The sequence below is a fragment of the Vombatus ursinus genome, unplaced genomic scaffold, assembly GCF_900497805.2.
Source record: "Vombatus ursinus unplaced genomic scaffold, bare-nosed wombat genome assembly UNPS02000580.1, whole genome shotgun sequence".
Taxonomy (NCBI): domain Eukaryota; kingdom Metazoa; phylum Chordata; class Mammalia; order Diprotodontia; family Vombatidae; genus Vombatus; species Vombatus ursinus.
Window position 1 is genome coordinate 1,705,825 of NW_020940358.1, and position 64,887 is coordinate 1,770,711.

At 42.6% G+C, this 64,887-nt stretch overlaps 4 protein-coding genes across 6 annotated transcripts in view; 1 reads left to right on the forward strand and 3 right to left on the reverse strand.

Moving 5' to 3' along the window:
• The window catches only part of NELFB (negative elongation factor complex member B), a 19,638-nt gene extending 1,765 nt beyond the window's left edge, over positions 1-17,873 (reverse strand). For all 3 annotated transcript variants that reach the window (XM_027853206.1, XM_027853223.1, XM_027853215.1), the window contains exons 1-11: positions 17,735-17,873; positions 14,532-14,695; positions 13,859-13,958; positions 13,023-13,253; positions 10,236-10,421; positions 8,226-8,338; positions 6,631-6,733; positions 4,865-4,960; positions 2,782-2,924; positions 2,294-2,400; positions 470-611 (exon numbers count right to left, since the gene is read on the reverse strand). In XM_027853206.1, the coding sequence (XP_027709007.1) occupies positions 470-611; positions 2,294-2,400; positions 2,782-2,924; positions 4,865-4,960; positions 6,631-6,733; positions 8,226-8,338; positions 10,236-10,421; positions 13,023-13,253; positions 13,859-13,958; positions 14,532-14,695; positions 17,735-17,836 (1,487 nt within the window). In that variant the 5' untranslated portion in view covers positions 17,837-17,873. The remainder of the gene's footprint in view (positions 1-469; positions 612-2,293; positions 2,401-2,781; positions 2,925-4,864; positions 4,961-6,630; positions 6,734-8,225; positions 8,339-10,235; positions 10,422-13,022; positions 13,254-13,858; positions 13,959-14,531; positions 14,696-17,734) is intronic.
• A 19,406-nt stretch (positions 17,874-37,279) lies between these two features.
• STPG3 (sperm-tail PG-rich repeat containing 3) lies at positions 37,280-42,590 on the reverse strand. The gene is made up of 7 exons (XM_027848209.1): positions 42,478-42,590; positions 41,850-42,046; positions 41,441-41,575; positions 38,833-38,921; positions 38,367-38,478; positions 38,101-38,220; positions 37,280-37,613 (listed from the first exon to the last, which is right to left on the reverse strand). Exons 1-7 carry the CDS (start codon positions 42,588-42,590, stop codon positions 37,480-37,482), a joined length of 900 nt encoding a protein of 299 aa, XP_027704010.1. The 3' UTR covers positions 37,280-37,479.
• A 4,911-nt stretch (positions 42,591-47,501) lies between these two features.
• Positions 47,502-53,290, forward strand: FAM166A (family with sequence similarity 166 member A). The gene is made up of 7 exons (XM_027849247.1): positions 47,502-47,557; positions 48,156-48,370; positions 48,463-48,731; positions 48,923-49,049; positions 50,302-50,396; positions 52,022-52,139; positions 53,109-53,290. Exons 1-7 carry the CDS (start codon positions 47,502-47,504, stop codon positions 53,195-53,197), a joined length of 969 nt encoding a protein of 322 aa, XP_027705048.1. The 3' UTR covers positions 53,198-53,290.
• Positions 53,188-56,185, reverse strand: TUBB4B (tubulin beta 4B class IVb). The gene is made up of 4 exons (XM_027849232.1): positions 56,055-56,185; positions 55,486-55,594; positions 55,247-55,357; positions 53,188-54,419 (listed from the first exon to the last, which is right to left on the reverse strand). Exons 1-4 carry the CDS (start codon positions 56,109-56,111, stop codon positions 53,359-53,361), a joined length of 1,338 nt encoding a protein of 445 aa, XP_027705033.1. The 5' UTR covers positions 56,112-56,185; the 3' UTR covers positions 53,188-53,358.
• Between the last annotated feature and the right edge of the window lie 8,702 nt (positions 56,186-64,887).

A 64,887-nucleotide genomic window follows, 5' to 3' on the forward strand; every position in this document is an offset into this window, starting at 1 on the left:
CTAGAAAAAAAAAAGAACCAAGTATCATTTCCCCTCCCCACAGGATGGAATAGGTGGCTGAACTAGGCAGGCTTACAAGAAAGTGAAGGTAGATTGGCTGGCTTTTCAGGAAAATAAAGAATGGAGGTAAAACTTGTGCTACCTAATATGGAGGCCTCTTCTGTCTGTAGCACCTTCCTCTATTCATAAACATCTTGCTCCTCACACTCTAGCAAACATTAGAATTAGAGTCTCTCATGAAGGACATGTTTTGACAAGACTGGCTAGTCTTAATTCTTTCTAGTCCTCAAATACCTAAAGAAAGTGCTGTTCCAGAAAAGATTCCCACATGGAGCACTTCAGATGAACAATATTCAAGAGACTGGGTAAAAACCAGTGAGAATTGCACCAAATGATCTTGAAAAGAATGCAATACAACATAAGCTTGTTCTGGAAGCACTTTATATAAACACCTTTACAACTAAGTTACCTTGACAGGCAGGTGAGGAAGAATCCATCAAATAAACTGGTACAGAATTCTTCCACAGCAAATTCATCTGCCAGCAGAGTAAGGTTCCCAGTGAGCAGGTGAAGGAATATATCACTGAAGGCCAGGTCTCCAAATGTCTCCACTGCAACAGTAACGGAGGGTTAACTAACCAGAGAGTCTTCAAGAAATCAATTTCTTTCTATAAAAAATAAATTTTTAAATTCTGAACTTAACACCAAATAAACATTAACATTTCTGCATGTAAAGTAGAAAAATATGATTATCCACAAAACTGACAATCTCTATTATGTACAGCTTACTTTTCCTTTTAAGTACGTAATAAATTCAACATGTTAACTTTCAAAGCTGTCTTTTTTGTTTCTTTCTAGACTTCCTTCTACTCTCTTCTGTGCATTAGAAAAACTGTTTCAATGGCCCTCTTTTCTGTGTCTTTTTTTCTGACAACCCTTCCTATTGCTAATCCTTCCCATTTCCATAACACCCCTCCCCACTGAAAAAAGAAAACCTTTATAATAAATATTCATAGTCAAGCAAAACAAATTCTCATATTGGCCAGGTTGAAAAACGTATAAGACCAACTCTTAATAATTACTCCATAATAAGCAGAAAGTTAACTAGGTTGCACAGCATCCATTCACACACCTTCCTCCCACCATTCCCACCCCAGAAAAAGTCTTTAAAGTTAGGGGAGTTATCTGGCCCTCCTGGCTCTGCTTCTGACTTTCTGAACTTTGAAATGTAACTCAGCTGCAGTCTTCCTCTGAAACTTCCCTCATCCAAACACTTCTGTGGACTTCTCAACCCTAGAAGATTAGTCTGCTCTGAGGGACCCTGACTGGCCAGCCTTCATGTCCCTTCTGATCCTGCTTCTGCCTTTCTAGGCTTCTTCACCCTTTCCCCTACTCGGTATCTTTCTTCCTACCCTACCTACCTACCTCTCTTTCAGCTACCTTTGGTGCATTACCTCCCCTCATTAGAACGTAAGCTTCGTGAGGACAGGGACTGTCTTTCTTTTTGCTTGTATTAGTATCAAGAGTGCTTGGCAAAGTGCCTGGCATATAGTAGGTGTTAATAAAAGACAAACATTGGCTGCCTTACCCTGGGGTTGAAAAGCTGGCACCAGATAGCCAAGAGTACCTATATTTCTGACACCAGGGCCAAGTCTGTGGAATAGGTTCCCTCTTTCCCCTATTCCTCATGACCCCACAAACCCAAAATTAAGCATGACCCCAAGGACACAACTTCTGCACCTGCTTCCAAGAGTCAAGGCTTTGTACTCTTCTTTCCAGAACAGAGTAGAGCGGAAAGACCACTGAAGTTAAGAATCAAAGATAAGGCTTCAAATCCTAGTTTGGCTACTTACTATTGTGTGACCTTGGGCAAGTCACAACCTGAGCTTCAGTTTTATTTTACATAAAATAAGAGATAATAATATTAACTGGTATTTATGTAGTGCTTTATGGTTTACAAAGCACTTTACATACATTATTTCATTTGATCCTCACAAGAATTCCATATGGTTAAGTGCTACAGGTATTATCATCATCATTTTTCAGATTTGGAAACTGAGACTCAATGTGTTTAACAATTGTTAGAGGTAGGATTCAAGGTTTCCTGATTCCAAGTCCACAGTACTCTTTCCACTACACCACTATAAATGCCAGTTATTCTTCATAATGTGCTATTCCCTGTCCCAGTATGCACCTTACATGAGGGCCCTTTGACATCAATCTCTGATCTAGATCCCCTTTTGACCTCACCCACAACACTTTGATGAGAAAAAGTGAACAAGTTAAGACTCACCTAACCCAGGCAAAAGTCGGAGAAAAGCATTTTTATTCCTTTGCTTTGTTATGTGAAGGACATAATAAAGCCCCATTTCACAGGCCATCCTATGCTCCTGCAAAAACCTGCAAGAGATCATATCAACAATACATCAATATCTTTGCTCATCTGTCCATACTGATATCTTACAAATTATATTATACCCAATGACATAGTATATTATTATTGGTTATAGAGGTTATATTTCTGTGGTTTCTGACAAGTTATCTGAAATAACAACATTAGCAAATCTTTAGGACTAGAGAATTTAATCACTATAACACAATGTTTCCATGTAGAATCCACTAAAAGTATAGCTCCATCTCCTTTTCTTTAAGTATATTTTCAAAAGGCTGGTTTTTAAGATGCCTTAAACAATGAACCATTATAAAGCTCACTGCCTAAAGACTTTGCATTATTTTGTACAGATGCTCTTTTCAACATTATTGATCATTTGATTGACATACTTGGTAAAGCTTTCAGGAAGGGTATTAGGGTATGTGACTGATGCCTTCTCTTCTGTTGGTAGTTTCTGATCTACATTGAAAGTATAATCATCCACCACAAAAGACATAAGCATTGGCAAAAACCTAGTGATCAGCTCCACTTCCTGGAGAAGAAAGAAAAAAGTTTAGATTAAAGGTCCTTTTCAGCCCAAGTGGAATATAACAAAATCCTGTTCAAGTCTAAAATCCCCACCCAGGCACTGAAGGTCTTCCATAATTTCATTCAGTCCTTTCCCCCCAACTTTATTGCCCACTTTTCCCTAACACATATCTCCCATCCAGGCTGGTTTCCCAGCAGCAGGTACCTTGATTATCCCCTGCTATCTATCCAGATGTCTTTCCTTTTATGCCAATCCCACCCAAATTCTACTTATCCTTCAAATACAAGTTGCATCCCCTCTAGGAAGCCTTCCCAGAATATTCCAGCCTATTCCAGCTTTCCCATTTTTGCACTCCTAAAGTCCTTATTCCAGGACCACATACTTAGGCACTGGAGAGTTTCTTTCTACAATATCCTCCAATTGTTTTGTGGCAATAGTAAACCCCAGTGAGACTGTGAACTGTGAGAGCTGGGCAGAGACCCACACATCTTTGAATCCACCACACCACAGCACAAAGCATGGCCTACAGTATATGCTTAATAAAGACTTATTCAATGCACAATTAAGATTAAAGTTAACTTAAATGCTAATTTACAATGCTAATTAAATGCTGATTACAAAATAAAACTGACTATAAAGATCCAAATGATGCTGGTGTAAGCTTTTAACGCAGGCTCCCCTGATACTGCCCAAATTGGAGTTTTATGTATGACAAACACATTCAAAGGAACAAACATTGCTATGAAGTCATAGGTAAGCAGCCCAGGAGCAAAATGGAAACCAAACAATTAAAAGCTCAAATCCTGTCTTGGCTAGCAACATACTTTGTGACCTTGGGTAATTAATTTCTCAGGGCTTCAGTTTTCTCATCTCATAAATGAGGAGGGTTGAACCAGCTTCGGTTTAAAGGGCTCACAAGAAAAATCACAAAAATATTTAAAATAATTTTAAAATATCAAAATTTATGTTACAAAAATACTCTTTATGTAATTCAATTGTTACCATTACTTATTACTATGACTGCACAATCTCAAGGTATTTGTTTACTTTATGCTGACAGAAAAGCCAAGAAGACAGTGGGTTCAAGTGTAAGTTTCATTTTAGAATGAATGAGTCAGGGCTTATAACTTTTTCTTTTGATGGAATGTTGTATTCTAATACAAGGCAATTCAAAAATTCCAAATGGTGTTCACATCAAACCAGCCTCAGCACAAATGCTCACTGGTAGCACTAGAAAGTGTTTTCATTAAAGAATGATTCTGCCTGACCAAGAAGTTCAAAAAATTAACCACTTAACAATATCTCTTGTGTGAGTTAGAGAGACAGTTTACTATAAGTAAGGGCCTAGACATTTGGTAATCATAGTACAGTCACAGAGTGATGGAGAGGACCACTGCAGCCATCTAGCCCAACCCACACCTAAATGAGAATCTCCTTTATACCATCCCTGACAAGTGGTCAGCAAGCCTCCATATGAAGCAGTCAGTGATGGGAAATTTACTTCTTTCTGGAAGTAGTCTATTCCACTTTTGGACAGTTCTAATAGTTAGGAATTTGCTCCTTACATTTGGCCAAAGTCTGTTTCTGCAACTTCAATCCATTACCATAAGTTCTGTCCTCTGAGACAGAGGAATCAACTTCCAAAGGCAGAGTTCCCTCCATTCCCCACCATGGGCCGAATCATGAGGCTCGTCACAGAATTAGACTCAAAATGTTGCAGCTGGAAGAGACCTTAGATATAACATGATTCTACTCTAACCTCCTGCCCACATCAGAGACATGGAAGAAAAAAATGAGTCTCCAAAAAGGGAAGTGACTTGTCTAAACTCATACAACTAGAGCTGAGACTAGAACCCAAGTCTCTCAAATTCTAGCAGTACTCTATCACAGCCTTATGTCTAACTAAAGAGAAGATTAAGATAACTTAAATTAAAACAAATTACCATCTTTGGCTCCTTGAAAACCTGACTGTCAATCATGTCCCAAGCCCCCTGTCCCAGGGAGAGCATTCTTAGCAGTAAAAGCAGATCAGGACTTTCCTGTAAATACAGAAAAAGTTTTGTTTAACTGCTCTCATTCTATTTGTTTACAATCTTTAACCAGCACGCTTTTATCAGAAACTGGTTTATTTTCACTTATTGCTAAAAGTATCAGTTTCACAGAACCAAGAAAACAGCCTATATGACCACACAATATGACAACAATGGAAGATATCCAAATGCTAATCAACACAGTGACTTCAGAAGACCAACAGGGAAATATATTTCTCACTTTCTGGCAAAGAGGTGATGGAGCAGACTAAAGCAGGTACTGTCACATATGATCAATATGTTCCTTCATTTTGCTTAACTACAATTCTTTGTTATAAAGAGGCATTCTTCTAGAGGCAGGAGGCATCATTGGGATGTGGTAACAATATTATGAAGAAAAAGTTTCAGTTCAATTTAAAAAGTGTCAGCTTCACCCTCTAATTCACATGCACTGGTTATTTCAACAACAAAAAAAATATCAACCTTTCAATCAAGTGAGGTGAATTAGTCCTTCTACATGGACTTTTATTTAATTACATTTTCTTTTTCAATTAACCAAAATCCTTTCTCTCCCTCCTACCTGCCTCTAATTGCAAGAGACAGAAAAATAAGGCCTTTATAATATATATGTATAATCAAGCAAAATTTCCACACTGGCCACATCCAAAAAATCTGTCTCGATCTATATTAAATCCCACCAGGAGGTGGGGAGCATGTCTCATCATGAATCCTCTACAATTGTGGTTGGTCATTGGATGGATCCTGAGTCTTCCAAAGTCATTTGCTTTTATGCTAATGTTATAGTATAAACTGTTCTCCTGGTTCTGCTCACTTCCCTCTGCATCAGTTCGTACACGTCTTCTCGGGTTTCTCTGAAACTGTTCCTATCATCATTTCTTAAAGCATAGTATTACATCACATTTATATACTATAATTTGTTCAACCATTCTTCAATAGATACACACCCTCAGTTTCCAGTTTTTTGCCACCACAAAAACAGCTGATATAAGTATTTTGATTTTCCTCTTTTTTTGTTATCTTTAAGGTATAGACCCAGTAATGGTATTGTTAGGTCAAAGGGTATGCACAGTTTAATAGCTTTCGGGGTAGAGTTATGAATTGCTTTCTAGAATGGTTGGATCAGTTCACAGATCCATCAACAGTACATTAATGTACTTGTTTTCCCATACCCCCACTAGTACCTGTCATTTTCCGTTTTTGGTCATCTCTGCCAATCTAATGGGGGTGAGGTAGAACCTCAACATTGTTTTAATTTTCATTTCTCTAATTATTAGTGATTAGAGCATTTTTTCATATGGCTTTTGATGGCTTGGATTTCAACTTCTAAATACTGCTTGAGCATATCCTTTGACCATTTATCAACTGGGGCATGGCTCTTATTCTTTTAAATTTGAATCAGTTCCCTATATATCTTAGAAATGAGACCTTTATCAGAGAAACTTGCTGCAAAGATTTTTTTCTTTTTATACATGGACTTTTATTTTAAACCACTGTAGTAGATACAGGAAGTATATGCCTAAAACATTTACTCCCAAATAGTCTTTAGGCATTTGCCACTAGCTGAACAAGAACTGATAGCTGCTGCCATCATCTAACTTGGTTTTCATAACAAAGGAAGTCTAACTCAGGTTATGTCCTCTTCAGTGTCTGCCACTCACCCTGGGTAAGGTTTCCTGACCCACCAGTTCTTGCAGATGTCTTATGGTGCTCAAGGACAGGGTATTAATCGCAAAGGGATCGCATAGAATCATAGACAAATCACTGAAAGGAACAAGTGATAAGTTTATATTCCCAGATTAAAGACATCCCACACAAAGCTAACAACCAATAGATTCATCTTCTTAAAGAAACATTACTTCATTTTTAATCAATGATCATAGCACAGGGAAAGAACTTGAACTAAGACACAGAAAGTTAGTGCCATTTAAAGCAGTGGTATCAAACTGAAGCAAGGGCCAGAAAACTGAAAATAAGAATCCCTGTAGTACATATTAACTTTAAAAAATCACATGTTAATCATAAATTATGTTTTCAGTTATTTTATTAAATATTTCCTAAACATATCCTAATCTTGTCTGGGTGGCCTGTGTGTTTGACACCTCTGCTCTAAAGGATGTCAGAGAGCCTCTAAAGGAATTCCCTTGGTTTAAGAAGACAATGAGAAGCCCCAAAAGAGAAAGTAACCTGCCCAAGATTACACTGCTGTTACTGGCAGAACCGAGACCAGAACACACATCTCCTGACTTCTAGTTAATTGACATTTCCACCACATCACACTGTTCTTCCAGAACCATTAATCTACAATTTACAGACTGGGCTTCAAGTAAAAAAATCTGTTCACACCAGCTAGAAGTGCTACTTCTGGACAGAACAATCAGGCTGTCCTAAAACAAAAAGAAAACCAAAAAAACCCCATTATGTTTCTGAAACTTTTTTTTTTTAAATCTTAGTAGGTATAGCCTATAATTGATGTAAACAATCTTTAAGAGATGAAAATAAAACTACTTTACCTCCTTAATTTGATCACCTACTAAGTCAAACTTTGGTTCTAAAAGTCTTACCCAGGTTTGAAGTTGGGTAAAAATCAGGTACCTCAAATTCTAAATTCTTCCAGTGGATAAGAAGAATACATAAAAGTTAAGTGAACATTTATCAAGCATTGTCCCACATAGGACGCCCTATTTAATAGAATACTTAATGCCAAGAAAAACGCCTCATAAAAAATTCTCCTTGTGAGACTGAAAATGTTCAAAAGACAAAGAATTGCAACATAATTGGACCCAAACCTCCTAATTATCACAGTAAAGTTCAAAATCCACTCCTTACAACTAGAATCAGGTACATAATACTCTAAAAAAGAAGCAAGGTCTTGTCAGTCCCTGTTTGAAAGGAAGTGATGCCTAAGATAAATCCCCATAAATAAATTTATTAATTGAGTGACAATATCCTAGGGAAAGGTGTGGGAGGGAAGGAGTCATTTACTTAATAGGCTATTATAAGGACAGCAAAGGTTGAAAGAATCCTTCTTCAGATCTGGAAGGAACCTCAGAGGTCATCTATTTCAACCTTCTAATTTACAGATGAGGAAACTGAGGCCTAGAGAGGTTAAGTGACTTGCCAAAAGCACCACAGTAGGACGAGGCAGAGCCAAGATTCATACTGAGGTCTTCTGGCTTCAAATTCATTATTCTTTCCACTGTATCATGCTACTAATGCTATTTGTGTCATATGTGCCTGAGACAATTCCACTCACCCCAGCACTTGCTCCTGACCTTTCTTCACTCCATCCAGGAATCCTTGCAGCTCCCGAGCTCTCTTATTATCAACAAACTTTTCTCGGATGCAAGCATCAAGACACCAGGTGAACTGTACAGTGAATAAACCACAGGGACAAACTCAAAGGATATGTCTTCTAATGGCAGGGTTATATAGAGGCCTTTTTCCTAAATATAACCAGGTTTCACAATTCACCCTTTTCCAACAGGCTAAACCAAACCTTGTAACATATATAATCTAGGCATTAAAAAAAAAAAAAGGTATTTTTCAAAGATTAATTAGCTGATACTAGAATGTTTAAATATTTCTCTAATTAGGATTACTTAAGACACAAGAAAAAGCAAATACTTTTCTGCCCTGTTTGTTGTAGTTATTCAATAAACATGAAAAGGTTAGTTTACTATTTTGCAGAACTAGCTTTGAAATTTTAAGAGAAAATTGGGACAAGGAAAAGGGCACTACTCTCCTTCTATGGGTGAAACTGAAGTATTAGAGCCCTATAAGGTTAAAAGCCTAGGTCAAAACAATTAAGCTTCAATGACCAATCTCAGTCCAGTGAATTAAAAAGCAATTATTAAGCAACTACTATATGCCAAGCCCTACGCTAGGTACTGGGTGTTCATGTATGAAGAATGAAATAATCCTTTCTTGCAAAGAGCTTATATAAGTCCAGAAAACTGATGGTAAAACACAGCTCTCTTCTATCAGTAAAGAGGATGGGGGCTCCAGATATAGAATATGATTGATAGATATATACTGTCAAACTCAATTGATGTGCCAGCTGGTTATGCTTAAATGTTGGGTTTGGTTTTTTTCTAACTGACAAAGGCAAGTTCAGTTAGTGGACAGGAATTAAGGAGGAAATAATTGTATTAAAAAAAAGGGTGTCATGAAAATAACAACAAAAAGCTTTAACTGGTCATCTTTGGCCAAGTGGTAGAATTTTGATTAGAGAAACAGAAAGCTAAGTTAGCTCTAGGGGTCTATTAAAATACAGAGAGGTCAATATCGGGATTTGTTTTGCTGGACTATGTATAATTTGTTATGAGGGTTTTATTTTTCATTTTTTTTTATTATTCAATTTGTAAAGGAGTGAGAAGAGAACAGTGGGAAAGATAATAAATGCTTGTAAAAATAAATAATACATTAAAAACCCAAAACAAAAAATCTGGAGAGGCTACAGGTGGCCCCTTTCCCCCAGAGCAGGGATGACCCTTTCTCTTTATCACGATTCAGATATCACTTTATACACACAGAGAGGTCTGAAGTGATCAGAAGCATGGGTCAGTTCAAAATAAGGATGTTGTCTCACACGCTTCTTTACCCTTCTGAGAAATCTTTTACAAGGCAAAACCTATGAACACATTTTAGTTTTTCTCATTTCTAAAATAGGGGCAATTAAGTTCTAGAGTCCCAAATGTTAAGAAGGGCTCTCAGACACCTTGTTTCCTTTAAAATAAACAGAATTTCATGAGCAGTGGGCTCTCCTGCCCTATAACCCCTGCCCAAGCTCTAGTGCAGGGGCCAGATCAGGAAGCATTCAGGTCTGGTCTAATCCTTCCCAGTAACTATCATTCACATCTGTTTGGACTACTGTAATCTTAGCAATGAGCCCCACATAAGTGTTTTTCAAACTCAATACTTCAGGGCAATTCAAAAGCTAAAATAGTGGTTTACAATTGGATTTTGTTTCTCATCAATGTTAATTAGCTCACCATAATCAGTAAGCTTAAGACTAGTAGCAGAAGTGCCAAGAGGTAAGAGAGATAATATCAAAGTCCAATCATCGTAGGGAAATCCTTACTGACCTGATAACTCAGAAACAGAAAAGGCAGATGTCATTTTGATCTTGTCTGTGATGACATCAGCATTTTCCCGTTTTGGGGTCACATGACAGGTCCACCAGCTGCTTAACAGCCTGAATGTGGCATGTGCTGACATGTTAACATAAACCTGATGGAAGTCCCGTAGTATTTATATCTGGTACCTTGTGGCATGGATCCACCATGCAAATCTCACTGATGTCCAGGTCATGCAATGACATTAGCAGCTCAGCCCTCAAGGTACAGTAATGGACATTCCTTGTCCGCAGGAATAAGGTCCGAAGGAACTGCAACACCATGTCGTAGAGTTTCACATTCTTCCCAATCATCTGTGTCAGTTTCTGCACTACCTAAGCTCAAAGTCCACCAAAAAGGAAAGAAAAAAAAATTATTCATTCCTCTAAAAGAAGTCGCATTGATATTGCTCAACATAACATACAACTGACAGCAAGGGGACTACCGTATTTGCAGGGGAGAAGTTATGCAGGCCTCCAGGCCATCCTCAGACCATCTCTTACAACCCTATTCGCAATTTCTTTGTTTACCAACCAACGTGGTATCTCTATCCCCCAAACAGTCAATCTGTACAAATGTGTAAACAAGTGTCAGTGACGCATTAAGTTTGAACTATTCAATTACCTAAAATCAACCAAATGGTTGTTTTGGTTTCTATTAATTCATTTTATGATTGTGAAAAAATGCCCATGTAATTTAGAAGTAATCTAAAAGACAACAGAAAAATGTCCTGTAAGCTTAAGTAGTTTGCAGCATATTACCAAAGAGTCTATCAGGGCATTAGACTGGTCATATAGTGAGGCCACAGGATACCTGGGTAAAGGACTGCAATGTAGAACACAAGTGTTATAGCAGATTAAAATCTAACTGAGAAATATTTAATAAAATAAACGAAAATACAATACAACATAGATGATGTTGCAGGGAATCCATGTCTATTTGAGTTTGACACTACTAACATGGAGGATAGTGAAGAGTTGAATGGATTCAGCTTACAAGGAATCAGAAGAGGGAAGGGAGGAGTGATTAACTGGTTCAGGGGTAAGGGCACAGGAAAGAACTTTGGGGTGGAGAGAAGAGGCCAGAGTGAGGAGAAAGCAAAGAGTTAGTGGTTTTAACACAGGGGGAAAGATGGGATGACAAAAGGTTATGATCTTATAGGAATTTCAGTGTTCATGACAAGAAGTGGAATTCTTGTAGGTAATGACAAGATGATGACTATGACCACATCTGTGGGTAGCACACAAGTGTAAGTCATAGGGCTTCCTGGAAGGGAATGCAGAAAGTATCTTGTCCAAATAACTCATTTTACAGAGGGGAAACTGAGGCCCAAAGAGGTAAAGTAACTTCACTATCATTTTCTAACCATATTTCTAGTCCTCTGAACCCTACCTACTATGGAGTAAGGATCTGGAGATGATTACTTTGATTCCAGTGCCTTCCTTGTCTTCAGGCCCTAGCCCCAAAAGACATTGTCAATGTCCTCTCTGAAAAGAGGAAACTTTGGATAACCATCCTGGCAAAATCCCTGGCAACACTGATTTACCCACAAATACCCTACCCCTTCATCAGCGGAGGGCCAGTGGTACAGAGGGCTGTGTTTAGCAAAAGAAGATCCATCTTTGACTCCCAGCAAAATGCAAGGTCCTTGAGGGCAGACGTCAAAGGGTTAGGGAGAGGTGACAGGATTTGAAATAGGGGTCCTCAGCCTGTGAATCGGGATCTGAGACAGGGAATGCCTGAAGCTCAGAGGGGTAGCAGGACTCCCCAGACTGTCCCTCCCAACTCTGGCATCTTCTGATCTAATCCTGGTTCTGATAACAACAGTAAACATAGCTAGCATTTATATGGTGCCTAAAACCAGATGTGTTACAATTATTATATCTCACTTGATCCTCACAACCACCCTGGGAAGTAGGTACTGTTATTACCCCCACTTTACTGATGGGAAAACTGAGGCAGGCAGTGGTTAAGTGACCAGCCCAGGCCACACAGTTAAAAAGTGTCTGAGGCTGGATTTTTTCTTTTTTTTTTTCAGTGTGGTGGAGGAGATAGAAAATAACTGCTTGTTAATAAAAAAAAAACCTTAATTTGAAAAATAAAAAACAAAGAGCCAAAATCTGCCTCTATAGTTGTTTCCAGTTCCACTCTATGAGGAACAATAAAACAAGTCTAATCCCTCAGCCTTATAACAGGTCTTCAAATACTTAAAAATAGCTACCCTGGGGGCAGCTAGGTGGCACAGTAAATAGAACACCGGCCCTGTAGTCAGAAAGGCCTGAGTTCAAATCTGGCCTCAGACACTTGACACTTACTAGTGTAACCCTGGTCAAGTCACTTAACCCCAAATGCCTTGCCAAAAAAACAGCTATCACAGCTCCTTTACACCTTTTTTTGCCAGAATAAATATCCCTAGTTCCTTTCAGTAATGTTCCTAAGCTTATCAATGGTCTTTCTCCTCCAAAGGTGGCCTGTCTGTGTCTGAGAACAGCAGATAGGACTACTGCCTCCTACATTCTAGATGTACGCTTACTGATCCAGGCTTACTGATCTGTTCACATGACTCAGGATTTTCTCAGGAATATGTCCAGCCAGGCTACCATCCCCCTCCACCCCTCCCAATGTTCATCATGGAGCCTGAAATTCTCACAATTAGACTCACTCCTTTGAATCAAGTCAAATTCCTAGTTAAAAATCACATCTGTTCTCTAAAGGAGGAGTATGTTAAGCGGCTTTATGCTTAGCCATTGTTACATTACCACCAATCGGTGCAGCAGATTAGCTCAGAATGAAGTCCAGGAAAGCCACTCCGTGGGCATTTAAGGCTAAGCTGCTAGACAACAGTAGAGGACAGAACACCACATAGGAAGTATGGCATAGGCAGAGAAGGAGGGTAAGGAATTACAGTGTAAATACACATTTCCTTTGGTCCTCACCTCCCCCTGACGTCTTGTTTTAGGAGACGGACTAAAGAAATTGTGCAGGACGGACACTTCATTGCTGAAGAGAATGTTCTCCTTCTCCAAGATGTACTGTTTGAGCAGTGGAGAAACTTCATCGCCAAACAGAGCTTGGTTATCCTGCCAAATCTGCCGCTTTACCTCCACAGCACATGCCCGATATAGCTCCTTGTCAGCCATCACCAGTTTCAATTTTTTTTCAGGAACCTGCAAGAACACTCAAGTATCAATGTTTTTTCTTGATTAGCTTTTATGTTATATACTGTGAATCCAGTTGACACAACAACCCATCTCCAAAGAAGGTTGCCAATCTTCCTCCTGAAACTTGGGTGGAGTGCCCAAAGTGTAAAATAATGGTAACTGTAGCAATACCACTAATTTTAACATTTCTTAACTAATAAAAATCAAGTAACTTCTTAAAATATCTTTTCTTTTCCAGAAGGATTGAAGACCAAATTTCTTATTTCCATAATTCAAAATCCTTGGGATTTTGTATTAACTGTTGAAGAGAAATACAGAATGAAGGGAAAAAGCTGTAACTTTTCTTTCAAAGTAAATATAAGCACACACGTATTCTACTTTCCCATTACTTTAAGAGGTGGAAAAAACAAGGCATTATTTGAGCCAGACAATAATAAATGTTCTCACACAGGAAGTAAAGACGAACTAATTGAGAAATTGGATCTGTGCTGTAACAGCTAACAGACGCCAACATATTGAGACCCTATGTCCTGAAGCAGTAAAAAGACCTATCGGTCAGCTACCACCAATTAAGTCACTACTATGTGCCACAAGCATGGTCTTGATTTTACCTTTGGCAAGTGTTTCATTACACACATCACCACTGGCTGGAGAGAAGGCATTTTCACCAAGGAAAAACTTTTCTCCAAGAGATCTTCTAGCTTCTTGTACCTAGAAATACATAGGTGATAATTATAATGGACTCATCCACTCTAAATGCAGATTGAAGCATACTTTTAAAAATTTTCTTTATTTTTTCTTATTTTTTGTCTTGTTTTGTTTTGCAACATGGCTAATAGGGAAATGTTTTTTGCATGACTTCACATATATAATCCATATTAAACTGCTTACCTTCTCAGGGAAGAAAGTGGGAATTTGCAACTTAAATTTTAAGAAAATGATTGTTAAAAATATTTTTGCATGTAATTGGGAAATAATTAATGAAATAAAAAAAATGAATTCCTACAAAATATTTTAAAAAATTGATTCACCCTAGTTTCTGGTTACTAGTTCAACATGCACCAGAAACTAAGAAGTAAAACCACAGAATAAGATCAAGAAAATGGGTATCGTTCCCTGTGTCTGCACTCAGACTGCTGTTAACTAGAACAATAATCTGAAGGCAATAAGGATAATTGTCCACCGACTGAGAGAGCCAGAAGAGCTTTTGTGTTTAGAGCCAGTGGAATAGAAGTGCCTCTAAAGAGAGATAGCCCCTGCCTGGTTCTTTCTCAGGATTTTTACCTTTCTTCAACCTTTCCTTCTGCAGCAATGGCAGACACTCTCTCCAACAACTTGTCTCTCAGCTCATCAAAAACTGACTGGTGGAATTCTAGCCGAGGTGTCCCATGCAGGTCCAAGAAAGGCAAAGCAGACTGTAATGATGGCAGTAGGACACCATTCTCTGTCTAATAAAGCAAAGGTTGATGTTAAACAAAATTCATCTTATAGAGGAGATACAAAAAAAAGGAGAAATGAACACATTTAACTCCGGCCAATATAAACTATGAACAAGGTCTTTTGAAAAGTGGTATTTCCCAAACCTTTTCAAACAGTTATCGAATAATTCAGATCATTAGCACAAACTCAGAAAGAGTACTAGACTTGGAGTCAGGGATCTGGGTTCAAATCTTGCCTTCTGAATTACAACCGTGTGACTGAGCAAGCCATCATCTCTCTTGAGTCTGTTTCTTCATTGTAAAATAAGGCTCATAGTATCTATCTCATTGTTGTGAGGATTAAATCAGAAAATAATGTATGTTAAGTGCTTTAAAAGATTTAAAGTACTATACATAATATGTATTAAGTAGGTAGCAAAGGAGAGAGCACTGGGTTTGGAATCAGGAAGACATCCTCATCAGTTCAAATCTCTTCTCAGACACTTACTAGCTGTGTGTCCCTGGGCAAGTCACTTAACCCTGCTTGGCCCAATTTTTCATCTGTAAAAATGAGCTGGAGAAGGAAGTAGCAAACCACTCCAGTATCTTTGCCAAGAAAATCTCAACTTGTCATGAAGAGTTGGACACAACTGAAAAATGACTCTAAAACAAGCAATGATACCTCACAATATGGCCCAAAGACGGTGACACTCCAATTATCATTAAACACTATTCCTTTCAGGTGGGGAACAAAGTCAAACCCACACAGAAAATTCCAAATTCCTCATAGATCCAGTCCAACTTCTTAATTTTACTGAGGAAAACAAGACCCAGAGAGGGGAAGTGACTTGCCTACATATCACACAGTAACAGTAATAGAGCTGGAATTTGAATCCACATCCCCTAAGCTCCAGGCCAGGTCTCTAATCTTGAGCACAAGGTTAGATATAGATGAGGACAACTGCAGACGGCCCTCTAGATGTAGATAGACCCTTAATGAATGCTTGTTAGGTGGTGAAGCATATAGAGTGCAGGGCTTGGAATCAAGATCTCAGTTTAAATCCTGACCCTGTGTAGTTCATTTGTACATGGAACAAATATCTCGGTGTGGTAGAATAAGCACCAACCTGTGAGTCAGGAAACCTTGGTTCCACCCTTGGCTGACACTAATATTCATTGTGTAACCCTGAAATTACTTCCCCTCTGTGGGATTCAATTTCCCCATTAGCTGAATGAAGGTATCAGACTACATGGTATTTAAGGGCCCTTCAAGCTCTGAGACTCTTATGAATCAATCTTTACACTCTGAACTCTTGGGAGAGGAGGAGGGAAGGAAGGTTGACTGGCAATGAAAGGATTCAAACACTTGTGAAGTGACTAGAACCTAAACCCAGCACCCAAGGCCACTCAGTTGTACTACTCACAAAGGAAAAGGCCTATTCCCACTTCCTTCATTTATAAAGGCTCAAGGGTGATTTGAAAATCAATCCTCTAGCTCTGGGGCATATGATCATAGATTAAGAGCTAGACTGGGCATTAGAGGCCAACTAGTCCAACCTCCTCATCTTACAGATAAGGAAACTGATTGCATGGGGTCAGGATTTAAATCCAGATCTTCCTGATACCAAGGCCAGCACTCCATCTACTGCTAACCTTAGCTGTTCACACATTCCCTATATCTAATAGTTCTTTGCTCTGTGCTGCATCTCTGGGCCCCATGCTCCCTGGGCTCCCATGTTCTGTGGAAACAAAGTTAAATAAAGCTTCCCCTGGCTCTCCTAAAGAGTGTATCTGGAAATTAAATTTCATTTAAAAAAAAAAACTGGGACATCATCAGTTCCATGTTTTCCCTTTCTCCATGGTCACTGATCATTCTCCATTGATCACTGACAGTGACTAAATCATATTTACCAGTTCTTTAAGTACTGTAAAATTGTATTTCATTTAGGCCTGGTGAGCTGAAGAAGGGTAACTTGGTCCTTCCTTACTAGCTCCCTACTCATCTCAGGTTTCAACTCCCTAGTAAAATTTTTGTTTTGTCCTTTCCAAACCAGAACTCCTTGGCAGAGGGAAAAAAAAAAAAAAAGAGAGCTGAATAGATTTGCCTTTTCTATCCTCTATTCTCAACATCCCAGGTATCCTAAGCAACAGTCTTAATCCTTCTTTGATCTTTCTTTTTTGTCCAATATAACTAAAATAACAAAACCATTTTGGTATCTGTAGAATTTCTCAGTCCTAAAACTATTCTCACTTTACTGTGCCAAGCTTTTTTTTTTTAAACTCATCTTCCATTACCTGTCCTTGGCACATGAGTTTTAGTGAATTTGTAAGCTCAAAATCATGACATAGTAGAAAAAAAGGTTTTAGTGGATTTGTAAGCTCAATATTGTGACATAGCAGAAAAAAAGGTAATGTGAAGAAATTTAATCTTAGGCTACTTTAAAAGAGGTATAGTGTTCAGAAGGAGGGAGCTGACAATATCATGACGCTCTCTGTATTGGTCAGATGACATCTGAAATAATGCATCCAGTTCTGAGCACCACAGCAGGGGATTAATAAACTGGAAAGCATCCAAGAGTAACCAGAATGATAGAGGCCTGGAAACGATGTCATACAATAAATGGCTGAAGTGCCTGGGGATGTTCAGAATGGAGAAAAGATTTAGTAGGGGCATGATAACCATCTTCAAGTGTTTGAAGGCCTGTCATCTACCAGAGAGATGAGGTATGTTCTTCTTGGACCCAGAAAACAGATCTAAAAGCGATGGATGGAAGTGAAGTAGATTTAGGCTTAACGTAAGGGGAAAAGTTCACAACAACTAAAGCTGACTAAATGAGGTTTGGGCAGCTTTGGGAGGCAGTGGCTTCTTCCTTATTTAAAGGTCTTCAGACACAATGGCTAGATGGTCACGTCAGGTTATGTTGTACTGAGAACTCAGGTGCTGGTTGGCCTGGATGACCGAGCCCTGAGATCTCTTACACCTCGGAGATCCTGTCACTCTGGGCTCTGGGTCTGAAAAGGAAGAACCGACTAGTAGAGGCCGGAACTGGGGGCCTGGGGATCCCGCACCTGGAACTGCTCGATGGCTTTGAGGGGCTCGGTGCAGTTGGTCAGTGTCTCCTTCAGGTCCTCGCCGTTGGCCACCCCCAGGTCCTGCAACCCGGCGAACATGGAGGAAGCCCCGGCCCCGGCCCCTGAGGCTGCGGTGGCCCCGACTCCAGCCCCGGCCCCAGCTCCCCCCGCAGCCCCCGAGCCTGGCCCCGGGCGGGCCTTGGCCTCCTGAGCCCCATCTGCTCGTTCGCCTCCGGCAGCCGCCACCGTTGCCCCAGAACCCCGCTCTCCCGGCCCTCGGGGACCCGCAGTCCCGGTCCCGGCCCCGGCCCCGGGCCCGGGCCCAGGTTTTTCCCCGGCTCCCTCCAGTTCGACCAGTGCCCGCTCGAACAAAGCCCGGCCCTTCCGTCCCGTTCACGGAGTTTCCGGTCCGTCCTCAGCCCGTCCGCCTTGAAACACCACCCCAGCACTAAGGTTCCCGGGAGCGGCCTTCCAGCCTTCGCTCAAGCGCCCGGATGTTCCGCCCACAGGTGTTTCCGCTGACGTCAGTGACTCTTCTCCCGCATCTCCCTCGTGCTCCAAGTGCCTTTCAAGGTCTTCCACGCACCCACCGCAAACCTTTTCAATTGATAATCGGTAGCTCCTGCCTCAGACTTCCCCGTGATACCCTGGGCTAGTCGCTTCCTTTACTCTGGACCTCAGTTTGCTCATTTGCAAAATGAGGGTGTTGCACTATGTCCCCCATTCTGGCACTGGGTCTCCCCTCGGCCTGGGCCAGACAAGGCCCTCGCTTCTGCGCCAGTTTTCCTCAGCCCAGCGTTTCCTGCCTCTCGTGGCATCTGTGCAGGGACAGGTTGGGCTAAATTACTTCCAAGGCCCGTCAACTCTTGTGATTCTGTGGGTCTGGAATTACCAGTCGACAAACATTTCTTAAGCCCTTGCTATGTGCCAGGCACCAAAGAAAAAGGTCCTACCCTTGAGGAGCTTACATTCTAATGGAGGGGACAACAAAAATAAATCAGATCGTGCAAGATAAGTACAGAGTGGATGGAAGGTAATATGAAAGGGATGGCACTAGTGGCTTGTTCAGGGGTGGAGGAGAGAAAGAAAGGTCTTTTAATAACAACAACAAAAATAATAATAGCTAATATTTATATGGTGCTTACTATGTGCCAAGTGCTTTACAATTATTATCTCATTTGGTCCTGACAGCAACCCTGGGCAGTAGATGCTATTATCCCCATTTTACACATGAAGAAACTAAGGCAAACAGGTTAAGTGACTTGCTCAAAGTCACACAGCTAGTAAGTGTCTTGACTCCAGGCCCAGTGCTCTATCCACTGCACCATCTGGCTGCCCTAAATCCCTTTAAAAACAAGTTTTCTACTGACCTTTATTACCTCTACTCTCGGTTCTGTTCTTTTCCTTTCTCACCAGGTGCCCACAGCAGTCGACACACAGGATACTTTCTGGCTGTGAGACCCTAGCTGAGTCACTTTTCGTCTCAGTGTTTTCATCCATAGAACAAAGATAATGTTATTTTCACTACCTGCCTTCCTGAATTGTGATGAAAGTGCTTTGGAAACTTTATGCTATATACATTTTTTTTAAAATGTGAAGTATTATTGCTTGTATAGCAACAGTCTTATTAATATTCTTACTTCCAACACCCCCTTAAAACCCAGCCAATCTGTTTTTTCAACCTGTGTGATTCTTATCTGTACACTCATAGAATATAATTCATTGCAAGCACAATTCTAAGTAGCAGTTTGTGAATGTATACTCTGAAAAAAGCATTTCTGAGTATCTCCAACTGCAAATGACCATTTGTTTCTCATTAACATTATGAGTGCCCACTCATTTATTATGTGCAGTTGCAACTTTACTGAATTGCTTGTGTTTAAATGTAGCTTTTTATGAATAAAATTGTTACCTGGGACCTGGGAGTACAAGTTTCCTTTAATGATAAAGTATATACTTTATAGACATTATATAATGAAATATTTTTAAACATCTTAGTTATCTACAATTACAAAAATTAAATTTCTTCCTATATATTTTACCAGAAAATGTATTTACATTTTTAAAAAACTTTTCTCAATTTTTCACTAAACAAGATCTCACAATAAAATGATAAAAAGTAAAATTCTAGTGAAAAACAAAAAGCAATTGCATTTTTGAATGAATTTAAATGTTTTATTATATGAGAGTTGCATTTTGAAAAAAGTTGAAGCTTGCATTTTGTGTATTTATGCAATATAATTTAATGGGATATATGTGATTTTTATTTTTAAAGCTTTAAATTTTAATATTTAAATTTTAAAAATGTTTCTAAGAACGAATGTTTTCTTTTTCTATTTAGCAGGGAATATTTGGAGTTTTTTACACATCAATACACATCCTATGTAAAAATTTTTAGCCTTCTTGAGGATCCTCTACTTTCCCTTACTTCCCCTTCTTTTTGCCTCCTCTCCTTTCCTACACTGTCTTCACTCTGATCATTTCCCTTTTCCTTTCCTTTCTTCCCCTCTCTTTTCTCTCTTTTCTGGAGAGCCTGAAAAGAAGGGTTTTCACCAGTCAGTTCTGAACCTTCTTTTGGCAACCTTGGTAGCAGGTTAATTTGCACATATTTGGAAGCTTTAGAGATGTAGCTTTTGTTTTCTTTTCCATTCAGCAAATATCTGTAATGTAATTGTATAATATGTGGGATCATGTGAATTTGAGGAGATAAAAATCTTGTTGGGATGGTAGCTGAGCCCTTTGATCAAGTTATGAAATAAGCTGTTGTGGCTTGGAGTTGCCTTTCCCTTCACCCCACCCCCCTCCCTTGCACTTGTGGGTTGATTTTGCAGGAGAATGGTCGAATACCTTATGACTTGGGACATCTAAAACATAACTTAAGTGCCTCCATCATTAATAGTCAATAGACACAATTAGTTTAAAGTAAAGGCATTTACTGTAATCCCTGCTTGAGTTCAGGAGTTCTGCCCTGCAGTAAGGACCAAACAGGCCTTAAGAATCATTACACATGACCAAGACGGAATGATCAGGACCTAGGAGACTCAGATCTTCAAATCTTAACAAGACTAGTGTTAGGTTTTCCTTGAAGATAATTTGTCTTCCAGAAGAGGTAACTTCTGTGGTAGATGCTTTGTCTCACAGCTCAGACTCCTAAGACCCTGGCCCATAGGGCTAAGACAGAACTTTTGGTTTCCCCAGGAGTATATGCATTCTTGTCAGAGTTCAGATCATTTATCATCACAAGGGCTAGTGAAAAGCAATTGTTTCTGTTTTGGCCAGAAACCCTGAAGATCTTCCCCTCCCAGATGGTTTTTTTTTTCTTTTTTGACTAGGTAAAGATGCCATTCTCTGCCTCATTTCTTACCTAGCCTTAATCACTGAATGGGCATTGCCTCAGAAAAACTGAGACCTGGGAAAAACCTTCGCTTAAAAAGGCCAAGGCCTCCCACTGCATCCAGGGCCATCTCCAGTTGTCCTGATCTATATTTCGCCACTGGACCCAGATGAATCAATCTGGAGGAGAAAGTGAGGCTGGGGACTTTGCACAGCCCTCCTTCACTTAAATCCAGTTCACTTGCATGTCGTGGCATCACCTCTCTGATGTTGTAGTCCTCCTCGAGAATGAAGGACAAACAATAACAACAACAAGGACCAGTGGGATTGGGAGTCTGTATTAAATCCAGCACTAATATGGGGAGCCCCAAGAGCACAAGGCCACCAGGCTGCCCAAAGAGGGGTGAAGTGACCCAGGGTGGAAAAACAGAGCTGGTTAAAGTTTCCATGCTGATAAGTATCAGAAAGGAACAAGTATTTATCAAGCACCTACCATGTACCAGGCACTGTGCAGAGTGCTTTACAAATATTATCTCATTTGATAATTATTAGTATTGGGCCTAGGAGTATCTGGCCAGCTCAAGTGAGATAGGGAGATCCAGTCTCAAAAAACAAAACTGAGGTAATTTGGCATATTGGATAGAAGGCTGGCCTCAGAGTCAGGAAGACCTGAGTTCAAGTTCTGGTCAAGTCATTTAACCTTTTGGTGCTCACAAGCCCCAAGGTAGAGACAGTTTCCTCTCTGGGGTTCCTTACACTAATAAAATCACAGACCAGTATTCCAGTGAAGTCCTCTTCAGATGCCAGGTTATGGGTGACCCTGGGTTCTTGAAATTTAGGTCAGTGGAGTGCAAACCCTTGGCAGGTTCTTCCAAGCTGGAAAGGCTTCAAGGGCTTCAAATGGGAGCCCAGTACAGCGATAGATTATGTCTGCTGCCTGAAGATCAGGCTAGCTAAATATAGAGAGGCTCATAACCAGAGGGTCAGCCACCAGATAATGAATTTTTTTCAGGCATAGCAGCTCTTGAAATGACTTCTTTTAAGATAGAGGGTCTGCCATCTACATCAATGGGGACAGCACCTACAATTAAAAAAACCCCACAATCCTTTAGAAGTATTCAAATATAATTAGTAACATTAGAAGCAGTGTGGTATAGTAGATAGAGCATTATGCTTTGAGTTTGAGAAGACCTGAATTCAAAGAAGTCAAAGAAGACCTCAGACCTGTGTGACCTTGAGCAAGTTGGCCTCTCTGGGCCTCAGTTTCCTCATATGTAAATTGAGAGGACTGGATTTTACTTCCAAAAATGTTCCTTATTATGCCCCCCCTCTGATGTGTGGCAGAGTGCCTTGCTTACTCTGAGTACCAGCTCTGTCTTCACTATCTCCCTATCATTTGAGGCCTAATTTCCAACCCCAACCCCAACCAGAAGAGCTTCCCCTGCTTTTGTACAGAGACTGAATGAGAATAGGCAGGGCCCTTGGGCAAAACAGTCCATACCAGGGACACTCCAGGTACAAGTTCTATTTGCTTAGTAATGATTGACACAGAATAGAACTTTGGGGCCCTTGCAATAGCTGCCCCTTTGACATTAGTTTAACCAGCCTCCATATATGTCTCAAAGGGGCCTCTATTATGACCTCAATCATTAGGTTCTTTCTAGGACCTAGGCTAGGTGGTGAGCTCCCAGAGGGTAGCGACCATTTACTTCAGCCTCCACTCCATATGAAGAATAGGACTCTGCTCTATCTATAGGACAAACGCTAAATGTTTGCTGAATTATGAGTAAATTAAAGAAGGGTACACATTTCTATAAGTGTCTCATGTCTTAACTAGATCCAAAGTTGAGCTATAATATTTTCCTCTTTGTTATATTATCTTGCTTTTGTTCAGATCCTGACTTGACTTTCTAGAGAGGTCATTCTCTAATTGTTTCTTATGAATGCTGTGACCCCACAGACCATGAGCTACGCCAGGGCAAGGATTTCATCTGCTGTTCCCTTTGTTTCCCCATACTGCGTCTAGCCAAGGGAACACTGCATAGCTCAGTCATGCACGTTTGCACGGGGACTCTTAGTTCAGTTAGGGGAGTATGAAGAAAACCAGAAATCTATAACCATGTCTGCTTCAGCTGCTCTTCCTAGGTGCTCAGATACCAGCGAGGCCTTACAAACAGAAACAGGGGTTTCTAAAAACTCCAGCCCACACCTCAAAGATTGGGACTAAATCTGTGGGCCCTGGCTGGGGTCATTCAACCTTCTAGTAGCACATAGCATCATAGATTTAAAGCTGAAAGGAAGCTTACAAGTCATCAGGTCCAGTCCCCTTATTTGATAGATGCAGAAACTGAGGTTGAAGGACTTGTCTAGGGTCCCACAGCTAGTATCTCAGGCAGGATTTATACCCATGTTTTGCTGACTCCAAGTGCCTTATCCATTATACCACAGAGGCTCACCATCCCAAAGCCTCACCTGAGGACACTGAATATCAGAGTCACAGGCCAAAAGCTCCAACCCATGCTCGTGTTTGAGTCTAGAAGGGCAGTACTAGCCAGGGAAGTGGTTCTCATCTGGGGGCTTTAAGCAGGAATGTGTTGGAGCCCGCTCAAAATAGGTGGGGTGGGAGGCTGACTGTTAAATCTTCACCTCAGAAACAGGGCTATAAACCAAGCCTTGATTTATTGTTTTGTTGATTTTCTAGACTTAAGTAATGGAGGAAATGCAAATTAAGCTTAAAAGTGTATCATATCTACATTCCCCTTCCATCCCCCCCAAAAAAGAGCTGGTTGTTAAATATTTACCAGCACACCTCTGGGTGTAAGGAAGGTAGTTTCCTGACCTCCTCCCAGAATTATTCTCTTCAATTACCTTGCCAGTATATGAAACTCTCCTTAGACCTCCATTTTGAAGGGAGAAGCCTTGCCTTCTTCAGGTTCCATTTAATAAGTAACATCCAAGAGACTTAAGATATTCATCTCCTAACCCCTCCCAGTGAGCCAATTTTATCACATCTTTCCTTTGTGAACAGAAGTTCCAGTATTGCTAAGGCACTGGGAGTCTAGGGAGAGGAGAGAAGATAGAAAGGGCAGGTCATTTTGCCTGCAGCCAGCTCTGCAGGAGGGCACTAGTGACTAGATGTTCCAGGAGAAAGGCCTGACCTCCCTCCCCTCCCCTGACCGTATCTCCAGGATCTCCTTCTCAGGGTACTTGGCCAATTTGTCCTCCGGAGAACTTTTGCTTTCTCTTTCAAATGACAGCAGCTGCCAAGACCCCATTACCTTCAGGGATCAGTAACAGAGACAATGAAGGAACTCCCATGAGGTCTGAGAGACAGAGATCTGAAAGATGGGTAACATCTGAGGAAACCTTATGCACTCTCTCTCAGCCCTAGACAATGAGCTACACAGTGAATTTGCCAATTCAGTCCAAATAGGCCTAATCCAAGTTCGATAGGGGTTATAGAAGTATCTCTTTATCAAAGAAAACACATTTTACAGAATTTAAAATTTGCAACATTGGTTAAGGATGGAATTATATATATATATTTGGCCCAGGCCTATGATGTCATAAGTGCGAGAAGCTGCAGAGGAAACTTTTTACCAAAGTAGTCCATCACCTGCTTTGTATCCTACAGTCTTTGATAGTTATTTGGAGGCACTGAGACATTGTCACTTGCCCAGGCACGTGAAGAAAGTATGTGTCAGAGGCCAGGCTTGAACCGAAGATTTTTTGATTGAGGCAGACTCTCAAATGACTTTTATGTAATGCAAATAAAACCATTATGCTGAAGGTATATTTAAGCTAGGGGAGGCCAAATATTAGGGAAATCTCTGGGTAAAATATGATTTTGCAATCAAACTATTACACATAAAAACATAAGAAATCCAATCTAATCTATTATTTTATTCTATTTTTATTTTTTTTCTATTTTTATTCTATTTTAATCTATTATTTATTGAGCACCTATACAACATGGGTGGGCTGGCCTGTGGAGCCAGTCTTTGGAGCATAGGCAGATATTCCTTACCTTATTCCAGTTCCAGAACTGTGTGGAAATTTGAGGTAATCAGTTCCCTACTATATGTGACTGAGGGGCTTGTTCTGTGTGATGACAAGGAGTCTTCTAATTGGCTTCCAAGCTAGGAGAACTGATAACTCAAGGGCTGTAGATATGGAGCCTAGTGTGATTATAAAAAGGGCAATCTGCCCATCTCTTTCTCTGCCTTTTGGCTTTGAAGTAGAAGGGCTACTTTGAGTTGCCTTACTGAGAGAAAGGTCAAGGGAAGGCAGAGTGATTTCGCTGTTTCCCATTTAACCTTGGTGGCTGGGAATTCACAGCTGCCTCTCTCTCATTGTCTGTCCTTTCCTGTTCTTAGATAAATATATCAAGATGGAAGTGATGATCTTATGAGTTTAGAAGACCCACCAGCAGTTGAAGGTGATTGATGGTATTAGCTATGATATCCATCCAAGCAATGGTGGCTACCAGGAGGGGAAGTGAGTATAGATACACAGTCATTTGACAATAGTAGCAGTTCAGGCATTGTGACTCCTCATAGCAGAAAGTAATATCAGCTATGGGGCTCTTAAAAGGCCCTGACCTTTAGTGGAGAGCTACACCTAAAGGGAACCTTATGAGGATTCTACAAAAGGAGAATAGGACTTTCAGTGTAGGAGTTAGGAATTTCCCCTTCAACAAACATGTTCTCTTCATGTGTCTTCATTACCATTAGGTTATGTCCACTCTTCCCATGGACACTGTATGTATCTTGGGGAGCGTGTATCCCAGGTTTTTGTTGGGGGGGGGATGCTTTGTCCCAACTGTTTTTACAACATGTTAGCAAATACATTTTCTAAAAGCAAATCGAGATTACTGGCAGATTCTTAATGGAGAGCATACCAGTGGAGGCTGAAGAGCAACAGTAGTAAAAAAAAAAAAAAAAACAAAAACCCAGCCCTTCAAAGTTTCCCTCAGAACTTTGAGAGTAAGTAGCCACTGTCTTGTGGGGAGTTCCAGTGCAGCTTGGCTGAATGAGCCCAGAAGGGATATATGTATATATGTACATGATAGTTTGAGGTGGAAGAGAAGGCTGACAACTGGGGAGATCAGGGAAGGATGAACTGACCATGAAGGGAGCTAAAGCCCTAAGAGAGGAGAAGGGTGTTCGACCTGTGCATGGGGAACAGTCTGCAAAGGTGCAGAGCTGAGAGATGGGAGACCGAGTTTAGATAACAGCATGTAGACCAATCTGACTGAGACATCAGGTGCACAACAAGGAATAATAGGAAGGGTCAATTACTTTGATAAGGTAGGCTGGAGCCAGTTTGTGAAGGGCTTTAAATACCAAGCTAAGGGAAATGATAGTGTATCCTACAGGAAATAGGGAGCCATTTAAGATTTTTTTTTTTTTTTTGCAATGGGGGTTAAAGTGACTTGCCCAGGGTCACACAACTAGTGTCAAGTGTTTGATCTGAGGCTGGATTTGAACTCAGGTCTTCCTGAATCCAGGGCTGGTGCTGTATCCACTGCGCCACCTAGCTGCTCCAGCCATTGAAGATTCTTAAGCAGAGGAGTGATAGGCATTAGAAAAATATTTTGTCAACTGTACGGACCCTGAATCAGATATGTAGTCTCTTCAGTCTCAGAGTCTGTCTGTGACAGAGATATCAAGGAGCAGTTTGGCTACCCTCCATTATGTTGATCTTGAAAATTCAAGGACATACCCCAAACTCCTAGTTCCCCTTAACACAAGTACTGAGGTTAAAGAAGAAGGGAAAGAAAATTTTGAGAGTTGTGATTGTATTGTCAGATGATCCCTAACGAATGGAGATATCTCTGTGATTCCAGGAGGATCCTAGAGAGGATAGCAGGGGAATGAAGCAAATGAAAAGTGGATTTGTATATGACTATAATGTATTTTTAAAAAATGTCTTTTTGTTTATTTCATTAAATATTTCCCAATTACACGTAAACAATTTTTTAACATTCATTTTTAAAAATTTTGAATTCCAAAGTCTCTCCCTCCTTCCCCCTATCCCTTGAGAAGGTAGGCAATATGATATCAATTACACATGTGACCTTTTCCCATATTAGCTGTGTTGTAAAGGAAAGCACATACGCACACAAACAAGAAAAATGAAGTTTAAAAAAATATGCCTCAATCTGCATTCAGAATTCATCACTTCTTTCTCTGGGGATGGAAAGCATTTTTCATCATGAGTCCTTTGGAATTGTCTTAGATCATTATCTTGATCAGAGTAGCTTAGTCTTTCACAACTCATCATCCTTACAAAATTGGTGTTACCGTGCACAGTGTTCTCCTGATTCTGCTCACTTCAGTTTGTATTAGTTCATATAAGTCTTCCCAGGATTTTTTTCTAAAACCATCCCTCTCATAATTTCTTATAGCACAAATAGTATTCCATCACAATCATGTACCACAACTTGCTCAGCCATTCCCTAACTGATGTGCATCCAATCAATTTCCAATTCTTTGCCACCATAAAAAGAGCTGCTATAAATATTTTTGTACATGTGGGTCCTTTTCTCTTTTCTTTGATGTCTTTGGGATACAGACCTAGTAGTGGTATTGCTGAGTCAAAGGGTATGGACAGTCACTTAACCCCAATTGCCTAAAAACAAAAAACAAACAACAACAAAAAAAGGGTATGGACAGTTTTATAGCCCTTTGGGCCTAATTCTCCAAATTGTTCTCCACAGTGGTTGGAATAGTTATATGACCATAATGTCCAATATATCACGTGACTTTCCACACCCTACTATACACCAATGAGAGGAATGATTATTAAATAACTAATTGTTAATATTGGGGAGACCCCGGATTTTTTTTTCCCTTTCTCATTTGGAAATTAGGTCAAAGCTTAGTTCTCTGAAGGGCCAGGTGGATAATGAGTTGTTGCCCTACCCAACTAGAGAACCTTACAAAGAATTTAATCTAAAATGAATTCTGGCCCTTTGTGTTCCACTCAGGAGGCTAGATTGCTAGGCTGAGGGTAGTCTGGTTTGAGATAGTCTTTCTTTGTCCATGAGTGACATCATCAGGCACATGCCCCAGCTCCTCATTATTTTCTCAATACTTGCTAACCAATCAGAATTGATTGTCACCCTCAGGAATACCCACTCTTCCAAGTGCATATAAACAGTGAGTGGGTTTCCTGTGGGGTCTTTGGCATTCCAGAGGCTGACTCCTTGTATTAATTTTTGCTAGCATGATTAATAAAATGATTAATTACCTAGAAACTATATCTCTTGAATTTTTGTACATCACACCAAAAATGTTCAATTAGAGTACATAGGGAAAATTAATTTTTTCTGGGAATAGAGTTTCCCTTCCATTATGAAGTTGGGGTTTTCTTTACAGAAGTTACTTTACAGCGTCTGTCACATAAAGTGAAGAATGCTTGCAATCCCACTTTTCTTTTATAGTTCATAAGTGATTCATCAACTCTTAGGGATAATTTTAGAACTAAATTCTCAATCTAAATTGTAGTTTGTTGTTACCTGAGGAAATACTTTGGCAAATCTGGAATATCCTAGACTAGTGAATTTTCCTTAATTATATGGCTCACCTGTTTTTAGTGTTGAACTATTATTTTCAGCCCTCACTTACTGGCAAGCAAGTAGCCTGACTCAGCCTCCATCTCTGCACCCCTGGGCACGCCAATAGGAAGCCTAGCTGCCTTTTTCCCAACAATAGTCTCTCTTACTTTATGGGTCTCCCCCACCTTTCCAGTCAAGACTTGCTCTCAAGCCTAAAATGAAAATTGTCCTAAATCCAAGGTCCTACAACAGAACTATGACTTCCCACATTTCTGACATTATCTTTTTGTTCACATAGCTTAGATCACACTGTGCCTTTACAACTTTAGTTTCCAGTGTTTCCCTATGTGAACCTAATTCATTCTTACTTTTTTGCCTTTGCTAATGTTGAATCTGTTCTGGTGTGTTCTCCTTCTTCCTTCTCTACTATCATTTTATCCCAGGCTTTCAGCTGTGCCCTTAATGACAGCCCTTGTCAACAACCATGCTGCACTTTGTACATGTGGGGAAATGTGACTTCTGATTGGTGAGAGAATACTGAGTCTAAACATGAAAAGATGGTTGGAAAATTTTGAGAGAGGCAGTCAAGAAGGGCAAGCTCAGACTTCTTAAAAATTATTTTATTTTATTTTCAGATCCAGACTCTTTCCCTCCCATCTCTTCCCTCACTGAAAAGCAAGAAAAAGAAAACCTCCATTACAAGCATAGTCAAGCAAAATAAATTCCCCCATTAGCCACATTCTCCCATAAAATATGTCTCATTTTGTACTTTGAATCCATCACCTCTCTATTAGGAACTGAGTAGTATGTTTTACTTTGAGGCCTCTGGAATTGATCAGAGTTTCTAAGTCTTTCAAAGTTGTTTATCTTAACAATATTGATGTTCTCCCCACTGGTTCTTCCCACTTCATTCTGCAGTAGTCCATACAAGTCGTCCTAGGTTTATCTGAAATCATCCCTTTCATCATTGCTTACAACACAATAATATTCCATCATTTTCTTATACTGTAACTTCAGCAATTCCCCAATTGATGATCACTCTCCTAATATCCAATTCTTTGTCACTGCAAAAAGAGCTACTATAAATATTTTTGTACATATGGATTTTTTCCCTCTTGATGTCTTTGGGGCATAAATCTAGTAATGGTAACACTAGGTCAAAGGTTATGCATAGTTTAATAGCTTTTTGGTAAAAATTTCGGATTGCTTTCCAGAATGGCTGGACCAGCTCCACCAAGAGTACATTAGTGTACCAATATTTCCACAACTCCTCCAGCATGTCATTTTCCTTTTTTGTCAACTTTACCAATCTGATGAGGGTGAAGTGGAACCTCAGAGTTGTTTTAATTTTCATTTCTCTAATTATTTAGAGCATTTTTATATCATTATTGATAGCTTGACTTTGAGGATTTATCAATTGAGGAATGGCTCTTATTCTTTTAAATTTGAATCAGTTCCCTATATATCTTAGAAACAAGACTTTTATCAGGGAAACTTGCTGCAAAGATTCCCCCACCCCCCCAACATTTACCTGCTTCTTTTCTAATTTTGGTTGCCTGGGTTTTGCTTGTATAAAAACTTTTTAATTTTATGTAATCAAAATTGTTCATTTTACCTTCTGTGACCTTCTTTATCTTGTTTGGTCATTACCCTTTCCCTATCCATAGATCTAACAGGTAATTTCTTCCTTGCTTCTCTAATTTGTTTATGATGTCACCTTTTATGTCTAAGTCATATGCCCATTTGGACAAGCTCAGACTTTTGAATGGCAGAAGGTTCTCCCTGGAGATGCAGGCACATGAGGAGCAAGTCTTCTACCTATCCCTTGACTTAAGAGCTTCCAATCCCAGAAACTGTTGAGATTGTTTCCCTCCCAACTACCCCCAACACATATCCTTAACACTCCTGGAGAACCAGGAGAACAATTTATATGATAACAATATTGTAAAGATAAACAATTTTGAAAGACCCTAAGAACTCTGATCAACACAATGACCTACTGTGATTCTAGAGGTCTGAAACATGCTACCCACCTCCTGACAGAAAGGTGATGGATTCAGAGAATAGAATGAGACATTTTTTGGACATGGCCAATATGGAGATTTGCTTTGTATATATAATTAAAAGTTATACATGCATATATACATAATTTCTATATATCAGATACATACATGTACATACAGTGTATATATATACCTCATGCACCTGCAAAAATACACATTCTTTAAGGTTTATTGTGGCTCTAATGGCTGGCCAGGGAGATAGATACATACATACATGTGTGTGTATGTATGTACACTTTACAGAGTTAGATACAGAAAGAAACAAGTACCCAGCTATGGCCCTTCTCTTGTTCCCCACAAGGGTGAAAATTGTAGTTTCCCTTAGAGACAGGTAGACCTGATCCAGCAGTATGCTGGTAAAAGTTTAACAACCAGATCTCCAGAAAAAAAAAATCCACAAGACACACTTTTAAGTTTAATCTGCATCATTAACACTTCTGTTACATATGGATAATCAACAAAACAATAAATCAAGCCCTAATTTGTAGCCTTTCCTGACTCTGAAATATAAATGCTCACAATGGAAAGTTCATAATCAGGAGGTGGCTCTAGCACATCCCTGACTAGATTCCCAGATCAGATATCCATGCCACTTTGAGATGAGGCATATTTACATGACCAACTCAATGTGTATATATGTATATATATATATATATGTATATATGATGGTACCTATTATATATACACATTATCTATAATTTATATGTGATTGGCTATAAGATACACACATCCATATATATATATGTATATATATACACATACACACATACACACATCCATACATATGTATAAATTCTACTCCCTCTCCGAATCCTACTTATGCCAGTTTAAGTCCTGCCTTTTCTAGGAAGTGTTGCTGACTACTTCTGTTAATCTGAGTACTGGACTAAAAGATCTGACAAATAGATTTGTTGGTTTTTGCATAAGCCTTATTGAAAGTTATACAGAGAAGTTAGCGTCTCTAGACAACTCTAAGCAGGCAGCCTGATGATCTGTGTGACTTCACTGGCTGCAGGACCCTTAGGGAAGGAGGGGAGGTGTGTGTGATGGCCAGTGCTGGAAGTTTGTTCCACCTAGAGGTGGAGCTGTGGTGGAGGAAGAGCTGAGGAATCTTAAAATTTTTCTTTCTTTTTTTTAAATTTCTTTCTTTCTTTCTTTCTTTTTTGTAGGGGGAGGGTGGGGTAGAGAATGGCTAAATAGGTAACCTAGACCAAGGTTCATATGCAAAAGGACTTGGGGAGAGCTCAACCTGATCCAGGTGGTGTTTACTCAGCAGAGTATTTTCTCCACCCTGGGTTCAAGTACCAGGCATATTCGGAGCTTGGGTGATGCAAGCAGGCCTGGGGAATCTGTAATGGTTCCCATTCTAGACCTACTTCCACAATACCACTCAACCTACTAAAATCTCTTCTCACCTCTGAACTCCTATAGATTTATCATCTTATTCACTTGGTATTTAACATAACATAGGATACCTTTGCATTGTAATTAAACTTGATTTTTATATTCTTTTCTCTCCCCTAGACCATAAGCTACCTAAGGGCACAGACATTGCTTGTCTATCTTTATCTCCCCCCCACTGAGACGGCCAGTGTTCCTAAGATAAAATGCCTTGAACCATGAGGGCTGCTAGTATAAGCAAGGTTCTCACATTTCCCAAGGGCCTCACAAATGTCAGTGCAACTTCCCCTCCTTGGCCTTGTCCCTCTTGAGGGCTGGGGATGCTCACTTAAAACTCTGTTTGCCTCCCTTTCCACATCTGTAAAATGGAGGTAATAGCACCTACCTCCCAGGATTGTATGAAATAACATAAAGTACTTACAGAGTGCCTGGCACATAGTAGAAGCTATGTAAATGTCAGCTGTTATCATATTATTATTATTAGCATCTTCCACCTGCTGACAATTCAGGAGGCAACCACAAGCACTGACCTGGCCCCACAAAGCAAATCTGAACTGCCAGAGGTAGGGCAACCTGCAGCCTCGAGGCCACATGAGACTCTCTAGGTCCTCAAGTGTGGTCCTTTGACAAAATCCAAACTTGAAAGGGCTACACTTAAGGATCTAGAGGGCCACATGTGGCTTTGAGGGTATAGAGGTTCCCCACCCCTGGCCCAGACCATGGCTCCCCATAGGGGATGAGTTCCTTCTGCCTCAGGAAGGGAAAGGTCCTGGAGAATGAGAGGGAAACTACAGAGATGTTTAACTCCAATCCACACCCCTGGCAGCTTTTCTCAAGTTCTCTCTAAGGAATCCATTATCTCCAGAGACACTAAGGAGACTTTCTCCTTCTCTACCTACACCAAACTGGCAGGCAATTATCTCCACTAATCTACTGGGACTAGTCATTGGCTCCTTCACTGAGAGGATTCACACAGCTTTCCTTACTGCCCTTGTCCTTGATATTCTCTCTTCTCTCTCCCTTGTTCTCTCTCCCCATCTCTCTCTTCCTCTCTGTCCCCCCACCCCCATCTCTTTGTCTCTGTCTCTGTGTCTCTCCTTCCTTCTCTTCTATTTATGCTAGAGCTGCAGGGCCAGGCTGGAGGGAGTACGATATCCTCTTTTTCCATAGACAAGGAAGGAGAGAACTTGTCCTTGGTCAGCCATCGGAGCACCAGTGCACCTTAAACAAAGATGTGTGTTTGTGCAGGTACATGAGGTACAAAAACTATATGAACATGTATATGTGGGACATACACACACTATTTTCCAAGTAGCCAGCTCTTGCCAAGGCAGAAGTCATCAAAGGGAGAGCCAGCCCTGACCCAGAGGCAGCCAGAGCAACTAGACCTTTAGACCTGGTGGTGGGGAAATTGAGAGGGGGTGGAACATGCCCACTGATGAGGCCTGGACTGAGATCAGACAAGATTATACAGGATTGCTGTCTTGCTTCCCTAAACCTTTTCAAGATTCACCAACCATGCTCTTCCCACCTACCTGCTACTAGAACCCTTCTGTTTCCAGGTACCTGTTCCAGGTGTCCCCTCCTCCCCCGAACAGGGCCAGACTGGCTGGAGGTTAGGCTGAAAGGATTGACTGTGGAACAGAATGGGCAGGCACAGGGTGGCATTATCTGCACATCTGTCTGTGCTGAGAGACAGCCTCTAAGTGTACTTGTGTACTTGGAGTTCTCAACTGCTCAGGTCCAGCCTCTGTGTCTCCTCTACCCACCAATCCTTTTCCAGCTTCTTCACGTGGGGCCCCTACATAGGAAGGACAACCAAGGCAATGCCCCTCCCAGTGCCATACCAGCCACTCCCAAGATGACTTCATTCCTACACTGAAGTATTTATAGCCCAGGGAGAATCAGATAAAAGCACTTCTCCAAGTGGATCACATGGATTCATGCTAAGTCTGAGCTGACCTCAGAGCACAAAGGAGGAACTGAGTTGGAACTAGGAAAAGAATGGGGATCTAGTCCATAAAACTAGGAAAGCCACTGTCCAGGAGGCTTAGGCCTGGAAAGAGGCCCTAGAAGATTTCCTGGGTACAGATCAGGCCAGGTTCCCAGCTTCCAGAGTCAGGAAAGTCCATAGAGTCCTATATCCACCTGGGACCTGCATCTGGCCCCAACTCATGCTACCCCCCAACTGCCATTGCCCACAGGTGGCTCCTGCAGGTCTTGGCAGAGCACTCCACATATGAGGACCTGTGTCATACCACAGCCTACAGTTAGTCTGGGAGCACAGTCCTGCAAGACACCCAAGCTAGGAACCACACACTGCCTCTGGATTACTCATTTTCTGCCAGCTGGCCCAGCCATACCAAAGAGCTGTGGAAATAGAGGCTACTTTCCAGGCCTGCTGAGTCAAGCTAGGTTGTTGGTCCCCTAAAGGATTAGAGTTACCCTTGGGACCTCAGGACCCATCTTGCAGGCCTGGGAGAGTTGAAATAGGACAGTAGAGCTATGACATCTGGAAACAGTTAAGCATCTCAGGCTGAGGTAAGGCATAAGGTATTCTGGCTTGGCCTTGGAGAAGAGGGTTTTGGTGAACTCCTCAAAGATACCCTGGAATGATGCCTTAAGGCAGCCTTCTGAGAGAAATAAGGGCATGCATAGAGCCTGGACATGGAGCTATGGGATTCAGAGTCTGCCCAGGCCAAAAGGAGAGTCACAAACTAGGTAACATCCAGAGGAAGGGAACCCTAATGGGAGGAAACCTGATGCCATGAAGACTGGGGATAGTTAGGGAGTTCATGCATTCAAGTCTCTGAAAGATTGTCATGTAGAATTGGGATTCACTTGGATCTGCTTAGTCTTCAGAGGGCAAAACTTAAAAGAGAAAATCAAAGCAAATTTCAGCTCAATATGAAGAAAAACGACTTAGGAATTAGAGAGAGGCAAAAGAGGAATGGACTGCTTCCAGGTTTCCCATTACTGAAAGTCTTCAGGTGACCACTCACTGGGGATATTGTAGAGGGGAGTCCTACTTCATGCATGGGGATTGGACTAGGTGACCTTTGATGGACTAGATGATCTTTCCCACAATAAGATTGGATGATCTTATAAGAGTTCTATAGCGCAGTAGAGCCAATCAAAAGACAGAATATCCTCTTAAAACAGTGTTGTAGGGAGATGGGATCACTCTTTTATAATAACTCTAGGAGGACCCCTTGGGCCCAGGCACATGCCTGATGGAAAGAATGTTGGATTTAGAGTCTGATAACCTGAGTTCAAATCCCAATTCTTTGACTTTTATGTAACTGAAATCACAACCTCTCTGAGCTTCAGATTCCTCTTTGGTAAAATGATTGAACTACATGGTCTCTCTGGGTTCCTTCCAGCTCAAAATCTATGATGCAACGGTCACTATAATCACCACTGATATATCAAGGGATGCACATAACCCCAAATCCAGAATTTAGAACCCCTGACAGGTTCCCTATCTCCTCTATGGATGATGCAACTGGTTCCCATTCACCCTTTCAGCTGATATGTATAGAATGCATTGTCGCGGTTTCACTGAGGATGACTTGTTCAAAACAAAATGGAAAAGATTATTTTATGTTTAAAGTTTATCAGCTTTCTCCATAAACTTTCATTTGATGTAATTTCTTCCAAAGATTTCCACTTTGACTTTTTTTCCCTTGGAACATGAAGGTGATGGTCACAGTCCCTGCAGGCACCATGCAGGAAATCAAAGTGGTTCCAGAGCACATTCCTTATCATCCTGGGAATTGAGAAGGGGCTGATGCAGCCCACTCTGGGATGGAACACGTCCATAGATGAGGCAAGCTTTCACAGGATTGCTGTCTGGCTCTCCCGAACCTTTTCATAATTGGCCAATTATGCTTCTCTCACCTACCCAACACCAGCAGAAGTCAGAGCACTCCTGCTCCCAAGCACACAGCAGCACCCCCAGCTAAGGGCAGGCAGGGTCAGACAGGATGATAGGGACAAGAGACCAGACTACCAAGGGAACACAACAAGACAGCAGAACCAGGATTTGTAGGGACTATGGATCCCCTTGTCCACAGAACAAGCCCCCAAAGAGCCCTATGGGCTTGGACCAACCCCAACAACTCCCTGTAAGAAATCTGGACTGTGTTGGCAAAGAACAAAGCTTCCACCCAACACTCCCATCTCCCCAAACCCTTGCTCTCTCCTATGCCAGGCAGGCCTGCTGCCTTTTGGGTCTATTTCAGAGCCTTTGTAGATAGGGCAGGATCTCATAATGCCTGAGGGGGAGTTTAGGAGTGAAGGGTGTGTGCTTTACTCAATACTGAACACAAACAGTATGCCAACAACTTACACACACTAACTTTACACATGCATATGCACACAGTTCAGAACTTCTACCAACAAACTCCCTCATCCTGAGGCCCCCCCCCTTACTTTGAGCAAACCCAAGGCCCAGTCATCTACCCCAGCACCCCCAGGGATTTTGAGATTACTCTAAGTCAATCCAACCCAAAAGCAATACCCAAGGATGCCCAGAGGCAGGGACCAAACTGATTGACTACCCTCCCCCCACACACACTTGTCTCCTGAATTAGAAGGGCCCCATATCACATGAGGAGAGAGAGAGAATGGTTTCTTAAAGATACACGATCTAGTATCTCCAACTGGAGAACATGCAGGCCTTAGCCTTGGCCTAATCTAGCTCACATAAAGAAAGCAGCTTCCAGTGTGGAACGTGACTGCCAGCTTCAGCTGTAGCCTGCCTACTCCCCCTTCATGTCATCTCTTCTTGGCTCTAGGGAGGATGTCTTGGGACAGAGTTGCCCAACTTTGCTCTTCAGTGAGGGTCTGGAGCCCTGAAAGCCTGCTGACCTCAGCATTAGAAACAGATCATGGCTAGAGTAAGACAGACAGAGAAATGGATACAGAATGATATAGCAAGAGAGCAAAAAGAGAGAAGAGGGAGAAGGTGGAAGTGGCACCCAGTACTTTGTGCTGTCATGCGTTATCCTGCATTTGTAAATGTGTGGGTCTTGCTCATAATACTCAGCGTATTATTGTGTACTCTTTCCTTATTCTGAATGTTCTGTGTCAATCTGTGTGTGGAGTGGGAGCCATGAATGCAATAGAGAGAGTCTAGGAAAAAACAAACTGTATAACTATATAACAAGAGAGGCAAGAACTGGGCTGGGGATAGGGCTGGGGCTTGGAGACAGAGGCCTCTGGTTCCAGAAGACAGGAAGGAACCCCGGGGAGATTTGTGACCTCTGGGTTCCATCAAATGGCCCAGGGCCTTGAGAGTCTCAAGTTCTAATGTATATAGCACAGGCCACTGGGGGATCCAGGTTCAAAAGAGTGACTTGACTGCCCTAGGGTTCCAGGCTCTAGAGGGTGCAGAAGGGCCCGGTCTCATGCCGCTTAGGCCTGCGTTCTCCCTGGATGAGGACTCCAGGGGTTGACGGGAATCGGGAGTTGTAGGAATCTTCGACATAATATGCAGCTGGCCCTGGGGTATGAGCTATAAAGTGGAGGAGAGATGATGCCAGAATTCCATCTCCCCACCTGGAATCTGGCCACCCTCTGATTAGTCCTGGAGACCTTCTTTCCACATTCTCAGGTCCCAGAGATCTCCATTCCTCTACTTTGGTCTCCAGAAATCCTAATTCTTTCCAAGTCTCTATCTTCCTTGTGAGTCTCAGAGACTCTTTTCTTGGCTCAGAGACCCCAGTCTTCCCACTAGAACCCTAAAGACCCATTCCCAATCTCCTATTTCTGCCCCAGAAACCCTCTCCATTTGGTCTTCAGAGATCTTCCCATCCCCCTTCATTGGCCCCCAAAGATTCCAATTCTCAGTTTCTTTTCTTAGCTTCTAAAGCTCTCCTCCCCTTCTCATTCCCAAATACTTCATTACTCACTTAACCCTTAAGACCCTCCCCAGACCACTGGTTCCCCGAAGACCCTCCTTCTCACCCTAGAGACTATATATTGCATACCCTTCTCCTTACCAGGACTGATCCAACTGTTGAGAGCCTGGGCCCGGCTCATAGAGAAGGCAGGAGATCGAGGTCCCTTAAGCTGAAAGCCTGGGATAACATTGTAGGTGTTTGGGCTGGGCCCAGTTTCCCCTGTGGTATTGGAAGTCTAATGAGTGTCTTGGAGGCAACAGCATTAAGTTACATGTAGATCCCATTTCCCCATACCACTACCACCCCAGACCAAAATGACTGTGGGTATTGTATGGGGCCCTGGGACAGCATGGGGCTACACTTACTGGTCTTGTTAACCACTCTCCTGTGGCCAAAGGTGAAGGCAGGAAAGCTGGGCCAGCAGGGCTGCTGGGGCCCCAGATTGCAGGGCTGTGTGTAGTGGAATGGAGATGGCCACTGCAGGAGTGATCAGACAGGGTACAAAGGGTCAGCAGAATGGGTGCTGGTGCTGGAGCTGTGCACATAGAAGCCTGAGCTCCTGCACCACCACCCTTCCCTCTACCTGCCTTATTCCTGCACAAGGGAACCCTGAGGCCCCAGGGAGCATCCTACACTGTTGGGCCCACACACACACTGCCAAGAATCCCTCTAGTCTCCTGTTTGAGAACTAGGCCAAGACGTGGGGGAGTAAGTCCATCAATCTTAGTACAGAGCCATGGGACAAAGCAAAGGCCTGGAGGCAGGGTCAGGGTAGGTACAGCCAGGGGTCTTGGGGGCCAGGCGTGAGGGGACAAAAAAAATAATGTGTACCTGCTTCTCCCTGAGGAAATCTGCCTTCTGTGTGAAAGGGCTTTCACTCTGGAACCAGGCGGTTTGCCATGCCCTGCGACCACCACCATCTGCAGGGCATGTTGGGAGTCAAGAAGATGTCAGTGAAGGAAAAGAGGATGGGAGTGTGGGCAGAAGTCCTGGGGAGGGGGCAGAGAGGAGGCTGGTAACCAGTGCTGGGGGACAAGCCTGAATTTAGAGGGTACCAAACGGGGGCCCTCTGAGGGCAGGAAAGTGGTGAAAGGTAAAAGCTGGAGGGCCTAGGGTAAGACTTCCCACATTCCTGGCTCCTCTGGCAGATGTGAATGCTGGTCCTGTAGTATTTGAGATTTATCTCCCTTTTCCTTAGGGCCACCACCCTGGGTGCTCAACCAAGCTGAGACCAGGAAAGGTTACAGGGCAGGAAAAGGGACAATTTAAACCTCTGAAAAGGGAAAGATATAGATACCTGCGAACAGATAGGGATGGGAGAGGGCATAGGGAGTTGCCCGCCCCAAGCCGAGGACTCCATGGGACCTTAACTGTCACCATGTGGGGCCTGGGCCCAGTTGCCCCATGACCTCCTCAGAGGAGGTCCAACTCAGGGGAGAAGCCAGGACTAGAGAACTTTGAGAGGGGGAGGAAGTGAGGGGGCATCCTGTTGGTATTAGTGGGTGATCACCATAATCTCCTACCCAGTAGGTTTCCCCAAAGAGCAAGGAGTGAGGGCTGTACCTATAGGTTGGGAGAGGGAGAGAACCACAAATGGGCTAGAACGATGCCTTTCTATCACCCCCCCACACACACATTCCCCTTCATACACACACACAAACACACACATACGTACATATAACATGGGTTTGAAGGGAAACATATGTAAGTGTGGGGATTGGCACGACTCCCCCTCACATCTCCTTGGTCTAAGTTGTTTTGGAGTAAGTTCCTGCTTCCTCCCACTCCCACTTCCCACCAACTTTCACATCTCAGAAGATTCTGTTCTTGCCACCTTCCTGCCCAGGGCTAGAGACCTCACTCATGTGCCCAGGATTCTGTCATGGGCAGAGATGGTGGTGATGGAGGGGATAAGAACACCTCCTCTTCCTACTCCCACTGTTCTGGGGCCCTTGGATAGAGCAAATATTAGCTAGTATCATGTTCAAGCAAAATTGGTTGAAATAGGAAATTTCTGTAGTTTCTTTCCTGGAGTTCACAGTCAAATATCTAAAAAAAGTAATCTCCCCTTGTTGCTTCCATCTTTTTTCCTCCTACTCACTCCTTGCAATCTGGTCTCCAACCTCACCCACCACTCCAAATGAAACTATTCTTTCCAAGGCTACCAATGAACAAGAGTTAGCATTTTCCTCAGTCCTCATCCTTCTTGACATCTCTGCAATTTTTGACAGTGTTGACCACCATTCTCACTCTAACTAACCTCCAGATGTTCCCCACTGCTCTTTCCTGCCTCTCCTCTAACCTAGCTGACCACTCTTTCACAGTCTCATCTACTTTCTAAGCATGGATATAAGCCCAAGGTTCTGCCCTTCTCCCTACATATCTGCTCCCATAGTTCATATCAATCTTTGCAGATTATTCTCAGATGAATATATTTGATCCTAATCTCTCCCCTGAGCTAGTCTAGTCCCATAATTCCACAATGGTCCATAGGTGTATCAAATTTTACATATTCAAAAGTAGAACTTAGCCTCCATACAGGTTAAGCTAGTTTCATAACCTTGGTGCCATCTTCCTTCTATTCCTCAATCTCTTTCACATTACCAATCCAATCAGTTGCCAAGTCCTGTTGATTCTACATTGGTAATATCCCCTGAATCACTCCCCTTGTCTCTACTCCCATGGTCACTAAACTAGTGTAAGTTCTCATCCACTCTTGTTTGGATTGTAGCAGTTTCTTCATTGAACTCCTGGCTTCTAGTCTTTCCCCTCTCCTACCGGCTGCCAAATAACCTTCCCAAAGCACCCATCTTGCTGTGTCATTCTACAGCTGAACAACCAACCTTCGGAGGTTCTAATAGGAACCTCTAAAACACAAACTCATTACAAGTTTGTCATTTTAAAGCCCTTCACATTATGTGGCTCCAGCTCATTTTGCTAAGTTTATTGTACATTATAATCTCACTGTCCCAGCCATACTGCACTGCCTACTCTACGTGGTATTCCATCTCCCACCTCTGGGCCTATGTACGGTTATTCCCTGGGCCTGGGATGCAGTTGCTTCTCACCACCTCTTCGAAGGACCTCTAGCTTCCTCAGAGGCTCACTTATGTACCACCCTATGGGAAACCTTTCTTGAAGTCAGGGACTTGTTCATTGTATCTTTACAGTGGCCCGTAAAGTGCCCTTGTACAAACAGGAACTCAAGAGCAACTTATTTGATTGGATTGGAAGTTACCAGATATTCACAGGGGATGAGTTCCTTTCCTCCTCCCTTACCCACTGTCAGTTGTCTACCCTACTCTTCTCCAGCTGAGGGCACAACTTCTTTGCCTCTTTCCTACAGGTGCAAAAGGTTCAGGGGTGAGAGCAAATCTTGAGATGGGTGAATTGCTCAGGAGGGGACAATGTTCCCTGGGAATAGGTAGGGGGGCCATACCCCGAGTGGGTGTCTTGCAGCTAATGCTGTAGTGGGGATGTGGTGAAGACTCCCGGATGCTCACATCAGGTGCAGGGTACTGGGTTGGCCCTGGAATACCCATGTCTATCAGGATCGGGGGTCGTCTTTCTAAACCTAGGCACAAGAGATGGAACTGAGTTTCTCAGTAGCACCTCCCCCATCCCTTTCCAATATGTGGTGTGTATATGTGTGTATATGAGTGTAGTGTGTGTGTGTGTGTGTGTGTGTGTGTTTGTATTTTTCTCCTTGTAGCTACCTTCCTTCCAATTCCACCTCTGAGTTAATGGATGGACTGTTCAGACCAGACACTCTGGGCCCCCTACATAGTCAGAATTGAACTAGTTTTCAGACCTGGAGGTAGGGCTACCATTCATTCCTCCTATCTCACCTCCATTCCAGATGGCTCTGGATGTACTGAATTCTTTTACATTCTTGACCCAGAAAAGTTGTGGTTCCTGCATCAGGTTGGTTCCCCCCAGAGGGAGTTTTTGAAGATCTTGGGGTGCTGAATGCTTCATAGATTCCCACCTTTCTATATATTGGGGGTGCATGGGTAGGACTGGATAGTTCCCAGATAACTTCTTCCTGTCCAAGGGACAGAATAGATAATGCACAGCATAGAACTTCAACATCCATAACTATGCCAGTCTCTTTCCTTCTGAGTTGCAGTCCCCTAGCCCACCCCTCACCTGGGGACCATCACTTCCTGACCCTATTCCAGCCTTAACCATAAATCTCTTGAAATGGCCTATAAATGTGCAGTATTAATATTAATCCTATCATTACCTCTATCCTCTTTCCAACTCCGACCATATTTTATTCTAGTTTCTATACCCAACCATTTCTTATTTCATCCCCATTTTCCCTCATCCTCATCTGAATCCCATATGATCCCAATTTTATTTCCATCACATTTCTTTTCTTAAACCTACTTTTTCTCAATCCCCCTTTGACCTTTGATTCCTCACCACCTTCCTAATGGCCCTCAATCTTCTCCCAAATCTGGGGCCAATTACCGGCTGCTGAGAGGTGCTGACTGCCTTGTCTGTATACCACCATGGGTCCAGTGTTGGCCTCCATTCATATAAAAATTTGCCAAAAACTTCACAGCCTTCTGGTCAAAATTCATCTTTTTCCGATCTAAATATTTTGTCCTCTGTGTTGGTTAGTCTGGATTTTCCCCAGGCCAGACATCATGATCACATCACAAGGACCCTCTTGTTGTTACCATGGTGAAGAATGGGGGAAGGGTGTTCTCCTGATTCTAGAGGGAATGAGATGGAGAGGAAGGTTGATATTCAGAGACTTGGGTGTGGATGTGGGGACAGAGCTGAACAATCCAAATCACAGACTAGCCTTCTCACTAAGGTTTTTCCAACTCGGTAGTACAATACTTCATAGGATTCCAAAATTGCCTAAAGGGCTATAGCCCACTTCCTGGGCTCATGATCCTATGGACAGCGGTGAAGAAGGTCCTCATAATGAGTTCTCACCTCTTCCTGGTGCCAGTATTCTTCATCAATTTTTTTCTCTCCTTTTATGTTGCTTTCTTGTTCACTCACTTCCCTTTTTCTGCAGCCCTGGATTCTTAACTCCCCAAACTCCGTGGCTCACAGTAGAAATTCTAGGTCAGGGTCAACACCCTTTCTCTCCAGAGGAATGTGTGCCCAGGAAGGTCCCTGGAAAACTTGAGGACTCAGTAGACTAGGTAATTGGAAAAGAGGAGAAAGAAGAGTAAAAAGGAAGAGAGGCCCTTGGGGGGGGGGTTCCACCAGGCAGCACCCTTAGTGCCCTTGGTGACACCCCAATGTAGCCCAGTCTAAAGGTCTATTACATGTTTCTAATTCTCTTTTGTCCTTTATGACATATAGAACTTTCATTAGCTGAAGACCGTCTCAACCAATATATTTCACTGGTTCAGAGATTGTCCCTGAATGAATGACTCCTCTTTCTCTTTTACCCTTCTTCCTAGCGTATACACACCAGGCTTCCCTTTAGAAAGGAAACATACCTCATTGGCATCACCAACCAGGCAGGCCCTGAAGAATCTCCTACAAGCAATAATTCACTCAATGTTCTACAAAGTGGGGGAGGGGCAGGGGAAACTCAGGGAACTTAGGGGGCTTAAAGAGACTGAGGAACTGAATATCTACTGCTGAATGTACATGGCTACCCTATGGGGGAAGATAGGAAAATAAGAAATGGTCTTCTGCCTGTTGGGGGCTCAAAGTGTAAGTACAGCATCATAGAATTTACAGATACATGGGCCAGTCCCATTGTCTTACAGATGAGGAAACTAAAGTTTAGAGAAGTGACTTGCCCAAAGTCATTAATATAAGTATCAGAGTTTGTGTCCATGATCTGTAAATCTAGTGCTCTTGCAATAATAATAGCAAAATTTTTGCCAAGACCACGATGTGAAATATAAAGCAATATAAGATACTATGCTATATATAGTAAGTGGTGGTGTAGAGAAATTCCAGAGAAATTCCGAAAAGCGAGAGTATAAGAATGGAGTAGAACAGTCAAAGGAAGGCTTCTTGTTTTTTTTTATTTTTTATTTTTTTTATTAATAAATTTATTTATTTTTAGTTTTCAACATTTACTTCCACAAGATTTTGAGTTCCAAATTTTCACCCCATCTCACCCCTCCCCCCACCCCAAGATGTCATGCATTCTGAATAACCCCTTAGTCTGCCTTCCCTTCTATCTCTCCCCCCTTCTCTTATCCCCTTCCCCTTCTATTTTCCTATAGGGTAGGATAGATTTCTGTACCTCATTTCCTGTATTTCTTATTTCCCAGTTGCATGTGAAAACATTTTTTTTTAAATATGTTTTTTTAAAACTTTGGGTTCCAAATTTTCTCCCTTCCTCCCTCCCCACCCACCTTCATTGAAAAGGCAAGCAACTCAATATAGGTTATACATGTGCAGTTACGCAAAACACTTCCATAGTAGACATGCTGTGAAAAACTAACTCTATTTGCCTTAATCCTATCCTGCCTTCCCCCATTTATTCTATTCTTTCTTTTGACCCTGTCCCTCCTCGGAAGTATTTGCTTCTGATTACACCCTTTCCCAGTCTGCCATCCTCTCTATCACCCCCCTACTCTCTTGTCCCCCTTTCCCCCTATTTTCCTGTAGGGTAAGACAGATTTCCATATCCAATTGAGTGTGTATGTTATTCCCTCCTTAAGTCAAATCCTATGAGAATAAGATTCACTCATTCCCTCTCACCTTCCCCCGTTTCCTCTCCACTGTAAGAGCCTTTTCTTTTCTGTTTTTTTTTTGTGAGATAATTTACTCTGTTCTTACCTCTCCCTTTCTCCTTCTCCTAGTATAATCCTCTCTCACCCCTTAATTTTATTCTCCAGATATGACCCCTTCATCTTTAACTCACCCTGTGCCCTCTATCTATCTATCTATCTATCTATCTATATACATACATATAATTTTTTCCCTCCAACTACCCTAATACTGACAAAGGTCTCATGAGTTACAAATATCATCTTTCCATACAGGAATGTAAACAGTTCAACCTTAATAAGCCTCTTATGATTTCTGTTTCCTGTTTACCTCTTCATGTTCCACTTGAGTCTTGTATTTGAAAGTCAAATTTTCTATTCAGCTCTGGTCTTTTCATCAAGAATGCTTGAAAGTCCTCTATTTCACTGAATGACCATTTTTTCCCCTGAAGGATTATACTCAGTTTTGCTGGGTAGGTGATTCTTGGTTGCAGTCCTATCTCCTTTGCCCTCTGGAATATTATGTTCCATGCCCTGTAGTCCCTTAATGTAGAAGCTGCTAAATCTTGTGTTATCCTGATTGTGTTTCAATAATATTTGAATTGTTTCTTTCTAGCTGCTTGCAATATTTTCTCCTTGACCTGGGAACTCTGGAATTTGGCTACAATATTCCTAGGAGTTTTCCTTTGGGGATCTCTTTCAGGAGGAGATTGGTGGATTCTTTCAATTTCTATTTTGCCCTCTGGTTCTAAAATATCAGGGCAGTTTCAAAGGAAGGCTTCTTGGAAGACGAATGAAAGACGTGTTATGGCAGATCCTTGACCACACAACCTAAATCATTGATTTCTGGGTAGAAGTAGATGTCATCTAACAAGGTAGTACAAATTTCCCACTAGTCAAAGGCCTTGAGTTTGAGGTAGGAACTGTAGTAACTGACCAAGCAAGATGGGGTACATCAGGTCAGGGTAGGGGTTCTTCTATCATTCACCCCCCCACCAAAGCTACAATAAGATTTGTGATTCCCTAGCTCTGGTGCAAGGAAAAATAAAAATCAAGTTTTGAGTTTTCAGGTGGCCATGGAAAACCAGGGACTAAGACTAAGGTAGAGGGGCCTCAGGAGGCATAAAGGCTAAACCAGTACACAGGAGGTCCAGGTCCTGAGTATCTGGGGTAGGAGAAAGGGAACATCAGGTTTTCAGAGGTTATTTCTTTTTTTTAACTTCTATTTGCCTCTTTATTTTTTTTAAATTTTTGTATTAATTTATGATTTATCAACAATCACTTCCATAAGCTTTTGAGTTTAAAATTTTTCTCCCCCTCCCTCCCCACCTCCCTCCCTAAGATGGCTTGCAATCTGACATAGGCTATACATATACATTCCTATTAAACATATTTTCACATTAGTGATGTTGTAAGGAAGAATTAGAACCAATAGAAGGAACCACAAGAAAGAGAAAACAAAACAGAAGAAGAAAAAAAAGCAAATAGTATGCTTCGATCTGCATTCAAACTCCATAGTTCTTTCTTTGGATACGGATAGCATTTCCTATCATGAGACCTTTGGAGATGTCTTAGATCCTTGCATTGCTAAGAAGGGCTAAGTCTATCAACGTTAGTCATCTCACAACGTGGCTGTTACTGTGTACAACGTTCTCCTGGTTCTGCTCACTTCATTCAGCATCAGTCCATGCAAGTCTTTCCAGGTTTTTCTGAAGTCTGCCTGCTCATCATTTCTTATAGCACAATAGTATTCCATTACATTCATATACCATAACTTGTTCAGTCATTCCCCAATTGATGGGCATCCTCTCAATTTCCAATTCTTTGCCACCACAAAAAGAGCTGCTATAAGAACTCACTATTTGACAAAAACTGCTGGGAAAACTGGAAAAAAGTATGGCAGAAACTAAGCATAAACCAAAATCTCACACCATATACCAAAATAAAGTCAGAATGGGTTCATAATTTAGATATAAAGGTTGATACTGTAAGCAAACTGGGACAGCAAGGAATAGTTTACCTATCAGATTTATGGAGAACAGAATAATTCATGAGCAAACAGGAGACAGAGAACATTACAAAAAGCGAAATGGATAACTTTGATTACATTAAATTGAAAAGTTTTGCACAAACAAAGCCAATGCAACCAAGATTAGAAGGAAAGTAGAAAATTGGAAAATAATTTTTACAACCAGTATCTCTGATAAGGGCCTCATTTCTAAAATATATAGAGAATTAAGTCAAATTTATAAGAATACAAGTCATTCACCAATTGATAAAATAGTCAAAGGATATGAGTAGGCAGTTTTCAGATGAAGAAATTAAAGCCATCTATAGTCATATGAAAAAATGCTCTAAATCACTATTGATTAGAGAAATGCAAATCAAAACAACTCTAAGGTACCACATCACGCCTATCAGACTGGCCAACGTGACAAAACAGGAAAATGATAAATGTTGGAGAAGATGTGGGAAAATTGCAACACTAATGCATCATTGGTGGAGTTGTGAAATGATCCAACCATTTTGGAGAGCATTTGGAACTATGCCCAAAGGGCTATAAAAATGTGCATACCCTTTGACCCAGCAATAGCACTTCTAGGGCTGTATCCCAAAGAGATCTTACAAATAGGAAAAGGACCCCACATATACAAAAATATTTATAGCAGCTCAGAGGTTATTTCTGGCCTTGGTACCATCTCTTCACAATGGTCACCCAGGTAACGATCTCCTTTGAGCCGAAGGGTCTGATGTCCTGGTCAGGCAGTACCCAGTTCAGGATCTACTGGGGTTACAATGATAGCAACTAAGAATCACAGCCTTTTCACACCAGAGCCTCACTATATACCTGGGTAAGAACTCTATCATGGCTTATGTTTAAGGACTGGAGTTATGGGCCAGAGGCTCAGGATTTGGAGGTTGGGGGATTGGGGCACCCTGGGCCAGGGAAATGGCTGGTGGGGAATTCTAAGAAGTTCATAAGACTGAGAAGGGGATATGGTTGGGTGGGGGCAGGTCAGGGACTGGGTAATAAGCAAATTAATAGGTAGGGAAACTAGAGTATCATAGGTAGAGGAGAGGTTTGGTTAAGAGGCACTAGGGAAGGTTCTGGTGAGGAAGACCACACATAGTGACTTCACCTTGCCTTCTCTAGAATATCTCCATCTCTTTTCTCTGAATCATAATCCTCTGCAATGTCTTAGAAAGGATGAGTGAGATTCTTGTATTGACTACTGTTCTGTTCTCCCAAATCTGGAACTCATTTCCTATCCCCATTGAGGGGAATTATTTATGTCCAAGGGCTTTTAAATCTGAATTTGTTTCACTCAGGAAAATGTTGGCTATCTACCATCATCATCTTGTCTCGCTAGCCACTGTGACAGTATCTCCCACTGCCTAATCCACCAGGTACCCATCCTCTTTTCTTTGACTGCATCCCTTTATCCCTAGCTATGCCGGCTTCTATCCCCAACTACGATACCAGGTGGGATACACTTATGGCCAGAGCACTGCACAGGTGCTGACAGACCCAACAGTGAATAAGAGCCCATGTTCTGTGTTGGCACCACTCAGCAAACCCAAGTTCATTGAGGATTTTAGCCAAAATAAAATATCCCATGCACAATATATGGATGCGAACCAGCCCTACATCCCCCATTACACAGGTGAGAAACAAAGATACGTACCTCCTTCACTTTTCTGTGTCCTACTGAGGGACTCTTAGCTATTCACATTTTTCACCTCCATGTCTACCCAGGATTCCAGCCCTTCAAGGACTTTGAGGTCCGAGGACACTACCCACCCCTTGGGACGGAGCAACATGGCACTCCTGTGCCAGACAGCAATCAGCACATGCTTTCACCTGGCATAGGCACTGAAACTATGCCCTATCCACCTTACCCACCATGTCCACCAGGCAAGAAGGTCAGTAAACCTGAATTTGGACATCCAGGTTTCCAACTGGCACGTGGAAAGGAAGGGTGGAAAACCTCACCCTCTCTTGACAAGGCTCCTGTATCTCCCCAGGTACACAGAGGGTTCCCTGTCAGTACTCAGTTGAATCCTCCCCCAAGACATCCAAAATGCAGGAGGTTGGGGGGAGGAGGATGGGAAGAGTACCCAAGGGAACTCTAAGAGGGGAATGGGGGAGGAGGTGGAGAATATGGCTGTTCAGCCAGGCTACGGAGGTGACAATAGCTTCACCCTTCTTGTTCTAGTTGTACCACTTCCGAAGAGATGTGTATCCCCCTCTGCCACCCCAGACGGAGACACTAGATGTCGGCAGGTTTGAGAGGCTTCCTAAGCTAGACAAGCCCAACCTGATCCAGCACAAAGCCATCTCGGGTGGGTGGCCAGAGCCCAGAAGTCATGACTGGGTTCCAGTCCTGGTTCTGCCAAGGTCTTGCTGAGACTTTTTGGGCAAGTTTCTTCACCTCTCTGGGCCTCAAGTGCGTTACCTGTAAAATGAGGTATTCATTTATCTGATCTTTAAGGTCCTTTCAGAGTCTGATACACTGATTCTAAGCTAGATTTTTTTCTTTCCCTTAGCATTCATTCCTTCAGGGCTTCAGCCTTGCCTCCACACTTAGCCCAGTGCTCCCGTGCCCTATGAGCCTCTGTCATCAGAGGTAAGTATCAAAGGGACACCAGAGGCCCTGGAACAGACCAGATGCATAGGTCCCAAGCTCCTTCTCACACTATAGAGACAGGCAAGATACAAAGTCCAGTCTGTCAGGCTGGTGACACATTACCTTGGCTCCATGGAAACCCAGAGTTCAAAACTATGTCAGCAGATGAAAGGGAGAGATGACTCAAAAAGGAAGATGAAAGTGGTGCTGCAGAGGGCCAAGCCCTGACTGATGGTGATGTGGTGGACATCCTTTCACACCTGTCTACCTGACTGGTTCCTGAGAGTCACAACACTGAACCCGGTTTATTCACCAGACTTTGACAGCTATGAGAGATGCTCAGACCCCTATCAAAATGTACCTTTATCTTCTTGCCCCAAAAGACCAACTGTGTTGTACAGGGAAAGCAACATCTGAACAAAACCTTCCACTCAGGTTTCTCTTGTACACGTCCCTAACATTCTATCAGATAGCACTGAAGCTTATCAACAGTAATACTCTACCCTCCATAGCACTTTGCAGTTTACACATCTTCACATACATTTCCTCCTCACAGCAAGGTGGAAGTACTCTGATCTTATAGTTGAGGAAACTGAGGCTCAGAGAATCTAAATGACTTGCCCAAGGTCATACAGCTAGCAAATGGCAAAGCCAGGACTCAAACCCAAGTCTCCTCTTAGTTGACAAGCAATTGAGGATTTTCTATGTTCGAGGCACTGGGCTAAGTGTTTACAGGTACAAAGGGCTAAAAAAAAAAGTCCTTCTGCTCCTTTGTCCTGCCACACAGGGGAAGTATCAATGGGTCAGGAATTACATGGTAGAGTACAGCTAGTAGGAATCAAATGACACACAGAATTTAAATCCTGCAAGCAGGTTAAAAGGCATCCCAGTAAGTTGCAAAAGTGAGGTTGGGGTTTCCTGCTCAATATTTCCTCGATTAGTGACATTCTCTCATCTGCCCCACATAGGCTACGCTGGATTTGTACCAGGATTCACTTGGGTTACGGGAATGAATTACCGAGATGGTGTCCAGCAGGCCCTGGATGAATTCAATAAAAGCCAGGTAAATTAGATCGATTTGAGAGTCACTTGAGTTTCTTCAGGTAGAGCTACTCTTAGAGGTACTAAGTCTCATTGCACTGTGTCCTACTGGGGCTGCTAGGGTCCTGGGAGCAGCCAGGCAAGACTTCAGCTGAGAACTGAAGGTAATCAAAACACAAAGGAAGGGAGAAATTGTCCAAGCCAACAGCAAACAGTCTTGAAGGGTGACAAGGGACTGCAAGTGCATTTCCCTCTGGACCTTGAACTTCCTGCAGGTCTCTCCATGAGAAGAACATATCAACTCAGTAAAATTTTCCCCCTTTCTTCAGTTCTACTCAATGATGCACCATTGTGGGGGTGCCTTAGAGACTTTCTAAAGCACTGGCTTCAGGAAGCACATGGAATCTCTGGTTTTCTGGGAAAATTAGGAGCTACTTTTAAATGGAATACTAAAAATTCTGCCATTCATCTCGATATTCCCTGCTCTCAATGTGAAGCTAACTCATAGATAAGACAGGAGCTAAAATAACAGGTTTAAGCTGCCTTGGAAGGCCCTAAAAGCAAGGAATAAATTTAAAAGGCCTTGATTTCTCAGCATTCTCTGAGACAGAAAAACTTCCAACTCCTCCCTTTCCCCAATGAGTTTGAACAATATAGGTTTATCTCGAGTTAAAGCATCTTCTGAAGCGCTATTACAGAGGCTGCAAAAACATCAGTCAGGGAGTCACCACGTTGTTGCTTGGCCTCTACGTGTTCCCATAAAGACAACAGGGAGAGGAAAAGCTTTCTAATTGTGAGTCCAGCCAAGACTCCATTCTGGTGGGGAGGAAACTGTTAAGGTGTAGCAGAGAAGTAAAGGGAGTGGAATTGAGGAAAGAGAGCATTAACTTCTAGGACAACCTGGCAAAAATACACTAACTTTACTGTTTCCCTTTCAGGGCTGACTGGTCAAGCATGGCCTATACCAGGTAGACAGGATAGGTGGCTAGGGCACCCAGAAACTGTACAGGGTAACAGTGGTACAAGATTGCATACGGTTCATATCATTGCTCCTTTTCCCCAAGATTTCAATCCCTATGGCGTTTGGTCCCAACAACCCCTGCCTCCCATTATCCCCCTTCCTTTGTCTTCCCAGCTAATTCATTCACCTGACTGGGGAGGACTGACAGCCCCTATTGTCATCTGTACCATTCCCACCATCCTTTTCTAGATGCCAAAGGATTATTGTGCTTCCTAGATGGCACCTGAACAGAAACTCAATTCTTAGAGGCCTTTGCAGCATCTGACACCATCAGGCACCTGGTGCCCACTAACAATGGGGCCTAAGCACCACTCTTGATTGGCCTCCCATTTGGCAGGACAGTGAGATTCCAACCTGATAAACATCAATGAACTGCAGCCAGAATGGGTGAAAACATTCCACAGACTGCCTTTAGTTGAATTTCCTCAGACTGATAGGAATCTGGCACCAACAGGGCCTTGGAGTAAAAAGAAATGGTAATGTCAAGTTATCATTTACACAAAGGCAGGAGACACAATTTACCAAAAGGCAGGGAAGTTAAGCTTAATTAAATGATGGCTTTCTTTAATAGTTATTAATACACAGAAAAACCTCTGTATTTGCAAGTAACAAAGTATATTTTCCAGTTTCTAATAAGAAACCCTGTTTATGCTGTGGGAGAGAGACTACCAAAACAACACTGGCCAGACACCAAAGTTTACCACAGTCAAGGACTGATACCTTTCTACACAGGATTCATACCAAGTATGTAAGTTGTACCTAAAATATTGTGTTTTGAGAAAAATAAGCTATATAGGAACAAGAAACTGACTTGTGCCTATTAGTAGTTTTGAAATATTAAAGGTAACCCTAAAAGGGTAAAGGGAAAATTTGGTCCAGAAACTTCCTAGCATTACCTCCTTTTAAAACCATTCAGTTCTTTATCTATCAGTCCAGCCCCTAGCTCTTTTCCTAGGGGAACAAAACACCTAGTGTGGTGTTTACACTGATCCTCAAAAACCTAGCATGGTCTAAGTTCCCTAGCAGGGACAAGCAGTTTTGCTAATCTGTACACTAAATATCTGACTGGCATACATACACAGTACTATTTTTTAAATATAGGTAACTACTAAAAATTTAGCATTACTCAAGTAGCTTTGTCACTCACAAGTAATTTAATTATCATAGAGACTTGGGCTTATTAGAAAGTAATCCTTGCTTATAACTCAAGTTTGGGAACCACCAAGAAGTTTCTGTCAGCAACAGAGCTACGAGGTAGGTACAACCTTTAGGCAAAAATCCCTCTGGACTTTGCACCCAATAGGTGGCTGCAAATCTACATATGGCTAACAAATGTAGGCCACACTCAAAAAATTCTGTACTCTAGATGTAAACTAAGGCATTGCCTGAAGTATGGGAAAGCCCAAAAGAAAAACTTGGTAAGCTAATTAAGGCCCATGGCGACCTTAAAGTCATATAGCTTGTGTAAATTTTAAAACACGGCTTTTAAAATCTTCAAAGAAATTTAAGCAAGTCTTTTAGGTGCTATTAGCCAAAAGCTTATTTATTCACCACTAATGACCATTTCAGTATCTCCCCTTATAGGAAAGCAGCCATTTTATTAGGCCAACTCCCAGGCAATTAAATCACAGAGCCATAGAAACTCATTTTGTTCTGGGAAACCTGACATTTCACCAATCATCTCTTCAGTCTATATTCTGCTTTTTTTTACAGCTGTGAGACAGACTTATGGCTTAACATTTGGCAGCAGCACTCGCAAAGCTTACCGAAAGGAACAGAAGAGACGACACAATGCACTATGAAAAATGCTTTAATGGTGTTATCTGTACAGCATTTGATGTCAAAGAACAGGAAAACAGCAAGTGCAGAACGCAGCGAGACATGAACATCAGAAAACCAAGTTTGTGAGTGAATAAAAAGAGTTCATACAGCTTTCAACATAATTTACAGATGATGCACAGCTTTACGCCACCTCCTCTTCAGCCTCCTCCTCAAATTCTCCCTCCTCCTCAGCTGTGGCATCCTGATACTGCTGATACTCAGAAACCAAATCATTCATGTTGCTTTCTGCTTCAGTGAATTCCATTTCATCCATGCCCTCTCCAGTATACCAGTGTAAGAAAGCCTTTCTGCGAAACATGGCTGTAAACTGCTCAGAAATGCGCTTAAAGAGCTCTTGGATAGCAGTACTGTTACCAATGAAGGTGGCTGACATTTTCAGGCCCCGGGGTGGGATGTCACAAACGGCCGTTTTCACATTGTTGGGAATCCATTCAACAAAGTAACTGCTGTTCTTGTTTTGAACATTGAGCATTTGCTCATCTACCTCCTTCATGGACATACGGCCTCTGAACACGGCTGCCACTGTAAGATAACGCCCGTGCCTTGGGTCACAAGCAGCCATCATGTTCTTTGCATCAAACATCTGCTGGGTGAGCTCTGGCACAGTTAAAGCACGGTACTGCTGGCTACCACGGCTAGTCAGTGGAGCAAAGCCAGGCATAAAGAAGTGCAGACGGGGAAAGGGGACCATATTCACTGCCAGCTTACGCAAGTCAGCATTAAGCTGCCCTGGGAAACGTAAGCAGGTGGTGACGCCACTCATGGTTGCAGACACCAGGTGGTTCAGGTCACCATACGTGGGAGTGGTCAGTTTCAGGGTTCTGAAACAGATATCATAGAGGGCTTCATTATCAATACAATAGGTTTCATCTGTGTTTTCTACAAGCTGGTGTACTGAGAGGGTTGCATTGTAGGGCTCTACTACAGTGTCCGATACCTTGGGGGAGGGTACAACGCTGAAAGTGTTCATGATTCTGTCTGGGTACTCTTCCCGGATCTTGCTGATTAAAAGAGTACCCATCCCAGACCCAGTCCCACCACCCAGAGAGTGTGTCAGCTGGAAGCCCTGGAGACAGTCACAACTTTCCGCTTCTTTTCTTACAACATCTAATACTGAGTCAACCAGTTCCGCACCTTCTGTGTAATGGCCTTTAGCCCAGTTGTTTCCAGCACCACTCTGGCCTGAAAAAAAGAAATGGTAATCATTCCTTTTGTGATCAATGGCTATTAAGACCATCCTAGAATCTATATCTCTTAATTCCCACCCACCCCTACCTCAAGAAATATCTCAAGTAAATCAGGGTCTCAATTCTTAAGAATTTAAAATTAAAATGAAATAAAATAAAATAAACAAAACTCCGCTTTACATTGTTAAGGTCAAACTTCACTTTAAACAGTAAAAGCAAAAATAAAATATCACACATAATTTGGTGATGAAACAACCACTGATATTAAAATATTAGGATGTCAAATATTAAATCTGACCCCCAAGTTCATGCATTATGGCACAAAGAAACCAGCTTCCTCAGTCCCTTTAATAAGCATCTTAATAAGATACCTACTGATGTAAGAAAGAACCCTTTGACCCTGTGCTTCCCCCAGCCAGAAGTGCCCAAGTCAAAGTGTTGGAGAAACAAGTGACAGACCCAGCTGTCAAACTAATAAGTCATTTCACTGACTCTTAAATTTCTCTCCTGTATAAAATGTACAAATTGATTCTCTTTAAAGTTCTCTCCCAGTTGTAATATTCTATGAATTCTTTAAATGCAAAGAAGGGGGAGTGTGAGGGAGATGAGAGGAAGAGACTGGAGTCATGCTGCTTGTTGCCAGGTACCAGGGGGACCAATGCCAACTCCTCTCCCTCCTTTCTCCCCACATAACCTAAACTCAAGATCAAAAGACAGGGGCTACACCTAGCTGCTCCCCAAAGGGGCTTTGATAGCTCAATTAACTAAGGGAGATAGGGAAGAATGAATGTCTGTTAAGAAAGTGTAATCAAAACTGCTTACCGAAGACAAAGTTGTCTGGCCTGAAAATCTGTCCGAAAGGTCCAGACCGGACAGAGTCCATTGTTCCAGGCTCAAGATCGACCAGAACTGCTCGGGGCACATATTTCCCACCTGGAAATAGAGAAGGCATTAGTCAGAGAGGTGTGATGAGCAAGGCAGCCCAGGGAAAGGGAAAGGCCGGGCCCTTAGCAATCAGGAAGAGGAGGAGGAGGAGGGACCAGAGAGTTTAAACCACGTACCGGTGGCTTCATTGTAGTAGACATTGATCCTCTCCAGCTGCAGGTCGCTGTCCCCATGGTAGGTTCCGGTGGGATCGATACCATGTTCGTCACTGATCACCTCCCAGAACTGGAAGACATTGGCGGGTCGATCAAGCAGAGATAGACCTGAGTCACCGAGGGCGGGCTGGCGGTGCAGCCGGTGCGGCGCAGCGGAGGGCGGAGCCGGCCACGCCCCGGGCGGGCGAGGAGGCCGAGAACTCGTCCAGCTCTTCCCTACCCTTCCTCTTTCCTCTCCTCCGCCCCCGCCCCGCTTTCCCCAAGGGGCCTCACCCAAGGCTGGGCCCGGAAGCTCAAGAAACCAGAGCGGCCCCGGGACCGCGACCCGCTCCCCGCCCCCCCCCCACCCAGCCCTTCCCTCTTCGCATTCACTTCAAGCGGACCCAAAGCGCTGCAGCTTCCCTTCTCCGCAATGCGGAGGTGGCCCAGACCCTCCCGGCGCCATCTTTCCCGGTGCCGCCGCCCTCAGAGATTCCCAGGGCCGGCTCCACTGTCCCGAGAAGCCTCCCACCTGGGCCACGACCGCTCACCTTTGCGCCGATCTGGTTGCCGCACTGCCCGGCTTGGAGGTGCACGATCTCCCTCATGGTAACGGCTGCGGCGACGGAGACGAGCACACAGAAGCGGAAAAAGATCGGGCGCGCAGACTGCTGCAACCGACGTTTGCCGAATTCTTATATAGCCACGAGCACCCGCCTCCTCTCACCATTTATTGGATGACCAGAACGAGGCCACATGTTTTCATATACTATTGGCTCCAACCTTGTCAATCTAAAGCCTCAACTCCCGCCTTCCTGGCAGTTCCCCTTCTTTATTGGTAGACGATGGTCCTACGTCTACCTATCAGAACATCCTCTCTCGCGCTGCAGTGCATCCTCCACTGGCTGTTTCAAATGATTGATTTGTCTTTTCATTGGCCGACTCAGTCGAGGGCGCCAAGGGAATCACGCGATTGGTTGATAGAGGCTAGCGTCTTAGTAACCGCCGCAGTGCAGTGGGAGGCGCGCAGACGGGGGAGCGGGCGGGTGCGGGCTCGTGTGGGGGCGGGGGCTGTGCTTCAGGGTCCCAGAGGCTCCTCCAGGGATAGTGGCGGAGGCCGCGCCCCTCTTGGAGACTGTTTGTGTAGAGTCGCGTGGCCCTGGGCAACCGGGGGCGGGGGGGGGGGGAGACTGCCTCAGAGGAGGAGGCTGGCCCGACCCTGGAGGGGTGGCGGGGTGTTCTCCGCCTGGACTTAGTCTGAAGTGTTAGGGGTATTCCAGGGGGTCCGAGGCCCGGCAAGGACCGAAGGGCACGTCAGCTTTTCTGTCCTCCCGAAAGAGGCGTAAAGCTTCCTCTGGGACACTGTCCAGGTGGCAGGGGGGATAGTGGGCCCCAGCATTCCTGATACACCCAATGTTGGGGGACTCAAGCAGAGGGTATAAAATAGGACACACACACCCACCCACCCCCGGAGGCAAAAGGATTGGGCGCAGGGAGACTCCAACCTTGCACCCTCCAACCCGCCCTTCACCCCCTCCCCCTTATACCTTCACAGCACGAGATAAATACAGGTGACAGCAGAAGTAGCTTTTTAAAAGGGTAAAGTTAGCTAGGGGAGAAAATTCCTGAAGGGGTGAATCAGGGAGCATGGTTCCCCCAACTCCCCCCACACACCGCCCCTACTCCCAGCACACATATAATGCAGGTGTTTGGAATAAGCTTTGCTGTAACCGACTATGCTGTAGTTGCCTAGCCTCTGCAGAAAGCTATTTTTAACTACCTCTCTGTAAGAGGTACAAATTGCAACTCCCACCTACCCCGCCAATGTCACTGAGTTTAAGAAACTTTTGTTTAGAGCTCAGCACCTTTTGAGCAGCCAAACTCGCTGATGCAACCTTAAAATTCCACTGTATACTCTATACACGACACTTATCTAGAGACTGAGAGAAATCCAAAGTTAAGTAAGATAGACCCTCGAGGAGTTTGTATGTAGTAAGGAAGATGAACAACCATTACACAAAATAGAATGAGTATGAAAGGGAAGTACAACAACACGATGGAAATTCAAAGGAGTCAAAGAGTCTGTCCCTCACTCCATCCTTTATAGCAATGGATTTGTAACTTGGCCTGATGAATCCAGGAGTCTACATTACTGATGGATTATTGCTCCAGTCTTTGCTTTATCAATACACTCATCATTTCCATTGCTCACCAACTGAGGAAAACCCTGTAATCTGTGCTGCTTGAGGGGATTATTCTGCCTGTTTTGCAGGAAGGGAAATGGAGAAACTGGTTGGTTAGCTTACTTGCAAATCACACCAAAGTTCCAGTCTAGACTTGGAACTACTGTCTTTGGGATTTCAATCTGGGCTGCTCATGGTGGCCAGAAAGCTTTTCTTTTCTCATGTCTGTGTATACTATGCAGCCCGTTGGCCTGGTTCCTGTTACCTTGGTACCTTCAGGCTTCTGTGCAGTACACAAAGCTGGGTGGGTGGAGAGGAGAAGCAGAGGGAAGAAGGATCAAGAAAAACTATTAGACAACTGCACATTCCTGCTGTTGTCGGTTGGAAGATTGGCTTGTTCCCTGCATTTTCCCTTTCACCTCCATCTCCTGTTTTAGGAGCAAGTAATTCCTTAGATAAATGTTTCTGTTTCTGTTTCTCTTTGCCTAGAGGGAATGCAACTGCCTGAAACACAAATGAAATATGTGTACCTACCATGGACAAAGGGCTATGTTGTTATATCTTTGAAGAGTATTATTCTGGAATGGTTGACAGGAAATGTGATTAGTATTCCAGATTTGGCACCAACCTTGGGAATGGACTGCAGCTAGCTACATTAATTATTTATTTGGACAATATTTGTCCTCTGGAGAGTGACTCAGCATATAGGCTCTAAATAATTCACATTCAGGTGATGGGAATTCATTCACACACACAGACACACAAACACACTGCTGTAGGCAAAAGCAAGGAGAGAAGGCAGAACCTGTCTTGGAAATCGTCATTTCTGATATATTCTAATGCCAGACCAGTCTTGCTTCTTGGGGAAAAAAAAGGGAAGAAATTCTGCCCTTGTGCATGCTGGCTGTCAAGGTGAGACAGATGGGGGCCTGGTGAAGAGAAGAAAATGATGTGAGAAAGAACCCTTAGACTTTGTGCTTCATCAACCAGAACAAGACCCATAACTGTTTACAGAAATTCCAGGACTTTTTTTTTTTTTCACAAGTCTTGCACACAAGAACCTTGGCACGAGGACATAGGCCCCGGAAACAATCATTGCAGTATTATGCTCCCCGTGCAAAGGTATGCAGATCTTGGGAAGATCTGAAGGGAGCACAAGAGGATTCTCGACCCTCTTCCTCCATCTCCCTGGCCTCTGCCCTTCCTGCCTTTCCCCCTCCCCTGCCTCTCAGTCTTTGGAATAAATTGTGTGGTGCATTTTTTTAAAAAGTGTGGAGGTGGGGGGAAAGGGGAGGCAGTATGATATAGTGGGAAAAGCATTGGATTTGGGTATCAGAAGACTTGATTCAAATGATAGCTCTGCTATTTCCTGCCAGTGTGACCTTGGACAAGTCCATTAAACTCTATGGGCCTCAGTTTCATCATCTGTAAAATAAGGGGGAGTTTGGACTAAATGATCTAAGTATTTTCTAGTTCTAAAACCTATGGTCAATGGATAAAGGTTGAAAATGGGCGAATTTAAGTTTGATGTCAGTCAGGAAAAACTTCCTAAGATAAACCTTTAGGGTACTGTTATAGTGAGAATTCTTTTTAGGTATGGGTTGGACTAGCTGACCACTGCGGTTCTTTTTAATGGTCTCTCATGGACCGAAAAAAAAGCCTATTTTCTCTCATGGCTGGACTGGGGCAGGGGATATTCAACTTACAGGTATTCAGGAGCTGGCAGGTGCCCACTTAGCCTGTTGTGTCCTGTTGTTGAGCCAGTTCAGTCATGTCCAACTCTTAGTAACCCCATACGGGGTTTTCTTGGTAGAGATACTGGAGTGGTTTGCTATTTCCTTCTCCACTCCATTTTACAGATAAGGAATTGAGGCAAATAGAATAAAGTGACTTGCCCAGGATCACACATCTTTCAAATTCTTCCTTAAGATTGATTTATCACAGGGGTAACTAGGTGGTGAAGTGAATAGAGCACCTGCCCTGAAGTCAGGAGGACCTGAGTTCAAATCCTGACCTCAGACCAAACACTTGACACTTACTAGCTGTGTGACCCTGGGCAAATCACTTAACCCCGATTGCCTAAAAAAAAAAAGATTGATTTATCACTAGCCTCCCTTGTACTTGCACACTTGTGAAGACAAAACTGGAAATCTTAGTTTCTTCCCATAGGGACTGAGTACACTCCATCCTTTCCTTGATTTGACTGACACAAAAAGAATAAGTACTTCTAAGCTGGTGATAGTGAGAGCTTCCCCTTCCTTGCTCTACAGGTTCATCTAATCTCTGCTTGAAGACCTTCAAGAATTCAAAACCCACACCACCTCCTGAGGTAGCCCATTCCACTTGAGCTGTCCAAAATTATTAGGAAGTTTTTCCTGACATCAAACCTAAATTTGCCCATTTGCAACCTCTATCCACTCTCCACAGGTTTTAGAACTAGAAGATAGATCATTTAATAAATGTCTGAGGCCAGATTTAAAGTCAGGAAGATGAGTTTTCCCAATTCCAAGTCCAGTGGTCCATCCACTGTACCACCCAGCTGCCATATTGTATCCTAAGGTCAAAACTATTCAGCATTTGAGATACACAAATATCACCTGAAGCATTTGTCCTAGAAAAAGAAGTTAGTGCCTCAAAATAACTAGAGAAAATACATGAATTAGAAGTACGTGAAGCAAATGGCACAGGCGAGTTTCAAGCAACAAGTTTTTACTAAGTGCCATTTTACTGTCTGCCAAGGCATTGTGATAAGCACTGGGGTCACCTAGACAAAAGTGCTCCTATGGAGTTTGCATGGTAATGGGGAAGAGATGAACGTATATGCACAATGCATAGGAGGCAGACAATGGGAAAGCACAGGTGGCTAACAGAACAAGAATGCCTTCTGTAGAAGGTGGGGCTTGGCGCTGAGTCCTGAAGAAAACATGAGACCAAGAGGGAGAGCAGGCATGATGGTTAGGCAGGGAAAAGGCACAGAGGTGGGAGAATGCAGAATAAGAAATCACAAGTACATCTTCAAGACTTTGGAGGGGAGTGATATATAATGAAATTGGAGAGGGAGGAGAGGGCCAGCTTGTGCAGGATGTTAAATGCCAAATAGGAGTTTATATTTGTAACAGGTAACAGGAAGTCACTGGAGTTTATAAAGGTGTGGTGACATAATCAGCTGTGTGCTGCAGGAAAATCACTTTGGAGACAGTATGGATGATGAATTGGTATAGGGAGAGACTTGAGGCAGAAAGATCAAATAGTCCAGGGGAGAGGTGATGAGGGCTGCAAGGAGATATTTAATAGTGAAAAGTTGGGGAAAGAAAAGGTCATACAAGTGAGAGGAAGGAGGTCAGAGCAAGCTTAAATTTTAATAGGTCATTCAGAAGCAGCAATAGCAAATGCAGATCCACTGGGGAACACAGGGGCTGAAGACCAGACTGGGTATTCAGTTATCCTTTGAAATTCTTTCTTAAGATTGACTTATCACTAGCCTTCATTTGTGAAGATAAGACTAGACATCTTAGTTTCTTCCTGTAAGGACTGTGTACACTCCATCCTTTCCTTGATTTGGACTGACACAATTGGGGTAAGTACTTCTAACTTGGTGATAGTGAGAGAGTCCTTGCTCTACACCTCTGGCCTTGGGACAATTCACGAGCAATCTAATTTACTACATTAGAACTTTACTATGCTGAGGAGAACTGATGAGGGGAACGAGGCTCCTGAGGGAAATGCTTGGCTTCCTTTAACCTGAAATCCTAGAATTTAGAGCTGGAAGGGATTTTAAGGATCATCTGGCTCAATCTTTTTATTTTATAGGAAGGAAGAAGGGAAGGAGGGAAGGAAAGAGGGAAGGAATGGGGAATGAAGGCAGGGAGAAAGGAATAAAGAAAGGTAGGAAGGAGAGAAGAAGAAAGGCCAGAGGGAGGAAGAAAGAAAGGAAGGGAGCACTAAGTGCCTGCTATGTGCCAAGCACTGTGCTAAATACAATATTATCTCATCTAAATAACCCCAGAAGCTATCCTAACATTATCAAATCTGTTTTACAGTTGAGGAAACTGAGGGACACAAAGGTTAAATGACAAGATCACATGACTAATAAAGTGCCTGAGGCTGGATCTGAACTCAGATCTTTGTGACTTCCAGCTCCAGTGTTCTATCTATTGTATTCTACTTGACTGCTGCTTTATTTATATAGATGTATATAATATCAATTATATATTTATATAAATATACTATTTATAGATGAGGAAGCTAAGTGTCAGAGAGGTCAAATAATTCTCTCCCCCACCCCTTCCTACCAGTATTAAGTAGATAAACCAGAATTCACACCCCAAACTGACTTAAAATCTGTTGCATTTTGAGTAAACCATCCTGTATGGAGGAATCTAAGCTCTAGTAGAAGATTTTAAGGGTAGTCACCTATGTATTCCATCCTTCTGAAAAGTTATTTTTGGAAAGGTTTCAGTTCATCTCCTAAGACAAGAGACCTACCCAGGGTGATCTTAGGTTTTGGGTGGGGCAGGAACTTTTTATCAATTGCCCCAGTCAGGCCCTTTGGCTAGGACTCCTGGGAGCTGGGACTATGTTGCCTGAGGAGATATAAACAACCTATAAGACTTGAGAAATTAAAATCCAAAATGAAAAGGTCTGGATACCAATGATTTATTTAAATCCAGGTCCCACAAAAAGGGGGACCTTTTAAACAGCTCTTTCAGCAGCAGTAGGATTAAACCCAGTGTTAGGCTTCTGTCACTAAGGGTTTGGGTCTGGGCCTGCAGCATTCTCGTAACCATAGCAGTCAATTGTTTATTTGGTGCTATGGAAGCCACAATAGTAGCTCTGTTTACTAAATGGAAGGAGGTCCCAATGGGAGGGTGATTTACCTTCCTATCCCTGCAGGGAGGGTGGGAGGGGGATAGGGGCTGACAGACAAGGCCCTGCCACCACCTGGCCTCAAAAGACCTGGCCAATAAACCTGGGATGAAAGTTTTGCCTAGCTCCCAGGAAGGCAGAGGGGAACAAGGGACCCTTCAGTAATGTCACATCAATTGTTCTCTTATTTTCTTTTCCTACCATCTAAGCAAGAGCTTAAGCTCAAGCTTCCTTTTCTTAGCAGTCAGGAGGAAGTGATGCATTGAACAGAATTCTGTTTAGAAATCAGCTGCCTAGGTCACAGACAACAAATCAATTACTCTCAGTTTTGCTCCATTTTCCCCAGGGTGCTGGACTAGATCTCATCTCTTCTTCCCAGTGGGAAGTAAAAGAAGCGGCATGGGGCTCTCCACCCTCCCCATTGAACATATTTTCAGACTTTTTTGATATATTGATCAATTATGCTGATTTTTTTATCTTTAAAACATATTGTTATATGGCTGTTATATTGTTATATGTGTGGGGCATACTGGAGGAAATTGTAGGTGAGATAAAAAAGCAAAGACATCAATTAAAACTTTTTTTTTAGGCAATTTGGGGTTAAGTGACTTGCCCAGGGTCACACAGCTAGTAAGTGTCAAGTGTTTGGTCTGAGGCCAGGATTTGAACTCAGGTCCTCCTGACTCCAGGGCCCATGCTCTATCCACTGTGCCACCTAGCCGCCCCCAAAAGTTATTTTTTAAAAAGAAAAGTAATGTAGTGATGTAAAGCAAACTCAAAAAAGAAACTAGGGTCATTCAACCATGTATAAGGATTCCTACAGCTGCAAGTCACTTAGAAATCCATATATTAACATTATCTATGTTCTATTGTATTTTTAATTTATTTAGTTAAATATTTGCCCATTACATTTTAAAATGGTTCAGGACACTCTTGGGAGCAAAGATGGTTGTTTGACATCTCTGGTGTAAAGAACTGATTTTATTTTTGGCTCTGTTGACCCATGAAATTATCGATATTTACGAACATAAATATTATAAGAATCAAGTTTGTGATTTCTTATGATGTGAACATTACTAGTAGTATTAGATCATTATTAATTGTTATTGTTTAGTAGTGTCCAACTCTTTGTGACCCCATTTGGGGTATTCTTGGCAAAGATACTGGAGTAGTTTGCCATTTCCTTCTCCAGCTCATTTTAAAGGTAAGGAAACTGAGGCAAACAAAGTGAAGTGACTTGTCCAGGGTCACATAATAAGTGTTCGGGGGGGCATCTGAAATCAGGTCTTCTAGATTCCAGTCCTGGTGATCTATCTGTTTCACAGCCTAGCTGACCCAGATCATTACTAGCACCTGGTTCTATAGCCAGTTCTTAGCTCTGTTACCGGTCTCTTCCTCTCACAAGTAAACCTTAGCCAGATGACTAGACTTGCATTAAACAACCAGTGATATATAAAGCAGAAGCTACCTGTGCCCTGATGAGACAGGGTTTCTGGAGCACTGATACTAATGCCTCTTGGCCTAAGGAAGGCTGGCCTTTCTTTGCCTGGATCTTACCTCTCACAACAATAGAAAATGAAAGTTTCTTCCTCAAAAGTGCACCTATGCCCTACTCCCACATGGCAGTTGAGCAGTGCAGTGGATAGAATGTTGGGTCTAGAGTCAGGAAGACCTGAGTTCAAATCTGGCCTCTGACACTTATTAGCTATGTGACCCTGGGCAAGTCACTTAACCCTGTTTGCCTCAATTTCCCATCTATAAAATGAGCTGGAGAAGAAAATTGCAAACCAGTTTAGTATCTTTGCTAAGCAAACGGGAAATGTAGTCACAAACAGTGGGACATGACTGAACAACAACCACACACAGTTGTGCATTTGGGAAAGTTGACTGCTCTGAATGGGAGTCAGAATGAAGAGCTCTCAGGGCCTGCCAGTGAATAGGGCACCTCATTCCTTCTGCCAGCCTCACCCTCATTCACCCCAGCACTCCTTGTCTTTCAGCTCCAGCGGGCTGGATTCCCAGGGTTGAGCCCTCTGACACTCAGCGACACATTTTCAGCTGGGGACCCAAGGACCAATTTGGTAAGAAGCAGCTACAAGTCCTCAAGGCCTGGCCCTGGGCCCTCTGCTGTTCTCCCTCTTTGTAGTAACTGGGACCAAGATAGCTGAGCAAACACCTGTAGCTGCTGAGGCAGCTTCCGAAGAATCAGGGAATTTGCATGCCGTACTTGGCACAGAGCGGAAAGGCCTCTCAGGTCTACCAGGGCAACAGTTGTCCGCAGTACTCAGGGCCATATCTGAAGTATCTTCATACCAGGGCTCTGGTGCCCCTTCCA

Coding starts and splice junctions, on each gene's coding strand:
- FAM166A (XM_027849247.1), top strand. CDS start 47,502: ATGATAGCAACTAAGAATCACAGCCTTTTCACACCAGAGCCTCACTAT. Junction 48,371..48,462: donor CTACATCCCCCATTACACAG/GTGAGAAACAAA, acceptor ATGTCTACCCAG/GATTCCAGCCCTTCAAGGAC. Junction 48,732..48,922: donor AGGCTCCTGTATCTCCCCAG/GTACACAGAGGG, acceptor TTCTTGTTCTAG/TTGTACCACTTCCGAAGAGA.
- TUBB4B (XM_027849232.1), bottom strand. CDS start 56,111: ATGAGGGAGATCGTGCACCTCCAAGCCGGGCAGTGCGGCAACCAGATC. Junction 55,595..56,054: donor GCAACCAGATCGGCGCAAAG/GTGAGCGGTCGT, acceptor AATGTCTTCCAG/TTCTGGGAGGTGATCAGTGA. Junction 54,420..55,246: donor GCCAGACAACTTTGTCTTCG/GTAAGCAGTTTT, acceptor TCTTTTTTTCAG/GCCAGAGTGGTGCTGGAAAC.
- STPG3 (XM_027848209.1), bottom strand. CDS start 42,590: ATGAATTTTGACCAGAAGGCTGTGAAGTTTTTGGCAAATTTTTATATG. Junction 41,576..41,849: donor CAGAGCCATCTGGAATGGAG/GTGAGATAGGAG, acceptor TCTTGTGCCTAG/GTTTAGAAAGACGACCCCCG. Junction 38,479..38,832: donor ATTTCCTCAGGGAGAAGCAG/GTACACATTATT, acceptor TCACTCCTGCAG/TGGCCATCTCCATTCCACTA.